This window comes from Amphiura filiformis, chromosome 14 (genome assembly GCF_039555335.1).
Source record: "Amphiura filiformis chromosome 14, Afil_fr2py, whole genome shotgun sequence".
In the NCBI taxonomy this organism is placed as follows: Eukaryota; Metazoa; Echinodermata; class Ophiuroidea; order Amphilepidida; family Amphiuridae; genus Amphiura; species Amphiura filiformis.
Genome location: NC_092641.1, coordinates 62,127,252 through 62,199,340, shown reverse-complemented (window position 1 = coordinate 62,199,340; position 72,089 = coordinate 62,127,252).

Below are 72,089 nucleotides of genomic sequence, written 5' to 3'. Positions count from 1 at the left end.
ACAGCCACTTTGGAAAGAGTTCGAAGAATTGACACAATCTTAACTGTACACCTTGTTCTTTCTTAAAATTTGTAATAACCAAAATATTTCTTTGTAGATATATGTAATAAAATTCTATTTTACGTTCAAAGTCTTCACCGAATTCTAGTGTATATGAGTCACACATAAAATATTGAAAGATATTAAAGAAAGTGACATTTTATGGCGTACAACAGGTGAAAAAGGCTTGAATTCGTGGGTAACATGCATATGCGCATTTAACACTTTATTTGGTCTAGCAAGAAAACTTATTTTTCAATCCGATGGCACTTCCACCTGATGATTCACTAGATATGATCGTCTCATTTGTGACCGTACACCACGAATGAGCCGTAAATATCCTCAATTGTATTCTGAGTTACAGTGTAAAATGGGCATGAAGGTCATATTCATAGGTATTTCAATTTTGTGCTACGTGTATCTCATTAAAAGAGGTACACGTAGCACAAAATTGAGGTACCTATGAATACGACCTTCATGCCCATTTTACACTGTAACTCAGAATACAATTGAGGACATTTACGGCTCATTCGTGGTGTACGGTCACATTTGATAAGTCTAGAATTGAAAAGGAAAACATTTTCAAAATGGCCCCCAGAGAGAATTTTGTCCCGCTTTGGCTGGACTTGACCATATACTTTAAAAAACCATAATCATGCTGGCAGGCTATCGCCAATAAGTCTGTATTAGTGTAGATTGATAATCATTTACACTCGAGAACACATGTACGAACAACCACGCAAAATGGCGCCACGATACATCGTCACACAGTGTCATCGCCCCGATATCTTCATGGTAGAAATCGCCATGGTAGGTTGAATCCACAGCCACGCATGGCTATTTTATTCCGACCTTATGAGATGCATAATTAGCCAAGTGACCTGACTAAGGCTACTGACAATAGCTGGGGTAATTGATTTCTCGCTGTGTGAGTAAGCTTGTATACGACATTGCGGTCAATGGTCATACTGCCTCCACTTGAGTAGTTAGTGCAGCTATAGCCTGCGCGCTGTAGTCCATACAGGAATATAAAATGTTTTGGTCAGATTTTGAGTTCAAGACGCACGGCCTTTTTTCAAAGCGCACGCTAACGACTATCATATCTGTTCAACACGTATTTTCAAGTGTATGAGACCACATCTGGTTTCTTGAGACGAAATCATTTACGGGAGATATTCATCATTTTCTAACCCGGTATCCGAAGATTTTCGTCTGATATCAAAATCGTGCATAGCAATTCACGTGTATCGATCCCATGTATTCATTTTAGTGTCTCTGCTGCACCAAATAATTATTAGCCAGGCGATGTCGGTGTGCGTCAGGTCAGGTGACAAGGTTTTTTATTCCCAAATACAGCTTGTATGTGCTTACATGTCATGCATGTCACTTATTTCCTTCGTATTGTTGATATTAAATCCTAATTTCGACATTATTATAAGTCATTCCCTTATCAAATTAGAAGACTTTCTTGGAAAACAATTCACTGCTGCCTGATGGGATCATAGTAGTTGACCCCATTTCCGTTCATTGTGACCGCGAAAGAGGGCGCTTTTACTCTCTTCAACAAGTACGATTCGCAAAACTTACGACACCTTTGTGTGGTGACCTCAATCACATGGGCTGAATAAGAGTTGGTGTGAATTATTCATAACCGATCGATAACTTGCCTCAATTTGTTGACAGAAAGCCAACCAAATTTGCCATAGGTTTGCGTGGCTAAAATAAAAACCGTGAATTTAGTGCCACCCCCCTGGAGTAGCCTACATTAAACAATTACAATTTCAAACTTTGTGATTGGCAATAGGCCCCTATACCGGTAGGCCTACATTAAAAGGTAATTCCATCGTACCGGGTCACATAAGAGGGCACCTGTATAGAGGTCAGTTGGAGAGCTTTACTTCTTTATGGGGGAGCTTCTATAAACATAGCGTGGCAATAGATTACGTAACGCATTGTTCCTTTGTGCCGATTCGATTTACCGAGGTACCTTTTGTTTGGGATAAAGGGCTTCCGCCATTAAATTGGTAACTGTCCTGACAGCGTATTAACGCTATAATAGGCAGGCTACTGTCAATAAGTGACCTACACGAGCGAGAGGTACCTTTTGTTCCCATACAACTCAAGGGTGTTATTGAGTAGCCGAAAGCAGAAAAGGCACACTTTAGCCGTTGAGCTCTACATGCACAAATGAACAAATACAATACATGTATGACAGAACCCTCATTGCGCCCTCTTTCAAATATATTTCATATTTAAAGAAACAGTTATTCGTTAGCTTTAATAAAATGAGTTTTACAGAGGTTTCTAAAGAGGATATTTAGAGGTTTCAGAAACTGAAACCCCCATACGACTTTTTTTGCGAAGTTACATCAATTAATCAATCGCTAAAAACAATATAAAACAAAAGAATTTTAACACTTTCTTTGTTATTATCTCAAAATCAGTATTAGCGACATCCGACTCATTTCCCTTGATCGTGTCACATATTATAACATGTTAGGCCTCAAAGTTTCGGTACTTGCTTTAATCATCGTATCCACTTTTGCAGATATGCCAACATGTTCGTCCTGGACTTGCACTTGCGTCTGCCTTGAAGGATGGTTAGAATTCAACGGCAGATGCTACAAATTTTTCTCGGAGCAGAAGACATGGCAAGATGCAAGCAATCACTGCAAAAGTCTGAATGCAGACCTTGTCAGTATTCATTCTGCTGAGGAGAATACAAAGGTGGGGTCTCTAATGGGAACGGAATTGGTGAGTAAATCGTAATTTCTTATTCATAATCATCTAGGGGTGCATAATATAATATATGTATACACGTTGCAACAAAAAAAGTTATACAATTATTTTGTAAAATAGTAATTAGCCAAAACATGTCACTTATTGATTGTATTAAATTTACTTGGTCGTCAAGTTACTTTCTTAAGGGGGTACTACACCTCTGCCCAATTTTGTGCCTATTTTTGCTTTTTCTCAAAAATTATAGCGCATTGATGACAAGTAAGATATGTATATTATAGGGGCAAGGACTACAACTACTGCACTGGAAATTTTATTTCAGCACAGACAACAGTTGTGCAGTTAGTCAAAAATGAGGGAAACCAATATTTGATCAATAAATCAATAACTACTTGCCTTGAGTTCCTGAATTTGCAGTGCAGTAGTTGTAGTCCTTGCCCCTATAATATACATATCTTACTTGTCACCAATGTACTATACTTTTGAGAAAAATGCAAAAATAAGCAAAAAATTGGCAAGGGGTGTAGTACCCCCTTAAGCTACTATAATAGGAGCTAGAGGCACGTCCTGTGCATCCCCAGGACTAAACAAAACCAACTTTTTTAGGTTCCTGAGATGACCCCAAAACATAATCAGGATGTTCCCAAAAATATAAACTGGCTCAAAGTGGGTTTTTCCAAGATGGCGTCCAAAATGGCCCCAAATGCAGGTAATCACTATAAATGACCATTATATGAATACTATTTCTGAATCAAACTAACCTTTTTACCTTAATTAAAGAGCCCATCATAAACACAAGTTGACATAAAGAAAAAGAATACCCAACAGTCAGTATATTTTCAAAATGGCGCCCAAAATGGCCGCCAAATACTGAAAAACAGACTGTAAGTTATCATAATTATTACCGGATTTTTCTGATCCAAACTATAACTTTTTGGCTTGATTTAGAGCCTAACCCGGGCAAACTCTGTATATGGCCATTTTTCAAAATGGCCGCCAAAATGTACTTATGAACCAGGTAAAATGACAATAACTCTGAAACTACTTGACCTAGAGGGGTGATTGAGGTGTCTATCCCCACTAAATCAAGGCTGTCTGATTGAATGAAGGGGGTTTCATGGATATCTGAGGTCCAGGACACCTGGAATCCAAGATGGCCGCCCATAGCAACCATACATCATCAAATTAGCCAGGTGAAATGACAATTCTCGGAATCTGCCTGACCTACAAGGGTCGTTGAGGTGTATATCCCCACTAAATCAAGGCTGGCTGAGTAAATGAAGGGGGATTTCATGGATGTCTGAGGTCTAGGACACCTGAAATCCAAGATAGCAACCATAATCATCATATTAGCCAGATGAAATGACAATAATTCGGAATCTGCTTGACCTATAAGGGTCATTGAGGTCTCTATCCCTACTAAATCAAGACTGTCTAATTGAATGAAGAGGGTGTTGTGGTTGTCTGATGTCTAGGACACCCACAATCTAAGATGGCCGCCCATAGTAACCATATAGGCCTAATATTCACATTAACCAGGTGAAATGACAATATCTCGGTAACTATTTAATCTATAAGAGCAATAATTATTATGGTGTGTAACTTCGCTAAATCAAGTCACACCAAATCCAGATGGCATTCATAGCAACCACTATAAACCAAATGAAATGTCATCAATTAGAACCTATGTTCCTATGAATATCAAGGATAGTTTCCATGGTTATCTGAGGTCACCCAAAATACAAGATGGTTACCCATAGCAACCACATGCATATTTCCACAGTTATAACTCTTGCAAATGATTTGACTCGGGGTATAGGTACAAGAAATGTTGCCCACCACTAGTAGAAATTTGCAATGAGAATTCTTTCAAAACGATGTGAATTGGACAAAGGTATGAGAATTTAAAATTTTTTCATTGATATAAAACTTTCTCATCCAAATGAATGAGAAATACCAATTAACGTGTCAACCACCTGTCACATTGTTTTAATGAGAAAATTTACCACTTGTGACAGGTTATTGACACGGTAATTCATATTTCTTATTCATTTGGATGAGAAAATTTGATATAAATGTGAAAATTTTACATTCTCATACTTTTGTCCAATTCTCATCGTTTTGAAAGAATTCTCATTTTAAATTTTCCACTAGTGCACTTAACCAATGGTACGTTATTGATTGTTAATTTTGTTTGTTAATGTGTTACAGGTGAGTAGCGATTGACAGACATGACAGAGGAAAAGGAAGAAAGTACATATGAGATCGATGGACCTAATCTCCTTATTCCCAAGCCTGCTCATGCTCCCCAGACCCTGAAAAATGTATCATTTGTCAAAAGAAGAGCAAGAAATCACAGTCAATTCAGAGGGGTGAAACTGGTAGGAAACGTGTACGAGCAGTGACGAGAGGTAGCTGAACTCAAAGATGATGATGTTCACAAAAGGCTTAAGGTTCTTGGACCTGATTATACATTCAAGTACCATATTCATGATTGCATGTTATAAAAGGTATAATACAAATACACGAAACGTCCACATACCACCGGAGGAACCTCAGGTAGACGACGGTCCTTAAGCCCACCTCATGACAATCACGCCCAGTACCGTCGTTCTCCGTCCAGGGCCTAGCAGCCAAACCAAGTATATTTACATTAACTGTGCGATCTGTTGCTCTGATAGGGTACGAATAAAAGAAATAAGGGTGCGAAAAAAAATTCGAATTTGTAATAGAGGAAGTGTCTATGCGTCTCTGAGAATTTCCCCACACGACTTAACAACATTCATGTCTCTCATTTTGGCAGCAATTTCTGATACGCTATAATATCTGATGAAAACCCCATTTCATGTTCATTGACGGTGACTAGGACAGAACCTAATCTTGTCACCATAGAGGTCCACAAGAAATTTCTTGACATCTCTATTGTATATCTGTACGATATCATGCTTTCCTAAATTTAACATGAAATCTCTTTATTTCAGAAATGGTAAACCCATACCCATCTTAAATAAGTGGATCTAAGTGAGACAAAGCTTCCATGAACGAATTACGTTGAGACTTTAGTTGGGAATTTTGACTTGCATTATTTTCTTCCTGATTTGATAAAGTATCATAATTGTTTAAAACATTTATTATGACAATAATGTCAGCAGCATTATACATCTTCAGGAGTAGCCAAGTCTGCGCATCTGACAAAGACGTCATCTTGCCTAGATTTCAATGTTTCTAAAAATCTCAATGCAATATTATTTCTCTATTACAAATTCGATTTTCCCCCACCCTTGTTTCTTTTATTCGTACCCTATCAGAGCAACATATCGCACAGTTAATGTAAATATGCTTGGTTTAGCTGCTAGGCCCTGGACGGAGACGACGGTGCTGCGCGTGACTGGCATGAAGTGTGCTTAAGGACCCTCATCTACCTGAGCTTTCTCTGGTGGTATGTGGACGTTTCGTGTATTTGTATTATACCTTTTATAACATGCAATCATGTTATGGTACTTGAATGCATAATCAGGTCCAAGAACCTTAAGCTTTTTGTGAACATCGTCATCTTTGAGTTCAGCTACCTCTCGTCACTGCTCGTACACGTTTCCTACCAGTTTCACCACTCTGAAATGACTGTGATTTCTTGCTCTTGTTTTGACAAATGATACATTTTTCAGGGTCTGGAGGAGAATGAGCAGGCTTGGGAATAAGGAGATTAAGTCCAACGATCTCAGATGTACTTCTTCCTTTTCCTCTGTCATGTCTGTCAATCTCTACTCACTTGTAACATTAACAAACAAAATTAACAATTAATTCACAATAAAACTTTGACGGAATAGCTATCATAGATCCCAATCTCAGAAACGTATCAGTACATAAAAAACAAAAGCCATTTCTTAAGTACACTAAAACTTAATTACAAAATCAAGAAGTGGATAGATGGAGAATTTTGCTCTGCGTATTCTGATACCTCATTTGGTTCAATACGACTTTATTTTCTTAACTTATAGCAATTTGAATAAAAAAGAGAGCTTCTCAAAAGAAACAAAAATTGGCATTGACTTTTCCCTCGAAGCACACAGATATTAAACTCCGCCAGCGGAGTGAGCTATCATCCGTCAGGCTTTATTGAACCCGTAACAAAAGGTAGCAGGAATCGCCTTGACGGAAGAAATATCTAAATTTGTCACTTTTGAAACACGACCTGGTGTTATGCGTATAGCTGGAATAAAATCGCATCGTGCAGTTAGAGAATAAACGATAGGAATTTTTATTTTGCCTATCCTCTACCGTGTGATAGACGACAGGCAGGTCCAATATTTTGAGTAGTGGATGCCACTACTCAAAATATCGTTTATTCTCATTATTAGTCAGTTAAATATTATTTTAATAACTGTAAACTATTTTTTTAAACAAAAATTAAGTTACCGTCATAAAAACTCCCCTTTTTCTAAAATGAACGAAACTTGTTTACAACTTCACATCTTTTGTTGCGCGTACTGCTAGCGCGTGCGAGTATTCTGCACTGCGTCTACGCATACAACGCGATACATACGCGCACCTCTATAAGCGTGTTACGCGTTAACAACATTCATGATGACGTGGGGTCGTCTACAGCCTGATAGACGACACCCAAAATCATGCGAGTGTCCAATCAGATTATTTGTCTACGTAATAGACCACTCCCACTGACTAAGAATAAGGTATCAAGGTACGCAGTACAAAATTCTCCATCGACTACTTTATTTTATAATTAAGCTTGAGTATCTTGAACAAAAGACATCGCTTTTGTTCTAAGTGTTCGAATACTTTTTGAGCGCAGTATTTGTATGCATTAAAGTACCAGACATGCGATCCTCTGTCTATGAGCGTGTTTATAGTGGGAGCAGATGTGCGGTACATTGCGGTACAATTTCTACCCGGTTAGAGATTATCCGGATACTTGCCCACTATAAACACTAGCAGTATGTATGTACGGTACATCGGTATCCTTCTCAACCGAAGGATATTGTGGCGAGATATTCCCACTATAAACACACCAGTATAAATTGTGTGCGGTATTACCGGAAGTAGGAGCTTCTTCATGATGCGTAGGATGCGCGCAGGACATTCGGAACGATTCTCACCCCAAGAGTTATCAAAACAGAAGCTACATGTTCACCGCCATGATCATATTGTTGAATGGGCTGTTTGTAGCTCGCGCCACAATATTTACACATTCCCCGTGTGACCTCGGGGTCATTGCAAATGTACGATAATGTTAGTTGGTATATAATTTGTGCGGTAACTGTGTCTCACTATAAACAGCAAGGGTATCGGTATACATACAAGGATTATCGTATACGGTATACTCAAAATGCGGTATATTCACTATAAACACGCTCATGTTTATAGTGAATATACCGCATTTTGAGCATACCGGATACGATAATCCTTGTATATATATATAGCGATACCCTTACACAGTTACCGCACAAATTATATACCAACTAACATGATCGTATATTTGCAATGACCCTGAGGTCACACGGGGAACGTATAAATATTGTGGCGCGAGCTATAAACAGCCCATTCAACAATATGATCATGGCGGTGAACATGTAGCTTCTGTTTTGATAACTCTTGGGGTGAGAATCGTTCCGAATGTCCTGCGCGCATCCTACGCATCGGTCTTCTTGCGCTCAGGTTTTCATTTGTTAGATAAGGATTGCATAAAATGTTTAATTGCGTTTATCCTGTTTTCATGTAGGGCTGGATTGGTTTCAACGACATGTCCTCCGAGGGAAATTTCGTATGGTCAGATGATAGTCCTGTAGGCTATACAAACTGGGGTCATGCCGAGCCCAACAACGCCGCTGGTAATGAACACTGCTCAGAAATGAATGCTGACTACTGGAATGATAATAATTGCAGTAAACTCAATCCTTTTTCTTGCAAAATAAACTAGAAAAGGTGAAACTTACATTGGTCACTATCGTGAATTTATATTAATAAAACAAATTTTATTTCATCTGGTTGTTTAATTGAAGCACTTCACACTTCACTTGCACGCCAACTTTATCCAGTAATAAATATTTGGTGTTCTGTTAGTGCCTTGCCTTGACATAAACGAACCCGTGTAGGCATGTTATAGGTGATAATCACATTATCAAAAGCAAATTGGTGCAAACAATTTCTCCCGACGCACGAGGTGTATAATTTGATTCACGTTATGCTTATTGGTCAACAACTTATCAAATCCAAGGTAGTAAGGTGGTCAAAGAAAAGACTCAATAATTATTGGTCCAGGCTATAAATGCATATATTTGGTAAGATTCAACATGTCATGAATTGAAATGGGTACAAAGTCTAATTAGTTCAGAAATTAAAACATTTTTGATGTATTTTTGATTGATAAAGGTTCCTTTTCAGATCCAATAAAATTATACTCACGCAGAGATCCCGGCAGAGATATTTCAATTCCTATCAGGAATCTTGTTCACTCTGGTAGGCCTACTGGTGTTTCTAGATGTTTTTAGAACCGGCAACACTCTTGTCTGGTTTTGATGACGTCACCAAACTTTCTTGTTATTTATGACCTGATCATAAATCGAGGGCTTAGAGCCAGAACTAGCTATGTCCATTTATTTTCTCAATTACATGTTACTCATTTCGGTAACAATTGGACAGTTATAAGTCTGCCCTCAATAAGAATATGTAAGAGGCTTTGGGGTATGCATGGTCACTTGCGTTGTGCCTAACTGTTCAAGTGACCATGCATATACCCCAAAGTCACTTGCATTTATTATGGAGGGCAAAATTAACCGTACATTTGTTGCCGAAATGAGTAACATGTAATTGAGAAAACAAATGGACATAGCTAGTTCTGGTTCTAAGCCCTCGAAATTTTGTCCAGTCTGTTATTTATATTGAATTGTCTCAATATCGTTTATGCATGGAGATCAGATTATTTAAGGTACCGTAATTCTAGGGTTGCACGACTTTTATTTAAGCAGTCGATTTTGGGCACAAAATAGTCGCGACTACGACGGCTATTTACTAGTATACAAATATTGACTGCTATGAGGGGCACAGTTAAAATTATAGGCCCGAGGTAATGTCAAAACCATGAATATGCCCGAAGCGAAGCTGAGGGCATAGTCAGGGTTTTGACATCACCGAGGGCCTATGATTTTAAACTGTGCCCCCCCCCCCCGAATATTAAGCAGTCAATATTTGTTTTATATACCGAATAATATAGATTCTTCTCATTTGATTGGTTAAAAGATTTCCTGAGCTGACAAGGCCTACACGCTTTTAACTGCATAGGCCTAAAATGCACAGTGCATGCAAGAGCAAGGGTGCAGAATTTGGACCGATAGGCCTATCTACCGATAACATATCTAAAACCCTACCGTTTCTGTGCTAACGTCACACAATGCCAAGTCTTCAGGTCGTAGTAATTTGTCTAAAAAGTAACATTTGGCAGGTATAAATCCTTGACATGTAACAGATTGTAAACAAATCACTGCATGCACTCACTACGGCAGTGAAAGTTCGTCGTCTGCAAGGAGAGGTCAAATTCATCGCGAACTGTGACCGCTATAGTCTCTTTTCCAACACTGTAATCAACGCCGGCCGTATAGTGGGTGCGTAATGTATACGAGCGATCTGTGTATTCGGAATTACGAATATCCAATTATTTAGCGGGCACAATTGAATCTATGCCCGGGGCACAGCTGTTGCTTTTGACGTCATCTTGATAGAAAAAGGGGGCACAGCTATTTTAATGACTCCACTTTTAACCAATCAGATGAGAGGAATCTATATATGAGGTATATAATATTAGATAGTCGCCTATTTACGTGATGGACACCATGCTCATGTATGGACTCTCGAAACGCACCCAAAACGAGTATTACTCAGCGCATGCAAAACATACCCTATACAAGTATTTTGCCATTTTTTTAACACTAAGAAAGTAAAAATTCATGTCAGGTTCTTGTTTAATATAAGTAGTTTGATGTTTCTTAATGTTTTACCCTACGATTTGTTCTGATAGAAGCCAAACATAGCCTATTTCACCCTTTTTTTTTTGCCATTAAGCTTTGGTACCCTAAAAAGGCCTAAGCAAGTATTTTGCTTGGAAAAGTATACCCTTTTTCCTGATTTTTTTTTTTTTGACACCCTAAACAGGTACAGCGCTGTACTTGCCCAATGCTGAAAAACAACCCTTTTTACTTGTTTTTAACTTTTAAGTTAACTTAGTCGTGCAGCCCTTAGTTTTACGTATGACATTTTAAGCTTCTTCACTTAATTATGGTTTATGTTTCTAATTTGACCAAGAGCGTCGTACGTATACTTAGCGGATTCGGTATCATTATTATGTTAGAATTTCAACACTCTATGGTTTAAATCCATATTTAACCAGATCCGGAAAATTGTATGAATACTTACTGCAACTCAAAACAAAAAGTGGTATTTGACGATAAGCATGAAAGCTTATTATACTCGATACAAACTTGATACTTGCGAACATGGTAAAAAGTGGCCCAACTCATGGGATTAAGGAAAATCGGGCATAGCATTTGAACCTGAACTAGGAAAGAAACCAAGTAACGTTTTTTTCTGTAAGCCAAGTTATTAGTGATTGTACTGCATCTCACATTTATGCCATGACCACTCTTTTTTCTTCTGAAAAGCAAAAATGCAATTGAATATATGAATACAAAAGCCACCCAAGTCCATACTTTGGCCAAATTGAGTTAAGCATGGGAAATTGTTGCTATACATAGGCCTGTCATATGTATGAAAGAACAACTCAAATTCATCCTCTGTGTCTATTGAGCATGTGAAAAATAGCATGTATGAAAGAATCACCCAATTCCATGATTTGAGTCTTGTAACACATTGATTGAAATCCAGTATGTATAAAAATCCACTTGTAACACATTCATTGCTAGAGAGTGACTTTTGAAGAAAAAAAAGGGTTTAATAAAGGAAAGTGTGTGGTTTATATTACATGGCAGAATGCTTATCAACATTATACATACCTGTGTGCTTTACTTTCCGTCGTTTTATCTTTTCAGTTTCTGTTTCCGTATCCGTATCCGTTTTTGTAAGTCATTGTTATTCTGAAGTGGTAGCCTCCCAGGTGTGACCAATCTTTTATTCTAGCCTTTTGTTAGTTACTGAAAATTTGAAGCTCGTGAATTTCAGTTTTCGTTTTGGTAAGTTATATTGATTTTTTACATAAAACCTTGAGATGTGCGGTTGGGTGCTAATCTAGACAAAAGAAGAGTCTAAATTTTACGGTCCTAAATTCGCGGTAAATTGTACGGCTTCAATTGACTTGTGTTTGGTGTATATGCACTTACGTCTAGACGTAAGTGGCTCGTAAAAATAGTCTTGCATTGAAATATATACTAACCATGTTGTGAGAAGTTATGAGCAAAAGTCTTTCATATTGGCGATGAAACGAGCGTCTGAAATAGTCAAATATCTCCCAATGAGGCGCGTACAAGTGATGATTTGGTAATCATGTTTATATTGAAATGCAATACAAAAGAATTGCAGTGGAGCAAAGATAATGTATTCTATTCATTCGTACCAATGGCAAGCTAATCTGGTAATTGGTTGGGCCTATATGCAAGACTCGGGTTTATTTTAAATGTTTATTTTTCCAGAGCTTATTTTCAGTCATACTGATAAATTTCGCAAGGGAAGGGGAGGAAGGGAGGGAGATACTTGAGACTGAACAAGTGAGAGTGGGAGGGGGTGAGGAAGAAAGAGAGGAGAGTGAGAGACGGAAAGACTAGAAAGAGAAAGCTCGAGAGGAGAGAGTAGGGAGACTGATCACGGGGGGGAGCAAAATAGGGAGATAGACATTGATACGAGGGAAGGGCGACACTGTGGCCCTGTACAAGTGCATTGGGGCGCGACAGGCTCATAAGCGGACCTTTTGTGATTTAAGGGCTTATTTTCAACGTTTAACAGAAAAAAAGTGGACATTATCATTCGGATTGGCATGCATTTTGTCAAATTTAATGTAGATCAATTTAGCAATGCAAAGACGAGAGGGCGCTAGACCATTAAAAACATCGGTCTTGTCTCTCCCGCTTTTATTGACATAGGCATCTGCCTCTATTGAAATAAGCTGATTGGTCAGATTACAGTAAACTTACTGAATCACTTGCGTTTTCGTATCTGAACAATAGACTTACAGAAACTGAAAAGATAAAAAGACCCTCTGTATTATCTTACTAGTGGTAACCTCATTCTAACATTGTTGTCTTTGTATATGATTCAAAAAACCACCCAAGTCCAAAATTTAAAATGAACCCCACGAAGTGCCTGAAATGCTAATCGTCATACCTAATACAGGTTAATCCACTCATTTGCACGTAAAACTGACCATATTGACCAGATAAATCTAACTGAAGGAATTAAAATGATTCACAGGTTTTTCTCTCAAAATTACTTCCCATGGACTTGGGTGGCTTTTGTATTCATGTATTCAATTGCTACCCACGAAAGTCAATTTTACGCGATGCAAGCATGATATGCGCGAAAATGTCAAAGTGGCGCAACTCATTTTCTGGACGATTTAGTTAATTGATCATAGCGTTTGAGCCCGAACTAGTAAAGAAACCAAGTAAAAGCCAAGATATTACTGATTCCACTGCATATAGCATTGTTGCCATAATCACTTTTATTTTATTTTAAAAGCGAAATTGCAATTGTACAATTTTTATTGTTACAGTCTGTATTATCATGATTTTATAGCTATAATGTTATCCTATAAACCACGCCATCATAATGGTGGCCAATTAAGTTAGAGCAAAACAAAGCACAAGATAAGATAAATGTATCCAGAATTGATTCTGTGCTCCAGGGGATACGAGAGCTATGATTTGTTATTGTTAAAGCAATAATGTGCGATTTGAATTTTGAATTTTCCCTATTATTGTTGGTTTTCAGGCGTAGTCCCAATGTATTTAAGTACATTATTGGGTTATAATCATCAAAAAAGTAACAATTGAAGAAAAATTAAGGGCGTGGTGTGAGCAAATCGCACAAGATTAAAATTGTATTGAATTCCGCTGCATCTGCACCAAACAACAATGCAATCAAGTGTAATGTTGGCTTAAATATCGTGTACATGTATGATGAGAAATAAACCCTCTGGATTTGAGCACTAAATTTTGACGTTTTGTTTATCATTGCGTTGTACACTTGGGTCTCTTGTTCTTATATTCATCATGCCTCATCAAATTAATTTATTGGTTCTCGTCCGGATGATTTTATGAATAGACGACAAGGTATTTTGCAATGCCAAATTGATATTGCAAGCAAGGCGTAGCAAGCGGGGGACAGTGTAGACGAAGTCCATGGGCCACGAGGGTTCAGGGACCCGAGCACAAAAGCGAAAATTAAATAAGGGCTGATAATGGAGAGCATGGCCGAATTACCATTGGGCTAGATGGGCCCGGGTCCAGCCCCCCCATTGCCCTATACATCTTTCTTTTAACCCCAATAGCAGCATGTTTTTTGGCCAAAATAGAGCAAAACTGTAAAATTTTCCGCGCTTCGCGCGCATTCAAATAAGCAAAATTCATGTTGATCTGGGGCTAAAATAGTCTGAAATTGATTTTTTTTCGTGTGCTTTGAACGCAAATGTCCTAGTAACATCGGAACAAAATATGTTAGTCCCCCTCTATATGTATATTATACGTAAACCAAAACTCCAAATTTTGGCCTTGCCCAGGGCCCCCATAAGGTAAATTCCGCCCAGGTTAAAAGGGCCCATACTGCTCCCTTGTCCATGGGCCCCTGATGCTCTTGCTACGCTCCTGAGAGTTCCACCTTATTCTCATCGATTCTTAGGAAGAGCCTGCCAGTTACCGGGTATCTTGGTGTTTGGCTGTACACGTCTCCTTGTTCCCTTTCCACGCTTCTTTCTTGTTGTTGCTTTAAGACTATCTGGAATGTATTCGTCCCAGACAATATCGAGTCTACTGGCTTTCATGAGCTGGGACCGAATATAGGGCAAGAATATGAGCTCTGAGTACTCGCTCAAAGTTTTGGCGGCAGCAGTCTTCAGTATGTTAATAACAGCAGCACCATCAAGGAGAATAGGATCAACCTCTGTGACATCTTGTGGTGGGGTGGCATATGTATCCTTGAAACATTCAACAAGATCTGCCTTTGTACCGGAGCGAAGCTCTCCAAAACGTGATAGTGACGGAGGATAATTGTGATTCTCATGACAGAAAAACTCCTCAATGTTTCCATCACGAGCTTGACAAAACACGTATAACCTGGAGAACAGTGTGCATGTCTTCTTCAGGGATGCTATCTGCAGCTTTTCATTCGGATTCACTACATGTGCAGGGCAGCTGAACAGTGGCAACTTGTTACGTTTCAATGTGTGAAACAGAGACTTTATTCTCTTGTTAAGGCGCTCTTGTACAAAGCAGGTTCCTCTCCTAGCTTTTGGATGTTGCGAACTGTGGAGACTACCAATACCCCTGGTGTCAAGAACCAACAGATCATTGGAATGATCTTCAAAGGGGTTACCCATCTCGTCTATGGTATGGCAGAGAGAATTCACTTGTTTGGCAAATGTGACCTGCACTGACTTCACTTGCTCATGGTGTTCGACATCATGTCCCTTGATCTTCTTCTGCACAATACTCTCAACTGACTCTTCAAACTCACCAGTGACCTGGGCAAGTTCTGGTCCTGCAACCATCCACCGCATTAGCTGTCCCCTGTGATGTGTTTTCTGTGAGTCCGATCCACCGTGACCCTTCACCCTTTACAATACCCATCGTTCATTTTCTTCATTTTGCTCATTTTGTTCATGAGCATGATCCAGAGCTATGGATGAAAATGAACGATGGGTCTTCTTCATGACAAAATAAATATGCCACTTTCAAATTGTTCTGCAACGGAAGGATGGACATTCTGAAGTGTCTTCATATTTCGCAGGTGTACGGTCTCCCTAGTACCTTTTAATTTTCAATTCAATGTCTCCTTTCTTAATCCTGATTTATTCTTTAACGTTTTAGTAAGCGTTTCAATGTTATTTAAAGGCCTATGGTCTTGTAAAGTCCATGATATGCAGGCATAAATGATAAGTTTATGTACTAAGTCTACACTTACTAATAAGCTAGGCCTAACATTTAACCAAATTAAAAATTAAAAATACAATACAATTTGAGTATGATTATCTACAACATGTCATTGTACGAATTTAATATTCTTGTAACTCACCCCGGGAACTCACCGTTCTATCAATAGTCCATGCCAGTGCACTGCCATTATAGAAACTTTGGCATCGGCGCCTTTGCCAATACCATGTGCTCGAGGATGTTGTAAATACAGCATGTACCCCAAATTAGCACCACCAACAGTTCTTCAAATTATTATGTATACCCATAAGGGCCATAACAATTATTGTTGACATGATTTTATATGACAACTTAATTAAATGATATGTTATTTGTTGCTGTTTAAGTTTCATTGACTATTTTAGAATATTAACTGAAGTCAATTCATTTTATAGTGATAAATAATAGATTAGCATTTTGATATGGATGTGTGATGTGGGGTATATGGGGTATGGGGTATGTGTATGGTGGGTGTAGGGGTTGTGTATGTGCACGTGGTTTATGCATGGTCTGCATATGTATTGGCATACAAATTAACATGCTACTTGTGCAAATTCCTGATATCTGATTTTAATGTATATTTCTTGGTGAAAATTTGTCGATATGGCGGCCATTTTGAATAATAGCAGCCATTTTAAATTAGTTAATCTGTGCATTAAATTGAAAACGTGTTACATACTACATTTCCAATAAATATCTTACACATCAGACGAGAAATGGCTACTTTACCCAATTTCATGGTGATTTTTTATTTTTTTTGGCAATTTGGCCGCCATTTTGAAAATGGCGGCCATATTGGAAAAACTATTTTTGGCCCTCCCCCTAGAATTGTTCACCAGACTGAATTCTACATCTGAGCCAAATTTCACACTTTTCACAAAACTTTAAAGATGGTTTCACCATTCTGCAGCACTATACTGATTATATTGCATATCATATTTACGCCATGACCCTTTCTACTTTTTTTTTCAGCAAAAACACAACAATGGCTAATCATGAAAGTCAATTTTATATATTGATATGCGCGAAAATGTCAAAAGTGGCCCAACTCGTTTTCTGGACGATTTAGTTAATTGAGCATAGCGTTTGAGCATGAAACTAGTAAATAAACCAAGTAAAGGTTTTCTGTTAGCCAAGATGTTACTGATTCCACTGCATATAATATTGTAGCCACGATATCTTTTTATTTTGTTCTAAAAAGCGAAATTGCAATTACATAATTTTTATTGTTACAGTCTGCATATACCCACAGAAAAAATGAATAAATAAGTAAATCAATGAATAAATAAATACAAATTTTATTTTTAGAAAAATATCGTGGGAAAGAGCTAAAATTGCAAAGAATTTTGTTTATCATCAGGTTTGTCAAGTGTTTGGGTCTGGCAATATTTTGCAATTATTTAATTCATAATTGTTCGCATCTATTGCTATCAAACATCGAATAAAAAGCAAGTTAATTTTATACATAATCAGTCCGGTCCGACCAGGTGGTGTATGACATGCAGTCCCTAAATTCAGTAAATTTTCATCGTCAACCGTGTAATTGAATGGGATTATTTTGAAATTTTAAAACACTTGAAATATCACAAACAAATAGGCCTATGTTGATAAATAATATAAATACAAGCTAAAACCGTTGGGGTTCGATAATGAACCCCACAAAACTAACTGAGTACATGGAAAATGCCATACGGCCGGGCGGTTTCACGAGTTGCCGGCTCGATCATGTCATCCGCCGCCTGGGTCCGACTGCCTGATCAGGAAGTACTGCCGAACCAGGCAGCATGTTGCCGATTCAGGCAACACAGGCTTTGGTAACCCTTCCGAATTTGACAGACTAAGGACTAAATTATTCATTGTGATTTTATAAAAGATCGGTGGAAACTTTACTTTGACACACATGAGCTACACACACCGACATCGCCTGGCTAATAATTATTTGGTGTAGCAGTGACATTATGAATACACGGGATCGATACACGTGAATTGCTATGCACGATTTTGATATCAGACGAAAATCTTCGGATACTGAGTTAGAAAATGATGAATATCTCCCGTAAATGAATTTTTCTGAAGAAACCAGATGTGGTCTCATACACTTGAAAATACGTGTTGAACAGATATTATAGTCGTTAGCGTGCGCTTTGAAAATTGGCCGTGCGCTTTGAACTCAAAATTTGACCAAGACTCAATTTTATATTGCGTTGGTCTTGTATGGACTACATCGCGCAGCAGGCTATAGCGGCACTCACTCAAGTGGCGAGAGTATAACCATTGACCGCAATGTCGTATACAAGCTTGCTCACAGAGCGAGAAATCAATTACCCCGTCTATGTCAGTAGCCTTAGTCAGGTCACTTCGCTAATAATATGCATCTCATAAGGTCCGAATAAAATGGTCATGGGTGGCTGTGGATTCAACCTACCATGGCGATTTCTACTATGAAGATATCGGGGCGATGTCACTGTGCTACATGTAAGTTGACAATTTTTCACCGGGCGAAAAAAATTCCACCGGGAGGAAAATAATTTAAATAACAAAACTATTTCTAACGGTTTTAAAAAAATTGATTTAAATATGCAAATTAACTTTATTTTAACTAAAATTGATGAAAAAATACTACTAATTGTACATCCATTGATAATTTTATATATTTTACCTAGTTCTTTACTCTAAAACAAGAAATAACGGTATATTAAAAGATGCTCTATTTGAAATAGAGCATTGCATTGTGGGATACCATGCTGCCTGACTCGGCAACATTACATGCTGCCTGATTCGCCAGTATTTCCTGATCAGGCAGTCGGACCGGACTGATAATAGTATCAAAAACCAAAAAAAGGTTATATGACAGGTGTCCAAGATTTCGAACTTTGTACAAGTTCTTTATCATTTTTTGTTTTTGTTTTTGGTTGATTTGTATGGCGCTTTCAACTACTGAGGTTATTTGCGCCAGTACTCACTCCTTTGTCAAGTTGCACCTGTATAACTCCATTCAGTCACAATACGTAATTATCTGCTTCACTGCATCTTAGTTATTTCTATCTTCTTCAGAGCCACACCAGGCTGAGTCAGCCGAGGAAGGGCTAAAACGTGGTCAAATTACTTTGCATGATCCTCCGCTAGCTTGACTTCCTCGCATCCAAGCCTGTTCCCCAGATCCCAAGTTTGCGTTATCCATCCGACATGTGGGGTGCGATTCCCTCCAGTGCACGTAATGTGTTGACCCAATTTGTTGTAAGCGTTGTGGGGTGCGATTCCCCCAGTGCATGTAATGTGTTGACCCAATTTGTTGTAAGTGTTGTGGGTGCGATTCCCTCCAGTGCATGTAATTTGTTGACCCAATTTGTTGTAAGTGTTGTGGGGTGCAATCCCCCAGTGCATGTAATGTGTTGACCCTATTTGTTGTAAGTGTTGTGGGGTGCGATTCCCCCCAGTGCATGTAATGTGTTGACCCAATTTGTTGTAAGTGTTGTGGGATGCGATTCCCCCAGTGCATGTAATGTGTTGACCCAATTTGTTGTAAGTGTTGTGGGGTGTGATTCCCTCCAGTGCATGTAATTACAAGGTACTTTCTTAAGGGATGTGTAATGGGCGTGAACCTGGTTTGGATTCCAGAGGGAGTGTGCCTGTAATAGACACAGCCATCAGAAAAGGACCAGCTCAGATCGCGCGCCAAATAACTTTGCTGTTCAGAAATTGCATTTTTTTTCTCAGCCTTGAAAAAAATAGGCTGGGCTGGGAATCGAACCCGGGACCTCCCTTTTATAAAACTCAGTGCGTTATCACTAAGCCAACTGTATTTATCTAATGTTGATGTTATTCAAAATTAATAGACGTTCCATAGGGCCTATAAACTAGGAATATAATGTGAAATGACTATCAATCGATCAATCAATCAAGTTTTCCAAGTTATCAACGATTGATAATAAACCAATGAATCATGGAATATTACTAATTACTTGCTAATCTACCAAATAAATAAATAAAATAAAGAAATAAAGAAATAGAGAAATAGAGAAATAGAGAAATAGAGAAATAGAGAAATAGAGAAATAAATAATAAATAAATAAATAGAGAAATAAATAAATAGAGAAATAACTAAATAAATAAATAGAGAAATAAATAAATAGAGAAATAAGTAAATAAATAGAGTAATAAATAAATAGAGAAATAAATAAATAGAGAAATAAGTAAATAAATAAATAGAGTAATAAATAAATAAATAAATAGAGACATAAATACATAAATAAATATATAAATAAATAAATAAATAAATAGAGAAATAAATACATAAATAAATATATAAATAAATAAATAAATAAATAGAGAAATAAATAAATAAATAAATAGAGAAATAAATAAATAAATAAATAGAGAAATAAATAAATAAATAAATAGAGAAATAAATAAATAAATCAGTGAATAAATAAATCAGTGAATAAATAAATAGGGATAGGCCTAAATAAATAAATACATAATGCAGAATGCAGTTAGTATTTTAGCTAGAAAATTCTATTATATTTTCTGCTATGCACGCAAAGGACATGTGCTTTTAATATCCGCGCCTAATCAATAATGGGTCTTTAACCATACTTGGGCTTGCCTTCCTCGGATCCTGGGAACCTTGGAGCTAGCAGCCGTTTCACCATGGAAGTCCATATGCCTCTGTTTGTGACAGTAGCGTAGCCAGCAGGGGGGGGGGGCAGGGGGCAGAGTCCCCCCTGACAAAAAAAAAAAGAAAAAGTGCCCCTCTGACAAAAAATGAAAGAGAAAATCAGGAGGGCAAAGGAAAAGAAAAGGGCAAGGAGCCCTTTTCTAGCAAAATTCAGGGCAAAAATAGTGTAAAATACAAAAATTTTCCGCGCTACGCGCGCACATTGTAACAATAAAGCCCTTTTTAGCCAGATAATGGGCGAAAATAGTAAAAAATACAATTTTTTAGCGCTACGCGCGCACATCATCACAATAAAGCCATTTTCGGGAAGCTCGAGCACATACAGTCTCTATGTATTGTATGATGCAACTGCAATTTTGCCCCCCCCCCGACCAAGAAAGCTGGCTACGCCCCTGGTTTGTGACCATACTCCTTGCATTGTAGATTGATGTAATCCCAAGTTCTTGGCAGCTGATTTTTTATATTGTCAAGCCAGCGCTTTGGGGGTCTACCTCTAGGCCTGTGTCCAGGTATTCTACCTTCAAGGGCATGTTTAGGGTATCTGTCCTTTGGCATCCGTACGATGTGTCCAAAGTAGAACAGTTGTTTGGCTTTGATTTTGTTTAGTATTGTGGCCTGCCTGTTGCCTCTCTAGCTCTTATTGATGTGTTCCGTAGCCTATCTCTTCTGGAGACTCCCATTATCCATCTTAAACAAGACATCTCGAACACCAACAATCTCTTCTCGTCTCTTTTCTTGAGAGTCCAAGCTTCTGCCCCATTTAGAGTCCACTTGCCCATTGTGCATACTCTGGATATTGTATTCAGCTTAAAACTCTGATTTAATTAATGTGTGCACAATTGATAGATTTTCGCATCTGATCTTTTCAGTCACCCCACTCCCTCTTTTTGTTAGCTTCCCAAGTGGACTACTGACTTTAGATTGCGGTTTACATGCTTAACACGGCTGTCTATGAACTTCTATGGATGAGATTGTCGGGAATCTGGCCTACTAAAATTGGCCATGATGTAATGCATCTTTAAATGGATCTGGCTTGTGATTGGTCGCCCAGATCGCGTTATGGTTTAAATCCCTGGGCCTCAAGGAAGAACAGATGATTAATTGTGTTTTCAACTGATTGAGTGTCCCAGGATAAAGAAGAAATAAAACAAACAAACAAACAAACAAAAATCCTCCGGGTACCTGTTACTACCATTAATAACTATATGGTACACAAGTATGCGGCCTTTGTGTTGTGTAATTGCATGAACGCGTCAGTAAGTGCATGAGCGCGTCTTGTATTTGCTTGCGGTTAAATTTGATTGATAAACAAGTATGATTGACAGTGTGAGTGTTACCGACTTTCCCCGTTCAAAATCCCGTTTAAAATTGAAAGTCCATAGTCGATTTTTAACCTGGAATTTCGCGATTAATAAACGGGCAGATTCTAAAATCAGAATTGTTCAGTATTGAAGTGTCAATACAATTATGACATTATGATATGTTGCATTCAATAATATAAGCCTACGTACACTTTACTTTTTACTGTCACTAATATAATTATATAAACTTTTTCATAACAATTTTATACTAGTATTTTGATGTAATAAATATCAGTATAATTTCGAGTTCAACTGAATGCTTTCATCATGATTAACATTAATAACATGCTTTTATTTATCAAAAATCGACTATGGCATAGTCTACTGCCCCATATGTTGCTATTGACAAGATTAGCACCTGTTAGAGATCCAATTTTGTGTCAATACTAATTTCTTTTGACTTCCATATTGTTAACTTCCACATGCTTCCAATTGCCACGTTTGATGTCTTCTGTACTGGTTGAATTCTCTGTGATAACTCCTCCCAGGTAGGTAAAGGTTTGGACTTGCTTCAGTTGGTCACTTTCTATGAAGATGGTTATTATATATTATGTTAAATAACTCGTCGGTCGCAACACATAGTGGCGTATGTAAAGGACAAAATACGTCTCCGATCAAAAACGTTTTTGAAGGATATGCTACTAGTAACGGAGTCGATACTCCTCCACTGTTATCTCTTAGTGGCCCGATTCCATTTAAAATTAAAGTTTAAGGTTCAAACTATTGAACTGTATCTTTCATAGTTAACAAGGAATAACTATTAAAGGATATTAGCTAGCTCTAAACCTATACGCCACTATGTGAAACGGAAAATTTGGAAAATGGCTATACGCCACTATGTGTTGCGACCGACGAACTGTGGCGATAGGATGCAACCTTGCCTTACTCATGTGGCAGTCCTGAACCACTCTGTGATATCATTGTCCACCCTCACTGCACTTTTCGATGTACCATACAAAGCCTGTAAGAGTCGAACTATCTTGTCCGGGTAACCTAGGTGCTTCATTGCTGCCAATAGTCCGTCATGACACATTTGAAGGTGTCCGTCATGCTTTCTTTGAAGGTGTCAAAGACCTTCTGGTAATCTATGTAGCAGAGATACAGTGCCTTGACTATTTCAGTGTATTGCTCACACCATGTTAAACTACTGACTGTATCCCTGTAGGATTATCTACTGACCAGGTGCTAAGCAACTCGGTAAAGTGGATTATTTTACAGTACCAAATCAAGTCTACATATCAAGGTCATAATTAAAGACAGAGATAAAAAGAATTTATCTCGTCTGACGTCATCTGTCAATCAAATTCGAGCACGGTTTGTTTACAAGTGTCGTGATGATGATTTGCTGAACGCGGCGGTAGCGCCTTATTGTTAATTTTGCACCTTCAAACATGTAAACCATCTCAAAAGTTAGGTCTCGATAGTAGGAAACTTTCTTTGGTGAAGGCACCATGTCAATAATGCCTAGAAAAGCTGCTTTTTGCCTTGTAAAAGTACGTATTTTTCGCCATTTGCTGCTATTCCTTTTCTCCGATCAGCACCAGATAGATCGGTCTTACGCGCTATTAACCTGTGTAAACCATCCAAAGATCGCAATTGACATCAGACGCGATAAATTCTTTTTCTCTCGGTCTTTAATTATAGAAGGGCATTTACAAAGAATGGTCAAAGGTCAACGTTTCCAAAGAAGTATAGTATAGATGTTGACGCAGGCTTTCGTGCGGGGAACATAAAAACATACTCGCCAGTCGTGGCCTTTTTATGAGATTTGATTCGGCGCTGAAGTCTATAGCTGTTCCAAAATCAGTTTCAGACCCTGTTTCCGGACGCAAATTTGTATGTTGTTACAAGGATTTCAAAGTAATTTGATCATCAAGTGACCCACATACAAGAATACGACATCTATCGTGAGCCAATCTGCATTCTGTTGCCTGCAAAAGCCGACGATCAGGTAAAATTTCTAAAAGTAGCGTGACAAGATATTCGTGTTAATTTCATGGTAAGCTTAAAACGCGTTGAAAACGCCAAATTGCAGCCACGAAATATATAAAATTAGTAAATCACCAAAGCAAATGGTAACGTTGGTATATCGAAAAGAACTGCAATAACAATAACAAACTATGTGCCCAAAGAGTTGTCTTTGGCATGTCGCTTTTTTGAAATATCACCAAAAATATCAAAATTTGGGAAAAACGCCCCAAAATTTAAAACAAACACGAACCTTCCAAAATAAATACATATTCGCACTCGGCGGTCAGTGACTACCTGCCGCTGTGATTTGGGGTAACTCGTTGCTTCACCTCTCCAGATACCTGTTCTTCAAGTTCGCCTATACCCCACGCCTAGCGCCTTAGAGATTTTGGTATTAATGTAAAGCAAAACATCAACCTTTTGGGAGCACGTGTGGCCGAGTGGATAAGGCGCCCGACTCATAATACATAGGTTGTGACTTCGAGCCCCGCTCGTGCCACCGTGCTTTGTCCTTGGGCAAGGCACTTTATCCTCATTGCCTACTGGGGATGTGGTTGGGTTGGATTGGATGTTTGTATAGTTTGTTTCAATGTTGCAATATTGGCGCTGATTAAGCTGCTGCCTGCACATTGCATTGTGTCTGTTTAGGTTTGTTGTGGCGCCCTCTACGGAGGGGCCACATATAGGCATGACTTTGTGAAAAGATTCTAATTTCACTCTTATGCCCAGCTCAGAAATAAAACCACAATATGCTAGGATTTTATTTTATTATTGTTTTCTGATATGCACGGGATAAAATGTGACCGTACACCACGAATGAGCCGTAAATGTCCTCAATTGTATTCTGAGTTACAGTGTAAAATGGGCATGAAGGTCATATTCATAGGTATTTCAATTTGGTGCTACGTGTATATCATTAAATGAGGTACACGTAGCACCAAATTGAGGTACCTATGAATACGACCTTCATGCCCATTTTACACTGTAACTCAGAATACAATTGAGGACATTTACGGCTCATTCGTGGTGTACGGTCACAAATGATGTGTGTATATTCTTTGTTTAAAATACAAAATTAATGGACTTATAAAAACACCAAATAACCCGTGACCTTTGTATGGTTTAAACCAGTTTACCGCCTCTTAGAACCCGATAGACGGTGAAATTTGACCATTCTAATTATGTATGTTTTGAACATGTTTGCACATGAACTAGTTGTTTACAGTGTGAAGAATCTACAACATGCTCATCTATCGGGGCACAGTTCTTTAACCCCAATACATTTGTGCATTCATTGAATGACCTTTGAAAATGTGAGTACAAAAACTCATACTTTGCAACTTAAGGTCAAATTTTGCACTATGATTGTTTAATTGAGGTTATTGATAATATGCCACTGGAATGAGGCAATTATGGTCAATAGTGATTGCACACGGTGCACCTAATCCTTAAACCAACACCAATTAATTATAGTTGACCAACACAACCACTGACCAATCATGAAATCACTAATTGGTTTATGTGCTTGAATCGACTGCTAACTGATTGTGACCAAAGATATTAGAATACAGCTCAGTATCTTTGTTATTAATTAATTAATTTTTAGCAGAATTAATAACATAAAAATGGGCTGTGCCCGTTTCATGAAGAATAACGATCGATCTTACCCTTGATTTAACAGGCCTGTCAATTTCTTGGTATTGTTTGATATGAAAGGAGGGTATGTTTGTTTTGTATTAGTTTAAGTATTTCCTGGCCTCTCTTAGCCACATGGCTGGCTACAAAAGACACAGAGTATACCTTAGGATAAGCTGGCATGAGTGCGCCGACCCCAAGTTTTCAACATTTCAGGATTGTTTCTGGACGGAGGTCGGGTGTAAAACGAAATTACGTTTACATGACTTTGTCGAAATTCGTCGTGTGACAAGAATGAGTGTATAGATGACTGGGGGAAGCTTACTTATTTGTGTCTTCTAGTTATCCATCATATACCCTAGGCCCTGCATAACGAAATTCAACAATATTCAATATCCAAAGCAATATCCTGACTACAATAGGCCCCCAAAACAGAACCCCCATCCCACATAATCGCAAATTGACACGAAAGCTTCATTCCATGAAGCATTTCTCTAGTATTTGATCATCTTCTACTCTTCCCTAAAAAAAATCATTATAATACCAAATCTAATCACCATGGAATTCACCATATCCCGTCCAGCTCACATTGGGCGCCACGTTCCTTTTTTAAAGGAATTTTTATTTAATGTACAATTCTAGCAATTTGACCTGCGGGTCACCATTAGAGTTTGAAATAAAATCTTCCTTTTAACCTTCCTTTTTTTCAACGTCAAGTGGGGGGTCTTCATGTTGGAGATAAGTCTTCAGTATTAGGTTTTTTGGTTCTTTTGTTTTTATGTACAGCTGGATTGGTTTGAACGACGTGTCCTCGGCGGGTAATTATTTTGAATGGACAGATGGAAGCACTGTTGACCAGGAGGGTGAAAGTGCATAGGAACAATGCCGGAAACTACGTCACGCTATTGTTCGACCTAGGCTACATCAACACGGTACGTGGAGTGACTGGAATCACACTGACGGCGGAGGAGAATACTAGCTGGTCAAACAGTTTAATTCTATCAAGCATTATAATACCTGAACAATCATCGTCATTTGATCTTTTTACTACATAATATATTGTATACTCAAAATATAATTTTAAAATAGTAAACCTATTAACTTATATTTGTGTACTAAAATATAAGGACACGTGAATAAAATCATGTAGAAGACAAAATGGCCGCTAATCCGCCTATTGTTTAGTCCTAGGCTACATCTTCCGGTTTCGTCACGTGATTTCAGATGCCTATCCCGACATTCATTATTCCTGTGTTGACTACACTAACTGGCAACGAGCCCAACGGGTTTGATGCGAACGGTTGCCATGAATGCTGCACGGAATTTTACAGTCACACGACTGACAAATGGAACGATAAGGAATGCAATGAACAGAGCCTTTGTTTGCAAGATAAACTAAAGAAGGTGAAACTTACATTTAAGTTTGATTATATCTGATTTCGTGGTCCTATATATTTTTATTTTGCTTTTATCTTGCATTGAGACCTACTATTCAAACCCCCGAAGAAATGGGGTCTTAAAATTTTTGACGGGGATGTGCCACGCAGACTTTCGGATGGTGACTTTCTCTATACCTACTTTTTGCTGTTTTTTCCACCCATGAGTATACCAATTTTTCACAAAAAACACCCAAAATACACCCAAATTTGCCCTAATTTGGTGCTTTTAGAGGCACATTTTCTCAAATGCGCCCAATTGGGCGCATTGGTCTCCACTGAAAACCCACCCCTCGATATACCAAAATTGCTGAAAAGGTACCCCGAAACCGTGGCACATCCCCGTATACCTTCAACCAGGGAGAACCCCCTCCGGGAGTCAAACCATATTATGTTTCAATGCCCCCACACGGCTGTTTGATGTAAACACCTCAAATAAAGAAAGTCCGCAGTCATGTAACCCGTCCTACACCAAACCCTAATCTTGTTATGACAATTTGATTGATAAGGTCGTGTGCAGAATCTTGTTAGCTGCAATTTGGTACCAAATTTGCTACCGAAATCTCTAAATTCATAGAGATTGATAGCAGTATATGAAATTTGGTGCATTTTCAAAAGTTGCAAATTAAAAACAGACCACGCGAACCTGTAGAGGTGAATGGCAGAGCACGACCATTGACATATTGACATAGCCCGAAACAACCGCTAGGTCATATCGATCGCATCGTGCTCTAGTATTCATCAGTAAATCACTGTAGCAATCCATGCGTTTTAAATTGACAATTGAATAAAGCGCGCATTTGGGATAGTCGACAGGGGCCCATCGTGGGCAAGCAAGGTTGACCATATTGCCACGCTAAGCCATTTCGACCGCGTGCTTCGTTTTGATTTTTGCAACTTTCGAAAATGCACCAAATGCCATAAACTGGTATCAACCTTTGTCACTTTTGAGTGTTTGGTAGCAAATTGGGTATCAAATTGGAGCTAACAAGATTCTGCATACGACCGTATCAATCAAATTGTCATAATAAGATCAGGTTTTGGTGTAGGATGGGTTGTATGACTGCGGACTTTCTTTATTTGAGCAGTTTATATAGAATTGGCTTCATTATTAACTAAATGCAAACTATAGATGGCGCTATTTATCCTAAATCATATTTCTTTATTTGCAAGGGTTAGGTAATTAATACTGCCATTAAAACAGCTTGAATAGGTGAAACAAGCAACAAGGAAATTTTATAAAGATATTTTATCAAACAATAAAAAGAATTAATTGTATTAAAAGCTTGAAAGAGTAATTTCCAGTCACTAAATAGCGCCACCAATTTTGTCATTAATAGATACATTTTATATCCGAAAAGCTTTAAAAAATAGTATAAAAGAGAATAATTTCAAATTAATTCTCAAAAGCATCTTTATACATTACCATGATATCACTTTTACCTGTTTAAGCCTAAAATTTGGTTGTACATGATGTTTTGTTTGAAAAACTAATAAATGATCCCATCAAACAACCGTGCCCAAGGGGGGTACTTGGATTATTTTATGACGGGGATGTGCGGCTAGAGCTTCCAAACCCTTACCCACTTCCAAGGGTAATTTTACCAAAAATAGGGACCCATATCTAAGGATTTTCCGAAAATAGGGACCCATATCTAAAGATTTGAGCTTGAAAATAGTAAAAGCACCATGTTTTTCACACATAGCACGGGAAAGCATGAACGAGACCCATGTCTAAGGATTTATCGTGGAAAACCCATTGGAGCGGCACTTCCCCGTACGCCTTTACTATGTGAGTACCCCCCCCCCCCGGGATTTCAACATTTTAAATGTTAGGCCACCTAAAGATTATAATCACATTGTCTGAAGTAAATAGGGAAAGTAGCAATCCCACCCGATGCACGAAGTGCATTCTAGTTATGCGCTTATCAAGCAACCAACTTAATTTGAAATATCTCGTAAAATATAATACAAAATAATTTCAGGTGGTACTACATGTACACCCCTTGATAAGTTAGACTATTTTTGCATTTTTCTCAAAAACTAATAAAACACTGGTAACATAAGTTATGTATATTATAGGGGCAAGGAATCCAGTTACTACACTGAAATTGCAGTGACTCAAGACAAGTAGTTATTGATTTATTTATCAAGTATTGGTTTTCCCTCATTTTTGACTGTAACTCCAACTGTTGCCTGTGCTGAAATAAAATTTTCAAAATAAAAAATGTACAGTAGTTGTAGTCCTTGCCCCTATAATATACATATCTTACTTGTCATCAATGCGCTTTAATTTTTGAGAAAAAATGTAAAAATAGGCACAACATTGGCCAGGGGTGTAGTACCACCTTTAAGACGTTTATTATTCTTAACCAAAATGCATTGTAGGTTGTAGCTATCAACCGCGTGTTTAATCAAATTTCATTTCAATTGAAAGCACATTTGTAATGAATATTATAATGTGTTATATTTGTTTAAGATAATTATATTAAAATTGATTTTAGAAAAGAAAATATGCTTTATGGTATCAAGTTAATTAATGAGGAAATGAGAATTATTCTTCCAGAAAGCGCAGAAATGCCCACTTTTTTTGACAGAAACCGGTTCAACATCAAACCATAGCGTGGTTGAATGGGTTTTGTAGCGGCCTACAGTTTTTAGCGAAATTATGTTATTATCAGTTTTAATGTTGCTAGGGGTCAGAAAATATACTCCAAACCTTTTTAAACCAAATTCATAATTTCTAAATGCTTATTACGAAGGTCTAATTCGGTATCATTATTGATCAAAGTCCAAAATTAATCATATTGATTATATCAATAATTATCAAGAACAAACTCCTGTGTCAAACATTGCTAAGGGACGAAATCAAAACGCGACCGATGGTTGACCGCCGGTTCCGTCCGTTTGCTATCGTTCTAAACAATGGAAACCGGACTGAACCGGGCGGAACCGGCGGTCAACCGCCGGTCGAGTTTTGATTTCATCCCTAAAGATATTTGTGTATGCCAAACATTAAATGTGTATGCCAAATTTTATTTTAATACCGTACTCCATTTTTAAAACAACCTTTTGAAAACTGTAAATGTTTAGGTCTCAAATTACCAAAATGGACTTCAAAAATGAAAATTTCAAATACACGTTCTCATTTACTTTGAAATTGTAACGTGCAATTTATGACACTCGTGAGGGCGTACATCGTGGCACTGGATAATCACAAAAACCACAATTATCTACGCTGCACAACTCAACTCATGTTTTCATTTTAACAATGTGTTTATTTTAATTCATTTTTTCTCAATATCTTTTATGATCAGGGTCTTTAAGGTGATTTAGGGTTGCTCGACAAAAAGTCGCGCTTAGGACTTTTTGGAGGTCTAAATCTGAATAAGAAAAAAACCCAAGGTAAAAAACTGATGGTACGGACAAGATACAACCGCAAAAGAACATCAATGTATTCTCCTTAGAAATAAGCTTTTTAAAGTTTACACAAGGCACATGATGCAGTAAATCTTTCTAGTTCAATGGTTGTTTTCATATATTGTACGGTAATTTCACAAACATTTCATGGCAAGAAGCGGAGCAGATGCACTATGCGCGCAGTGTGGGCATGTAATATCAAAGTCCACTAGATAATAGTCGAACAATACATGGTGACGTCATCCGTATTATGCATCAACTGTGCCTCTTCAACTGAAACTTGTAAAAAATGTATTGAATTCCGAAGAATCTGCATTAAGGTGGTACTACACTTCATGATAAATTTTGCATTTTTCTCAACAAAAAACAAACTACACACTGGTAACAAAAGTTATGTATATAGGGGCAGGGAATCCAATTACTTCACTGAAATATCAAGACAAGTGGTTCATTATATATGATAAGAAATGAGGTATTCTAGTACCTTTTCTTATCATAACTAACGTACCGCTTGTCTTAAGTCATTGAAATCCCAGTGTAGTAACTTTGTTACCTGTGTGTGAAAAAAGGCAAAAGGCACAAATGTATCAAGGGGTGTAGTACCACCTTAAACACCAAACGAATGTTGTAAGATAACAGCAATGCTGGCTTAGATTATCATGTAGGCCTACATATTATGATGAAAAATAACCCTTAATGTTTTGAGCACTAAATCGTCATGTTATGTTTATCATAATTACGTTGTACACTTGGGTGTCATGTTGTAATATCCAGCATGCCTCATCAAATTAGTTTATTGGTTCTCATCTCCTTGATTTGCATGGATTATCAACGAGGTTTTTGCAATGCAAAATTGACATTGCTAGCAGTTGTATTCCTTTTTCGACGCATTCTTGGAAGACGACAAGGACTTGTTATTTGAAGGTCACAAAAGTATCTTTCCCCCATATAACCCCCATATGTTACATAATATGGGCCCCAGGGCCCCAAACGCTAAAACATAGGGCCGGCCGTTACTCAGTAAATAAAGCAGCTTTAATGCCCAGCTTTAATGCCCAGCTTGAGTCTACTGATAGCACTTGAGAATCATACTTTAACATAATGTACATGAGCCCCATAAGTCATATATGGGCCCCAAATGTTAAAACAAAGGGCCGGCCGTTTCTCATCATATAAAGCAGCTTTATGGCTCAGAGTTTGTACACAGATTGCACCTGAGAATTACATTGTTATATGTACATATGAGCCCCATATATCACATAATATTGGCCCCAGGGCCCCAAACGCTAAAACATAGGGCCGGCCGTTACTCAGTAAATAAAGCAGCTACAATGCCCAGCTTGAGTCTACTGATAGGACTTGAGAATCATACTTTAACATATGTACATGAGCCCATAAGTCAAATATTATGGGCCCCAGGGCCCCAAATCTTAAAACAAAGGGTCGGCCGTTTCTCATCAAATAAAGCAGCTTCAGGGCTCAGAGTTTGTACACAGATTGCACCTGAGAATTATATAGTTATATGTTCATATGAGCCCCATATGTCACATAATATGGGCCCAGGGCCCCAAACGCTAAAACATAGGGCCGGCCGTTACTCAGAAAATAAAGTACCTACAGTGGCCAGCTTGAGTCTACTGATAGCACTAGATAATTATACTTCAACATAATTATGTACATGGGTCTCATAAGTCAAATATTATGGGCCCTAGGGCCCCAAATGTTAAAACAAAGGGCGGGCCGTTTCTCATCAAAGAAAGCAGCTTCCGGGCTCAGAATATGTACACAGATAGCACCTGAGAATTATATTGTTACTAACACCCACGCACTTATCCACCCCCCACACGTAGGTCTAAACAGACAGATCGTATTATATCATAATTGGAAATACCAGCGTGAAACGTTAAGGCTGTTCCAGTTAAATTACATACCCATTGGCTGTTCCATTTAATTTACACACTCCCTCTGAAATTGCCTCAAAAAAGGCTGTTCCGTATAATTTACATATTCCCTCGGAAATGGCTGTTTCATTTAATTTACATACTCCCTCTGGAATAGTTTCCCCCTAATCATATTGCATAGCCTCACTGTGAGTAAGAGATACTGACAACAGCAACCTATGGAGAGTAAGAGAGACAACTCCCCTGGGAGGGGACTTTTTACAATTTCTTTATTCTAAGTCCTCAGCAAATAAGGACTGTAAGTTTGGGTACACCGATAACATGCGGGTATAGCAGTATTTGTGTACAAATATACAGGGTGTCTCAATAAATCCCTGTGGATCGGGGGCCATAACTTAAAATATCAACAGTAAAATTAAAACTTTCTTGCAGATTCAAAATCCATGAAGTGTCTTCTTAGATTTGTGCATAAATCATCAAAATCCGTTCACTCGTCACTGAGATAATTGGGAAACTACAAATAGACTCATTTTTGAACCTTTCCAATGGGACAATACACATTAACAATAATGTGCTGCATTGTAGTTTACAATTGAAGAAATTAATGAAGTTAAGGGTTGACTAAGTATTGTTGATTGAAACAGCCAAATAGATTGATTTTCATTATCTAAATCAATATATTATTGAAAAATATTGCCTTGATGTTTTGCAAAACGTCATATTTTGAAAACTTACGAGTTATGTACCGGTACGTTTTACAAAAGTGATATTTTTCATCCCTCTTTACAACATAACTCAAGAACCACAGGACCTACAAAAGTATATCTGTAATACCAATGCATTTTTTGCCAAAGCTCACTACCATTCGCAATATGATGTGAACTACCAAATCGCAATAGTTTGAAATAGTGTCAAGGCTTAACTCCCAGTGTTGCTAGGTAGGAGATAACTTGCCTGATCAGCAACTCTGCCTCATTTCTGTTATTGATATGTTTATCAATTGTTTATTTCACCATTAATACTATTACTTGGACATTTCATTTTTCAAATATTTCAGTCACTTCAATATAAAGTTCAGCCCTACTGTTGGTTGACAAAAGTATGAACAGCGACATTTTCACGTATTTTTTGTGGGACCTGATATCGTATTGCATTTCGAAAACGAGGAATGTCCTTCTGATATCATTTTTTTAACTCGCGATATAATGCCATTTTATGGCAAATGATTAAAAACTGATATTTTTCAAATTTAAGGTACTACACCCTCGATAAATTTATGTGTATTTTTGCATTTTCTCAAAACTAATAACACAATGGTAACAAAAGTTATGTATATTATTAGGGCAAGGAATCCAATTACTACACTGGAATTTCAGTGACCTAAGACAATCGGTTCGTTATTTATGATAAGAAATAAGGTACCGCTAGGATGTACCTCTTTTCTTATCATAAATAACGAATCGCTTGTCTCGAGTCACTGAAATTCCAGTGTAGTAACTGGATTCCTTGCCCCAATAATAATATACATAACTTTTGTTACCAGTGTGTTATTATTTTTGAGAAAAATGCAAAAATAGTCACTAATTTACCACAGAGTGTAGTACCCCTTAACTAGTACTGTATACTTAAAGTGTATGTAACTGGGACAAAAATCCATATATCATATGACAATTTTGACCATTCATATTGAAGATACAGATTTTTTCTCCAAAACACAAAACACACAAAACAAATTTGGTCTTTTTGGGAAAAAACTCGATGAAAGGTTAAAATTCTCAATTGATGGTCGGCTTTTAATCCCAGCTACATACACTAAGTACACATCATTTGATTTATGAAGTTTACTTCGAGGATAGTTAAATATCAAAAATACAAAAAATATCAAATTTTAATAGTTTGCATAAAATGTGTGTTATATCGCGAATTTTAAAAAATACTAAAATATTTGATATCAGAAGGACATTCCCCGTATTCAGAATGCAATTCAATATGTCTGATGTGCTCTCAGGACCCATAGAAATTACTGTGCAAACGTTGCTATCCGAGCCCTTAACCCAAAGAGAAACGTGAGAAAAACATTCTTTGGGAGATTAATTGATTGATTGGTTGGTTGATTTTGAACTCCTACTCAGCAACACTTGGCGTTTCCTTTTATTTCTTTTATAATAAACTACACATTACTGTTAATGTGTATTACCCCATTGGAATGGTCCAAAAATGTGTCTATTTGTACCAATTTAATTTTCTCAGTGACGCGTGAACGGATTTGGATAATTTTTGCAGCATTGTTAAGCAGACACTTCATGGTGTTTGAATCTTTAAGATTTTTTTTATTTTAATGCCGATATTTTAAGTTATGCACCACTTTCCATAAGGCCTATTTTTATTGAGACACCCTGTATAGGTAAACTGTGTATGTTAACCCCCTGTGACAATACTCAATATTGAGGTATGCACGTATAGGAAGAATAAGAACTTTAATAATTATTATGAGGACATGGTGATTTGACCATATGCTTACCTCTCATGTTACTTTTTATTAGTTTTTAAGCCTTTTTAAAACTATAATTTCTATTTAGTGAAAATATTTGGTTCAATTTAAGGGAGTACTACACCCCTGGCCAATTTTGTGCCTATTTTTTGCATTTTTCTCAAAAATTATAGCGCATTGGAAACAAGTAAGATATGTATATTATAGGGGCAAGGACTACAACTACAGCACTGAAAATTCAGCAACTCAAGGCAAGTAGTTATTGATTTATTGATCAAATATTGGTTTCCCCTCATTTTTGACAGTAACTCCACAACTGTGGACTGTGTTGAAATAAAATTTCCAGTGCAGTAGTTGTAGTCCTTGCCCCTATAATATACATATCTTACTTGTCCCCAATGCGCTATATTTTTTGAGAAAAATGCAAAAATAGGCACACAATTTGGCAGGGTGTAGTACCCCCTTAACGAAACACAAACATGTTTCAACGTAAAATGTTTTGAGCTATCAAGAGCTATCGTAAGACCACTGAACTAATACTGGGCTTTTTTGTACTCATGGTGTGATTACAATTTGTACCTCGTAGACGCAGTCCGTGCTGTTAATGGAGTCGGCCTTTTCCTTGGGGTGGACCAGAAGTTTGTGGAGGCTAGTGTTTGGCTTCATGGCCGTGGCTATGCCATGCTTTCTGAATCATTTTGGATTTTTCTGCAAGCCCTTATACGTAAGAAATGGCAACAAGTCTTTTTTTTTATTGTCCATGCCATTTTTATTTTGAGGTTTTTCTGTCTGTTTCTTATCCATTTAAGCTTTTACTTGCTTAAAAGTCCAATTTGGCTACCCATAGCGGCTGATGCCTTCTTTGATCTTTACTTCCTCCTGTTATTGTCCGCGTCCTTGCGAACAACTAACCTGTCAAAAATGGTATAGTACCCTCGTGCTCTTTCTCATAAGTAAATTTGATGTTCTCCGTGAGGTCACTTGATTCAAATTCAATTAATTTAGATAGAAATTTTCTACAAACTTCTATTACAAGTCTTGCTAATAAATTAAAAGAAAAAAACAAACAAAATACACAAGAATCCAACCAACTGTGTGACAAAAAAAAAAAAAAAAAAAAGAAAAAAAAAAGCCAACTGTTTTACAACACAATCGTGGCCAAGTACCAGATGTTGCTTCATATATATCCGGGTTTGCTAGTAAGTGGGCCACACGATTATAACTGCATTCGTGATCTGCAAATTAGTTACAAACAAACAGACAAACTCTCATTTCCTGTCTCATCCAAATATATTGCGCCAAAAAAGTATCCTTAAACTTGGAAGAAAAATTTTAAAACTAAACCATATTTGGGTAAATTTATTTCTTTAATAGATGCACTCATCCTGCACATGACACCCCATTGAATCCAATGTAACTTCAAGAAGCAAAGTTACAAGTATTTGATTAGACGAAGGTCCAGTTTTAAAAGTGACATACTGGCCTATTTAAAACTCCACGAACTAGACGTCTGGTTTTGAGAGTGGTGAATGGCTATTAAGTGTGCCTTTAATTTCAAACAAAAGGAACAAAAGAAAACTTTACTTCTTGAGGTCGCATTGGATTTAATGTGGTGTCATAATATGCAGGATTATGTAGTGCATCTATTAAAAAACAAATTTATTCCAACATGGTTCAGTTTTGGAATTGTGTTTATTTTCCAAGTGCAATGATCTTTTTTGGCGCAAAAATACAAATGGGGTTATCGAAATGGTTTGCTCCATTTGAAATCTACACCCCCTGTGTGGGCGATTAGGGTCATGTCTTCCATATGGGTGTATAAATGGATTTCAATTGGAATAGCCCATATTTGTTTAGTTTCAATCTGTCCGTGATCGGTCGTAATAAATATAATTGTAACAAATGTGTTGTCAGGATTCGATGAATCGTATTATTTATAGAGTACTGAAGTGTGGCGTCATAAAATTGTCTTTTTTGCATTTCAGCATTTTCATGACCATATTTTAGTAGAACATGATGACAAACATCCACAGTTCAAATTTGGTGGGAATCGGATCGCGGGGGCCCGAGATATGGCCACATGAATACCTAATTAGCCCCATTGAAATCAGTGTAAATTGGCCTGGTTCATAACTCTTTGGAACCAGGCCAATTTACACTGATTTCAATGGGGCTAATTAGGTATTCATGCGGCCATATCTCGGGCCCTCATGATCCGATTCCCACCAAATGGACTGTGGATGTTTTTCATCATGCTCCACCGATACATGGTATTCAAAACGCTGAAATGCAAAAAAAGTTTTCTGTGACGTCATCACTTCGGTACTCTATAAAAAGTACCAGTAAGTACTTGAAAATGGAAAAACAATTATTGTTTAATTAACTTAGTCATTGAAAATGGAAATATGTGACCGTCCACGGCGAATGAGCCGTAAATTCCTCCCCCGGTCAATTTTGTTTTATTTCGTGTTTAAAACATAAACATCATAAACTTAAAAATGGTATATCATTTGACTGCAAACGATATCCAGAAGCGGGGTTATGGTTTGATAAACGTTGCTCCTTCAACAAAATTATAGCTTTTTACATTTTTACATGTGTCTCTTTTTCCACATTGCTGGCAATAAATATCAAACAGTCATAATTGGCGGTCATTTCAAATCATCCCCAAGTCAACGAGGTTTAAGAAAGTTCTCTCATTGTTAATTGTTGGTTATGCATACCTGTACAAAATACAATGCCTGGTAACCCACCACTTGAACAGGATTTAGCAAAAGCAAACAAAGACCGGAGCTATTAAAAGTTCTATAGCCATCTAAGATAGAAGCTTATTATCCACTTCAACAATAGGATTATTGATTACTTCTTGACTATCAAAATGAGACGGATGTCGGGCCAGCTTAAATTACCGATGAATATGACCTTCGTACACATTTTACACCGTAGCTCAGAATACAATTTAGGGAAATTACGGCTCATTTGTGCTGCCGGGTCACATATAGTTATTGTTTAATTAACTTGAGGGTGAGATGACCGAGCGGTTAAGGAGTTAACTTGAGGGTGAGATGACCGAGCGGTTAAGGAGTTAACTAGAGGGTGAGATGACCGAGCGGTTAAGGAGTTAACTAGAGGGTGAGATGACCGAGCGGTTAAGGAGTTAACTTGAGGGTGAGATGACCGAGCGGTTAAGGAGTTAACTTGAGGGTGAGATGACCGAGCGGTTAAGGAGTTAAGTAGAGGGTGAGATGACCGAGCGGTTAAGGAGTTAACTTGAGGGTGTGATGACCGAGCGGTTAAGGAGTTAACTAGAGGGTGAGATGACCGAGCGGTTAAGGAGTTAACTAGAGGGTGAGATGACCGAGCGGTTAAGGAGTTAACTAGAGGGTGAGATGACCGAGCGGTTAAGGAGTTAACTTGAGGGTGAGATGACCGAGCGGTTAAGGAGTTAACTAGAGGGTGAGATGACCGAGCGGTTAAGGAGTTAACTTGAGGGTGAGATGACCGAGCGGTTAAGGAGTTAACTAGAGGGTGAGATGACCGAGCGGTTAAGGAGTTAACTTGAGGGTGAGATGACCGAGCGGTTAAGGAGTTAACTTGAGGGTGAGATGACCGAGCGGTTAAGGAGTTAACTAGAGGGTGAGATGACCGAGCGGTTAAGGAGTTAACTAGAGAGTGAGATGACCGAGCGGTTAAGGAGTTAACTAGAGAGTGAGATGACCGAGCGGTTAAGGAGTTAACTAGAGGGTGAGATGACCGAGCGGTTAAGGAGTTAACTAGAGGGTGAGATGACCGAGCGGTTAAGGAGTTAACTAGAGGGTGAGATGACCGAGCGGTTAAGGAGTTAACTAGAGGGTGAGATGACCGAGCGGTTACGGAGTTGCGCTGTCGGCCGGGAGATAACGATTATTGTCATTGAAAAATGGAAATACAATTATTGTTTAATTAGGGGTCGATCTTGTCCTTTGGGGTGGACCAGAAGTTTGTGGAGGCTAGTGTTTGGCTTCATGACCGTGACTCTGCCATGCCTTCTGAATATCCTCTTGGGTTTTTTTCGCAAGCCCTTCCACGTTAGAAATGACAACAAGTCCTTTGGTTTGGACGTCAGTGTCCTTTTTCTTTTTAGGTTTCTTTGCCTGTTTCTTATCCATTTTATCTTGCTTAAAAGTCCAATTTGGGTATCCACAGCGGCTGAGGGCCTCTTTGATCTTTATTTCCTCCTGTTTTTTTTTGTCCGCTTCCTTAGTTATGATATGAAATTTATTCTATTAAAGAGTCCTAATCACCCCAAATTATTGGTGGATAGGGTGGTGCGAATTAAAATTGAGGGACTGGTTAGTATGTGTGAACTTCTATACAGGGTGTCCCAATGTGATGCTATATGGCCTTTTGCTCTAAGAATTCCATGTAGAGGTTGGCTACAACCGGGGATACGGGACTACCCACTACCCATAGTAGCACCAAACCGTTGTTTATAAATAAAATGATGCCGCGGAAAAGGAAATACGTGGTTGTGAGTACAAACTGTAGCAACTCCAAAACATCGTCAACTGAGAGTAATGTTCTATCGTTCAGAGTAGTGTCATTCTCCAAACTTGCAATGATTGCTCAATCGGAGTGTTCGTAAAGAAAGATACAACATCATGAGAATTAATCAATCAATATTCTGATGAAACCGTCAAACTAGTAAGTAAAATCTTCGTAGTTATTTATCTTCAAACCTAATGAATCTATTCGATGTAAGTCAGTGCCTCTGTGATGAACTGGTGCTAAACAAACAAACAAACAACAAATACCGATTTATACCATGGTGAAATAGCAGATGTTGCTACGTCTCTATCCGGGTTTGTATTGCTTTACTTCTTTGTATGGTACACAATTGTTAAACAAACAAACAAACAAAATCCGTTTTATACCATGGTCAAACAGCAGATGTTGTTACATCTCTATCCGGGTTTGCATTTTTTTCTTTGTATAGTACAACCAATTGTTTACCAGTGAATTGGCCACATCTTTACCTCTGAACTCGTGATCTGGTAAGAAGTTATTATAAATAATAAAAATTAATTTCAACGAGAGAATAAAACTGAAATAATAAAATTATTTCCTGTAATTTTCAGCCGCTGGTGACCAATACGTACCCTCTCTGGTTCAAAACCAATCACAAAAACAATTTTCAGTTTGCTAGTCTAACTTAGTAGTAAAATGAAAAATAAATAAATAAAATAAAATACACTAAAAAAAACCCTACCAATTGTTTGACAAACAAACAAACAAAGCCAACTGTTTTACAACACAATCGTGGCGGCAAGTACCAGATGTTGCTTAATATCTATCCGGGTACACCAGTAAGTGGGCCACATGATTATACCCGGACGGGTATATTGTTATCCTGTGGTTTACTTCTCCTTCTCCTTCTCCCCCTCCTCCTCCCATCAAACACATCATTCAGTCAAGGCTAGCGCTAAAACTACAAGGGCCTCAGGGCCCATATGTGGTACACTTATGTGCCCCACATGTTAAAACAAAGGGCCGGCCGTTTCTCATCAATTAAAGCACATTTAGGGCTCAGAGTTTGTACACAGATTGCACCTGAGAATCAAATTGTTATATGTATATATGAGCCCCATATATCACATAATATTGGCCCCAGGGCCCCAAACGCTAAAACATAGGCCGGCCGTTACTCAGTAAATAAAGTAGTTACAGTGGCCAGCTTGAGTCTACTGATAGCACTAGAGAATTATACTTCAACATAATTATGTACATGGGCCTCATAAGTCAAATATTATGGGCCCCAGGGCCCCAAATGTTAAAACAAAGGGCGGGCCGTTTCTCATCAAAGAAAGCAGCTGCCGGGCTCAGAATTTGTACACAGATAGCACCTGAGAATTCTAGTGTTACTAACACCCACACACCCATCCACCCCACACACGTAGGACTAAACAGACAAATCGTATTATATCATAATTGGAAATACCAGCGTGAAGCGTTAAGGCTGTTCCAGTTAAATTATATACCCATTGGCTGTTCCATTTAATTTACATACTCCCTCTGAAATGTCCCCCCAAAAAAGGCTGTTCCGTTTAATTTACATACTCCCTCTGAAATGGCTGTTCCATTTAATTTACATACTCCCTCTGGAATAGTTTCCCTGAATCATATTGCATAGCCTCACTGTGAGTAAGAGAGACTGACAACATCAACCTATGGAGAGTAAAGAGACGACTCCCATGGGAGGGGACTTTTTACAATTTTTTTATTTTAAGTGCTACGACAGTGCAACCTACATTCAATTAAAGCTTGTGACTTGGACTTTCACTTTTTACACATACAATTTCTTTATTTTAAGTCCTCAGCAAATAAGGACTGTAAGTTTGGGTACACCGATAACATGCGGGTATAGCCGTATTTGTGTACAAATATATAGCTTTCTAGTTCTCCTTCTCCATCTCCTTCTCCCATCAAACACATCATTCTGTCAAGGCTAGCGCTAAAACTACAAGGGCCACAGGGCCCATATGTTACACATTAAAATTGAAATTAAAATATATGCCTTCAATCCAGATGTCATCTGTCTATTATCAGCTTCTGAATACATGTCAAATACAAAGCCATTCTGTGATCAGGGCCTATTGTGCAAGCGTGTTTTATTGTACGTTATTTTTGAAACAATGTCATTATTATATATAATTTTTGCTAACGTTGGCTCATTTTGACACCTGTTCTAGAATTTACTGAAGCGATTGGATTGGAAATCAACACATGTAATCAATGGTGTAGATAGTTATTTCTTTGAGCTAATAGCAAGTCTCCTCAATAAACCCATCTGAATTTATTTAAGGCCTAAAACTTAAAGGCCTACGCATTTGCATAATTATTCCTTTAACAATCAGGTTACAACGATGTCCTTTGACATAACGAAGGAGGGGGCCTTTCAAAGTGTTCCCCCTAAATGTTTTCAACATTTTGAATAGAGATCATTTCTAAAAATAATATTTGTGAGTCGTCTCTTTTATTTGTAACATTTGGTATTATTTTTAATTTATTGGCTGAAAATAAAATATATGTGCAAACAAAGATTTTTCATATTTGTCAGATTTTAGTGAGATTTTTAGGGTAAGTTTAGCCTCCAGAAATAATAATAAATAAATTTAAAAAAAAAGCCCGACCGACCGACCCTACTTGAAAGGTCCCTCCTCCCGTAGAACAGGGTTTTTTTTTGTCACCTTATATTAGTAAAAATGCAGATTGGACTCTTGTTAATTTTTTTACATGCATTTTACGTGTTACCAAAATAAATACAAACACTGCCCGTGTATTGTCGGAAAGTATACCCAAACTTTCGGGTAGAAATTCCATCAACATGCGATTTGCATCTAATTATCTGTGCAATGTATGAAAAGAACTATGTTTAAAGATCAGGTCGCGTAGAATTAATTTATAGGCGCAAAATTAAAATCACAGCTTTTACTGTAGAAATCCCCTTACCTGACTGCGATGTTTAGTGGTGGGTCTTACACCCGCGGGTAAGGTGATGCGTTGACATTTGTATTGAAAAATGAATGCAAAGGTCTATGATTAGCTTAAGTCAATTTGGTGTTTTAGTATGTCGGATTAAAACCCTTAGAGGTTTTGTTTCAAGCCCCTTCCTGGCATGAAGCTAAACTTTAAATATGCTGATTTGAATTTAATGGAGCAAATTACGCTTGTGACTAATCGTAATATAACAGTTACACCACGTGACCTTCCATATGGTCATAACACTTTCCCCCCCCCCCCCCCTCATTTCAGCCAATCAGAGCGTGCGCATTTAGCATGATTAACTACGTCTATGTGCAAAACCCAACAACCTAATAGGCGTTGATTTTTCTGCTAGTGAAATATTCAGTTTGAAATAGAAATATAAGGTGTAACAAACTAGCACGAAATCATACATCTCACCAAAACATCTCTAGCGCGTGAAACCTCCCGCATCGGTCGTTACAGTCACAGATCTCCGAAGTTACCTATACTGTTCGTCAACTGCAGCTCTGGTCTCCAGCCAAGATGTTTGCCCTCAAAATCTCGGTACTTGCTTTAATCATCGTATCCACTAGTGCAACTTTCTCTTGCGTTTGCAACGGCGGGTGCTACAAGTTTTTCTCGGAGCAGAAGACATGGCAAGATGCAAGCAATCACTGCAAAGGTTTGAATGGAGACCTTGTCAGTATTCATTCTACCGAGGAGAATGACTACGTCCACTCGCTAGCAGCGGAACTTGTGAGTACACATTGATTACTAAGTCGCAACTATATTTATACTATAGTGGAAATTTAGGATTTCAAAACGATGAGAATTGGACAAAAGTATGAAAATTGAAAATATTCTAGATGAAATTGTCTCATCCAAATGAATGAGAAATGTTAATTACCGTGTCAACCAACTGTCACATTGTTTTAAATGAGGAATTCATTTCTATAAAAGTTTCTCATCCAAATGAATGAGAAATACTATATAACCTGTCAACAACCTGACACAAATGGTTGTTTGACACTGAAATTAATGTGAGCTTCATTTTCTAATACAAAATTATTATTATTGCTTTGTTTTGATGAAAAACACATACATTACGTTATTTGTGTCCAAATAGGTGTATATAAAATGTAAATCATAGCCAGTATCGTGAGACATTGTTAATTTATCGCACAGATTTCATAATGGAATAAATGAAAAAAAAAACCGGCGCCAATGAGATTCGAACTCTAGACCTCCTGATCACAATCCCAGTAAAGAATCCACTACACTGAAGGAGAACCGTTGTTAGTCGCGATAGTTTATTTACAACATGTATAAGAAGAATGACGCAATAGCGGTCTACCAACATAATATAACTTAAAAGGTCATGATGCAGTCATATCTTCAGTAGATTTCACCACGACCTTTGCAGGACTTAAACCCCATTAAAAGCTATTAAACCAAGATAACACTCATTGAAAACAGCTCAACTATGTTACATCATATCTTCTCTGGTTAAATTCACACACACATGTGTCTGTTTTACCTGTGCAATGAGCTGGTATTATAGTTTCAGTTGGGTGAACGATTATAAAGCAAACGCAAGGTAACAACTACTGTGTGGCATTTGTTCACGAAATGAGACAATACTGTGCATATTGTTAACCACATTCTTGAAAATGAGAAACATAATGGCTGTGGGCCGTAACACGGTTTGGAAATAATTTCTTCATATTTTTTGGTGTTATCTGTCGTTTACATATCCTTCCTAAAACACCAAAGTGCGAATATTTCCAAACACCTAAATTTAGGACATGTTACAAAACTATATTTTCTAGAATTTTAGAAGAGAACTTTTAATATTGGCTGGTTATTTTTCACACAGCGACGTTAACTAGGCAATGTACTATTACCTATAACATACACTACAACACCAACGTGCGAATATTTCCAAACATATAAATTAGCTAAAAATTTAGGACATGTTACAAAACTATATTTTCTAGAATTTTAGAAGAGTACTTTTAATATTGGCCGGTTATTTTTCACAAACTAGGCAATTACCCATACTTCTAACATACACTATTTGTAGAGGTTACGCGTCAATGGTAAGAGCACTGTGTATTGTGTATAGGCGTCAATAATTGAATACGCCTTAGACGATTGGTTGTTTGGGATTTCTGGTCCTGTGATTCGTTGATTTAAGTCTACCGCGAAATTCTTAGACGCCTAAGATTGCATCTTAGACGCCTAAGAATGCATCTTAGACGTCTAAGATTGCATCTTAGACGTCTAAGGTTAGGCGTATTCTTAGGCGTATTCTTAGGCGTATTCTTAGGCGTATTTTGAAGGTTTCCACTATCCATACAGGTCAACTGTATCACTCTTAACATGGGTCTAATTTTCGGCGTAGTTGTAAAAGTCTAACAATTACCGCCGAATGCGAACTGATCAAAATATAATTACATGAGTTTGAAGCATTTGGCAAGTTTCCTAAAAATGCCAAAGTTTGACAAAATAGATTGTGGGTTTTTTTTTTGTAAAAAAAGTTGGTATACTACATGTATATGGGTCCATCAAGTTACCGTAATATAGAGGAAATCAGAATTTCAGACTCTATACTTGGTATATCCCCGCAATATTTTGAAGAACCCCGTGTTTGATTGGTCTAATGGATTGTTTTTTCGTTCATCCCATTTCATGCAGGGAAGTGGTGTCATCTGGATTGGTTTGAACGATTTGTCCTCGGAGGGTAATTTTGAATGGACAGATGGAAGCCCTGTTGATTACACTAGATGGAATGGACATGAGCCCAACAATCTTGGTGAAACAGACTGCACCGAATTGTATTACCTACCAAGCCAACCACATGTGGACTTCAACTGGAACGACCAGGGCTGCCATGAGCTCAGGGCTTTTGTTTGCAAAATATAAATATTTTAGAGGAAGGGAAACTTATGCTCTTCAACATTCACTATCGTGAATTTTAAATGCTAATAAGAATAAATTATAAAATTAATGCTGTCTGGTTGTTAAGGACTTCGAACTTCACTTAAACGTGATTACATTGTCAAAATCAAATAGGGGAAATAGGTTTTACCAACTCTACTTAAATGCAGGATATGTATATTATTCAAGTTATACTTCGGTAAACAAGCTTTTATAAATCTTCACAAATACAGCGTGTCCCAATAAAATGTCCGTCTCAGGGTATAGGTAAAATTTAAAAATCAAAAGACCATCCATGATTTCAGAATTCAAAGGCACGTTTACTCTGTTATCTTATGTAAAATTTGCATCAGATCCGGATCACTGATTTTTGAAAACAATGGCTGTTATATAATAATGTCATAATCTAACCCATTCCAAGTTCCTTCACAACAATTCATTACCGAAGAAAAACACAGTTTTGTACTCGGTGAGAAAATGTGTTTAAATCGAGTGAGTAACATTGTGCTTTATATCAGGTTCTTAAGGGAAGGGTATGAACGTTTGGACAGTATTTATTGTGGGACATTAGAGCACATCAGACATATCGAATTGCATTCTGAATACGAAGAATGTCCTTCTGATATCAAATAATTTTGATTTTTGAAATTCTCAATGTAATACACATTTTATGGCAAATCATTAAAATTGATATTTTGATATTTAACAGTACTTGAAGTAAACTTTATAAATCTGATGATTTATACTTAAAGTGTATGTAGGTGGGATGAAAAGCCGACGATCAATTGAAAATTTTGACCTTTCGTATTGAAGATATGGATTTTTCCCAAAATACCAAACAAAATTAGGTCTTTTTGGAAAAAAAAAATCAATATTTAAAAAATTTACTTCGAAGACTGTTATATATCCAAAATGTGAAAATGTCAATTTTTATAATTTGTCATAAAATTTGTATTATATCGTGATTTTCAAAAATGAAAATTATTTGATATCAGAAAGACATGCTTCGTATTCAGAATACAATTCGATACGTCTGATGTGCTCTCATGTCCCACAAAAAATACTGTCGAAACGCTCAAAACGCTCATTCCAGATCCCTAAAAGCCAACAGGTTGGATTAAAATCAGGAGCATTTTGTTATGATTCGCTTAACTGATTTTGTAAACAAAGACTCTTGTAAACATTAATTGCATTCAGACAAAATGTTAATGGCATTTAAATACAGATTTCGTTACTTTTCAACTATCTTATTCGATTCTGATGATATTTTCACAAAATAAAGTTAAATATTTCTATATCCCGTTAATATAATATCCCAGTTAAAAGGCTTCTTTATTTAATTGCCATATTTTTTTTTATCAATTGGAAATTTTGATAACAGTAATGCAATTTGAACATTTCAAAGATAGTTTTCAATTGCATTGGAATCGGTTCATTAATTTCAAGAACAGAAAACATTTTGCAACGTTCAATCATACGTGTTGATGGCAAACTTGGAATGGGACAAACAGCATTACAACATGGGCTTTACAATACACAGGTTGAACATTTCTTTAAGCAAAATTAGTATTTTCTCAATATCCTTTATGATCAGATTATTTAAGGTAATTTTAACCAGGGTTGCATGACTTCAATAGCTATTTTAGCAGTCAACTTTTTGGCAAAAAAAGGTCATAGTAAAAAGTTGCAACTACCGCCAATTGCCGCGACTACGACTATAAATAGTTAACTTGGTCGTGTAGCTCTTAGTTTAACGTAGGGAATTTTAAGCTTCTTCATTTATATAACCAGTGCTTTATCATGTTTATGGTTTATGTTTCTAATTTGACCAACGAAGAGCGTCGTACGTGTACGGCATCATTCTTTCTTGTTGTAACGTGTATATAGTATTATAGGATATGTTAAAAGTTCAATACTCCATGGTTTATATCCATATTGAACCAGATCCGCAAAACTGTAACTCAAATATACCTATAATGTTATCCTTATAACCACACCACTCTTCGCCATACATTCATTCTCCCAGCCAAATTTCTCCAATATAATATGAAATTTAAAAAAAAATTTTGTCAGAGGCGCCGGCTGAGCTCGAACCCACGCTGTACTGCGCTGCTATACCATACCACCACCGCCTTAGACTACTCGGCCACAAAGAATTGTTGCTATCATAGTGAAAATTTAAACATATAATATTAATAAGTCGCAACTTCATTACTTCAACATACCACGTGACAAGCAAAGACAGAAAACGTATATTTTGGAATTTTATCTGCTTAAAACATTAATGTGTATTATTAACAGAGCTACCAATATTTACATTGTTGAATTCTCAAGCGCATAGAGACAATTAATACGAGCGTCCTATGATACATACACAATACATAAAATCCGTTTTGATTTCGGCCACGTGCTCAGTATGCTGTGGTTTCCCGCAAGTTGGAGGAAGTTGTATTACGAACTGCATCCGAACTCCATTTTGAAGTAAATGCTTTTGACAAGGCATTGGATAGTCCAGTTTGCGTCCAAAATCCACATTAGACCCCACATTTTGTTTACGAAATCAACAGATTAGATTATCATAACAACAACACGGTAATCTTTTGTGAAAATTACATAAAAAAATACAGTTTTTACAGAATTCAGTTTCACTTAATTCCAAAAAAATGGCGTATATAAGATTGAAATAAATTCTCTACCTTCTATACAAGATCAATTGTGACGCAAGTTGTTATCAAAAATTGTTATGATAGATATACAGTTAATATTCATATATTCCATTACCTATCTGATGGTACAGTTTTTACACTGAAAATATTTATTTGAAAAACCTGCCACTCGGCTTCTTCCGGAAAGGTCACAGGGTTGCCGTGACCTGTGCAATAATTGCAATTAAAATTTTTCTTATTCTAACAGCAAGCGTTTCTAAAATGCAGTATGGCGAAATGTGGTGTACCTTATAACCATGCCATCATAATGGTGGCCAAATAAGTTAGAATTAAGCAAAGCAGAAGGTGCAGTAAATGAATCCAGATCAATTCTGTGCTCCAGAGCTAGTAATAGTCGAACAATACAGGGTGCGGTCATCCGTATTGTGCATCAACTGTGCCTCTTTAACTGAAAATTGTAAAAAATGTATTGAAATTCCGAAGCATCTGCATTAAACACCAAATGGAAAGTTGTAAGATAAAAGTAATGTTGGCTTTGAATTATGTACATGTATGATGAGAAATAAACCTGAATGTTTTGAGCACTAAATCGTCATGTTATGTTTATCATAATTACGTTATACACTTGGGTCTCATGTTGTAATTCCATCATCTCTCATCAAATTAGTTTATTGGTTCTAGCAGTTGTAATCCTTTATCGACGCATTCTTGGAAAACGACTTATTATTTGAAGTTCCTTGAAGGAAGCCCGGGGCAACAACAACAATATCAAAAAGCAATTATTTGTAAATCGAATTTGGGATGAAAATCAACAAGACAGACTTAGCAGGCCTACAAATTTCTGAATTATATAAAGTGAAAACAATCAATCACGATTCACTGCACTCAGCGAATCAATCAAATAAAACTAAAAAGAAAGGAGCAAGAAAGAATAAAGAAATAGTGAAAAGAGAAAGAAAGAGAGAGAAAGAAAATGAACGAAAAGAAAGAAAGAAAGAAAGAAAGAAAGAAATGAAAAAAAAGAAATGAAAAAGAAAGGGAGAAAGAAAACAGGAAAGAAAGGAAGTAAAAATGAGAAAAGAGAAAAAAAAAGGAAATTCAGCCACACGGAGACTCGAACCCACAAAAATAGTTCATATTAGATTCCCAGTCCAACGCTCTATCCACTCGGCCATAGATCAGCTTACGCAATTCACTGTTCTCAAAGCGGATGATTTAACTGTAATTGGATGCAATTACATGATTACAATCGCGTCCGCATTATGGCTCTTAGAATAAACACGCATGTCGGCGCTGAAATTTTGAACGAACTGATGGAGGAAAACCTCGTTTTTTGCAAAACTAGCTTCAATTTGGAGTGAAAATCAAATGGAATAGCAATTGGCAGAATGTTGAGAAATAATGTAGGTATTCAGATGTCTAAATTAACGTCTCGTAATCAAGATATCGATAATTTCACAAACCAGCTTTTTCTCAAGCAAATTCTCCAAAATTTTCCCCCAAAACGGGCTTTTAAAATTTAATCGGTACTGTATTTGGTTCTTCTCCATGGCAACATTATTTCTTTGATCGATTTGTAATACAATACGAAAAAGAAGAAAACAATCCCTCGGTGTGGATTTATACGGAGCGCACATTTGAAAAAAAACCCTCATGGAACGTGTTTTTGATCTTGTGAACATGGTGGGTAAAAATGCTTTAAACGAAGGATTTTCAAATTTATTCTAATAATTTGTATATAACACATACAAAAATATTAAGCTACATCCAATGCACCAACATTTCACTCGCTGCGATATTTGATTACTGAGAAAACTCTGTTTTAGAGAACAACTTTATACGTCTTTTATACGTTTTTTATACGTCTCTTTGTGTAACCTTAATATCAAATGGTCATAATTGGCGGTCACTCTCATTGTTAATTGTTGGTTAACCCACCACTTGAGAATAAAGGACTATGATAGGTGCAACAGGATTACCTACGGGATTATCTCAAGGATATAATTCTGTTCTCCATCCTTTTCTTACATCTTCTCTGATATGTGCTAGTGTCAATGGTTATTGTTAAAAGGCAATAAGGTGTGTAATTGCAATATTTCCTCTGAATAGGAAAGACTCTCTACATCGAGTTATGTATGCTAGTGGTTAGCAATACTGTTATTTAAGAGAAGGTATCTTCCAAATCCAAATCCAAATGGCTGGGCTATATTCACGGTCTACTCCCGCTTAGGCTGGAGTACCTATACACCCAACGCAAGTCAATTGAAGCCGTACAATTTATCGCGAATTTACGACCGTAAAATTTAGACACTTCTTTTGTCCAGATTAGCATCAACCCTCTCATCTCACGTTTTTCATGTCAGAAATTAACATAACTCCCGAAACCGAAACAGAAGTTATCTTCGTTCAACTTTTCTGCAGTCAACAAAAGACTAGAATAAAAGGATTGTTCACACGTACCATGCTAACACTTCAAAATAACAATGGGATCCGAAACCGAAACCGGAAACCGAAACAGAAACAGAAAAGATGAAAGGACGGTAAGGGTGCACCCAACTTTTAAATCCGCATCTTTGTAGTCACATTCACATGTCGTTATATGGTATACTTTTCGTGCTCGTTGATCGCGTTCAACTGCGGGCCTGTGCAACATATGTTTTAACAAACATATATGCATTATATTAAATTGTTCTTTTGTCTTTCGTTTTCAATATCGTCATTGACTATTTCTATCATCATGATAGTTGGATGTAAAAAGATAAATGGTATTCCAGGTCCTGCTTGTAATGTAAGCTGGCTACTTTATTTCAACTAAGCAGTTATATCGATATCAGCACTAATACCTGAACTGGTAACAATTTATATCGTAAACTATAAAATATAATAATTAGTAGGAAGAAAAAATATCTACATGCTTTCTATGAATTTATTTCCTGCTGAAGCAAAACTTTAAAACTCGTAATACTATTCAATCTGACACGGCGGAACCAGCAATTTTGTGTGATCCCAAAAAACTAGCAAGGTACAGTTCGAATGCAGTTTTGCATTTTGACAGCATTTTTTCTTGTAAACATGTCTATAACTCTCCTAGTAAATTGCCCCCTGTAACCACGCCTCTAACTCCCCCTGCAAAATGCTCCCTCAAAATACTCCTCTTACTTACCATAATTTTGCATTTTTTCGACGGAATTTTTTCCTTGTAAACATGTAAAGGCATATGGAAGAAGTTTAATAACACGTTGCAATAAAAATGATAGAATTGCGTGCCTGTCCGACATGTGTTTTTACAAAACATTAATATTGCATTGATTAACACACTTAATTGTAATTGTACACAATCGTGTCTTTGTCTCTTTCTCACTGTCATTATTTGATACTTTTATTATCATAGTATAACAAAACAATTGTCTGTTAAAAGATTAGTTGTATTCCATTTACTGCACGTAGTACCAACCATTGTGAAATTTGTTAACAGAATTTGCAAATACGATGTAGCCTAAAGGCTATGCTGCACCTGACTGGCAATTCAGTGGCGCTGTTTTACGACAGAAATCACAGAAAAGTTACCATTTGCTAGTTAGTTAACTGGTAGAGTGTTAAGTTCGTTTATTGGGGTGTTTGTCTGTTTGCATGTCTGTTTGTTTAAATGTAAATGATCTCACCTTGTAGAGACACGCTTGGGTCCTGTTTGGACCAGGCACAAGCAAAATGCTCAAGCCCGGTCGCAATACTTTCTTTTTGCGATTCTAGTTTGAACTTTTGATGCACATACCGTAAACGTTCGCCTAATGGCGCTATGGGTTTCCTTGACATAACTGGAATTTTAGGCACAATCTAAAAGTGCCCTCCCGTAAAAATCCCACCAGCAAATAAGGGCACGTATCCTCATTTCTTGTTGGGATTTTCAGAGGAGGGAGCTATCTTTTTGTACATGAAATTTACCCTAAGGCAAAGGAGCCCATGTGCGCCATTAGGCGAACGTTTACGGTATTTTGAGAATTTTCTTCCAAAAAAAGGTAATTATTTTGGGTGATGATGACACATAATTAAATCAAATGTGCAGGTATGTTTTCGACACTGATTTCGAGCTCCGCCTCACCCACTGTTGGCCTATGTGAAGGCAAACATATTTCAAAACCTCAATGTATTTGCTCGAATCCTGGATCCCAACAACACGGCATATACATCAGAGACATGCTCCTTAGAGCTTCAACCACTGAAATATAGGCCACATTGATTTAAATGGCAACCATTCTGAAATTCAGTGGCAGCCATCTTGGAACTTTGTGTCCTGAGCTGTTCTTAGTGATTTTATTGGATTCCTTGACCCTGTAAACATGGGTATAGACATCGAAATTATGTTTGTAGGAGCTTCAAGGACTGAGATATAGATAATTTTCATTTTCAATGTCGGCCATTTTGAAATTTCGTCAGCCATCTTGGAAATTTTGTTGTTGTAGATTATATTATTGGATTCCTTGACCCTGAAAACATGGGTGTAGACGTTATAATCATGCTGTTAGTAGCTTCACTGGCCTAGTTATGTCGATTTTGTGATTTTGTCGGCCATTTTGAAAAAAAAGCGCTTCAATCCAGATCCCTTCAATCCCGATGTCGTACATCTATTATCTGCATCAGACTACATATTTATATTGACCTTTTGTGCAAGCGTATCTAAACAAAGAACATTTGTAGTTTTTTTATATTAAACCTTATTTTTGAAACAATGTCATTATTATTAATAGTTATAATTGACATTGATAGTCCGACGAGTAGGAATTTTTTTCTTAATTACCAGACTATTCTCAGCTCAGACTATGATCACTATCTGACATGGCGCAAGAAAGACGAATCGCGAAAGTACAATCAGTATAGTTGGTATTAGAAGAAAAAAAGGTCATACTCGTCGGACTAAAAATTGGTGCCCCAACTGCTGGATTCATTTGGGACTTCATTTAAAAAACGTAAAAGTTTTGTGTAAAACAATAATAACAATAATAGTGCAAAAGTGGTGCACCAAATGCTTTCAATCGGGCCTTCATTTTCCTAACTTTTTAAAATTCTCATGGGGCACTCAAACAAAGAGCAAAGAAAGTTATCGACACTATAAGATTTAAAAAAGTTAAAATTTGAAGTTGTGTTGGCAAAAGATAAATGGAAGAAGTTTAATAACACGTTGCAATAAAAATGATAAAATTGTGTGTCTGTTCGACATGTGTTTTAACAAAGCATTAATATTGCATTGATTAACACACTTAATTGTAATTGTACACAATTGTGTCTTTGTCTCGTTCTCACTGTCATTATTTGAAACTTTTATTATCACAGTATAATGAAACAATTGGATGTTAAAAGATCAATTGAATTCCATATCTGCATGTAGTACCAACCATTGTGAAATTTGTAGACATAATTTGCATATTCGATGTAGCCTAAAGGCTATGCTGCACCTGACTGCTGCATTCAGTTGAATTCAGTGGCGCTGTTTTACGACCGATAGCACAGATATTTAAAAAAGTTTTATTTGCCACTCGTACCCACATATTTAAATAGCAATTGAGAGTGTTTGTCTGTTTGTATGTTTGTTTGTTGAAATGGCTGCTCCTTGTAGAAACGCACTTTAGTCGTGCTTGTTCCAGGCTTAAGCAACATGCTCAAGCCTAGTTAAAAAGCCTATACACCTATCCGACTTCGCCATTACTGCGGTGTCCCCGATGTAAAACTGCGGTGTCCCGAGGTCGGGGGTTCTATCCATTATTTATTGTGTGCTATACAGAATTGTACCCGGGAATTGTACACAACAGTGATATTCAATACACAATCATGAGTATTGAATTACGAATTAAATCTCCCGCTCTGGTACATCTGTGTTGCCGTCAGTAGAGGGCCAAATACAGTAAACGCTTCTCGGATTGGTGTATTGCTGCGGATCTGGAAAGAAATATTTGAGATCGTCTAACTCATGAATATCGTACACCAAGGATGCACCCAACGTTTCATTCCGCATCTTTTTAGTCACATTCACATGTCGTTATGGTAATATTTAACGGACTATTGATACAAATTAGGTATCAACATGTGCCGAACACAATGCCTCCATTTTGCGATTAAAATGATCTTATAAGTATTATCTTTCAAAAAAGGGGTAGTAGTAGTAGTAATGTTATGCTCCGTGGAAAGTTGTGCATCAATCTGTGCACGCTCTTACAACTGTGATATCGCAAGGAATCGTAGATAATAAAATTTTTAGTATCTATGAAGGAATGCACTCTTATGGTTCATTTTCCCCGATTCAATAAGGTAATAAGTTTAAGTTACACCAACTTTACAATATTTACAATATATGATTTGTCCAACATTAAATGTTGAGTCGACGTGTGTATAATTATATTACTTCTTTTGAAAAGCAGCATATATAATGTTGAGTCGACGTGTATATGATTATATTAGTTCTTTTGAAAAGCAGCATATATCATTTTCTCAATGACATAGCGTGTTATGGTTTCTGCATAAATTAAAATTAAAAGCAAATTGATGATACCCTTAATCCAGATGTCGTCCATGTATTATCTGCTTCAGAATACATTAATATAAAGCTATTCTGTGTTCAGGGTCCTATTGTGCAAGCGTGTTTAAACAAAGTACTTTTGTAGTTGTTTTTATTAAATCTTATTTTTGAAACAATGTCATTATTATAATATAGCTATAATAGAAAATGCACACGTTGCCTCATTTTGACACCTGTTCTAGAAAATACTGAAGCGATTTGAAACTAATACATGTAGTAAGCAATGGTGTAGAAACCCATGTGGATTTATATCAATTGAAACAGACATCTGGAATATCAATATATTTCTGAGCCTATATTTAGTTATTATTTGATATTTTTTCGTGATCATTTTTCAGAATCATTTCCGCATGTTTCCATTAAATGCTCAGTCAAGAACTTAGGGATGGAACAAATTTAAGACAAATTATTTGCACAATGTTTGACAGCTTTATGGTGAACTAAAGGGTCTTAGGGTGACATGGTTAAAAATATGGTGCGCATGAAAGCGATATTTATATCCATCCAGTATGTGGTACACAGTGCTTACGGTTATAGGATAATACGGACGTTCGCCTGCGGTACTGTCAACATTGTGATTTTAATACTTGGTATCACATTCTTTTAAGAATAATGTGGAGAATACGTTGCACCTATATATAACATTCAAGTAGTAATAGCAGGAAAGAAAAAGAACTACAAATAATTATAAAAAAAACTTAAACAACTGTGATATCAAATTGGATTGATTGAGCCCATATTTATTGATCCGAGACGTAGTTGAGTCCAATATTTAAAAATTCAATACATATTGGGCGAAAAGCATCCGATTTTATCATTATGTGTTGGATCCAATATTTTCACACACTTGGATTCATCAAAACATATAATGAGTAAAGCTGGGTTGGCAAAGTACAAGTTTTTCAACTCCTTATATTAAAACACAATAGAATTGCGTCCCTGTTCGACATGTGTTCTCATGCTAATGAGTTGAGCCCTCTCCGGGAATTGCTCTATGCCACTAGTGCGGGTGAGCCATGTTGTTTGTCCTGGACATGCACTAAGACTTGCACTTGTGCTTCCACACCTTCATCTCCAACTCCGACTCCAACTCCAGGCTGCCCAGATGGCTGGTCAGATTTTAACGGCGGATGCTACAAGTATTACTCTGAGCAAAAGACATGGGCCGATGCATCCACTCACTGCAAACAATTAAATGCAGACCTTGTCAGCATTCATTCCACTGAGGAGAATGATTACGTCGGCTCGCTAGTAACGGACGGGGTGAGTAGTACTTCTTATCTTTCATTCTTAAATCCACAATGTACGATCTTTGTTACGAGTCCGAAAGACTCAAGGCCAAAATCACCTGCTACCTAGTTCACACAACACCAAACATGCAAACACACTGTTTAATATGTCAATCAACTTATGATTATTTTATTAATTAGTGCAGTATGGCTGTAAATCAAGTCAAATTACAAAATCATACAAGAGTTTAACTAAAATTACTATATACAAAGGTTTCCATTTGCCATGGCTACTTATCTAAGCCTCGAGATCTTGATTGGCTGACGCTCTGATGATGGTCTTATTTCTTGATTCAAGATCCGGCAATGTCCAATATTTTGTCTACCCAAGGGAAACCCTGGTCTCCACTTGACAGTCAGATAATACACAATCAAGCACTATTGGCTTTCACTACCGCCTTGGTGTATTTTCTTCTCTCCAACACACGAGAACCGCGAACCGAAATTTGAAGACTTCACACAATTATGGTCACTTTTGTACCACTTCTGGCTAACATAATTTCACAGAGTTCCCCGTTATATTAAAATCTAATCTGTAGTGAGAACTAATGTTTGACAAAATACATAACTTGTAACCAATATTATGGAATATTTTGGGGCACATAATAAAACGAACTTGGTTATTTTTTGTCCACCATGATTTCTTGACATATTATTTGTAATGTTTTACACATGTCACAAATTACAATTAATTGAAACGATAAAGTTTGTTGTTTTTGTAGGACAACAGAGCAATTTAAATTAATATCTTAATAAGTGTTTTCTTTCATTTTACCTCATTGTTTCGGATATAAATGACCAGATAACATGGGGACACTTCAATATTGGAGGTGATAGTCTAATTTAAATTAGGTTTCTGTTGGGCTGTTTTTTTTGTAGAGCTGGATCGCAATTGGTTTCAACGACTTGTCATCCGAGGGTAATTTTGAATGGACAGATGGTAGCTCTGCTGACTTCGCTGCCTGGGGTCCTAACGAGCCCAACCAGTCTGGTGAGGAGGACTGCACAGAACTGTATCCTGAACGGGATCCTACTGCCAACTGGAAGGATTATAACTGTTTGTCTGACAAGGCTTTTGTTTGCAAGATATAGAAAGGGAAACTTACATTTCAATAGTCACTATCGTGAATTTATATAAATAATGTTATTAAATGAAATCGTTGTTAATCAAAGGAATTTGAACTTCACTTTAACGTTTAGGTGATAATCACATTGTCAAAAGGTTAAATAAAACTCCTCAAATCACATTTACTTCATGTTTCATAACAATTATTTTTGTATTCTCTATATTCATTTGCATGTTTTTGTAGCGTATATCTATTGTAGCGTAAGTCTATTGTAATGCGCTTTGGTATTTTATGATAAGACATAGGTGTGCGTGTATGTATGTATGTAAAGGCAAATGTAATGCACGAGATGAATTAGAGGTTAATGACTGCGCATCAGTTGTTTTGAGGGTATTGTGAAATATCTAAACATTGTGCTTTGGAACCGAGGGACACAGCCCCTCGGGATATTCCTCGGTTCCAAAGCACAATGTTTAGATATTTCACAATACCCGAAAACTAACTGATGCAAAGTCATTAACCTCATTCATAACCGTCACTTTTCACTTTTTTAATACAATTTACGTCACATTTTCTTCTTTTAATTTGAAAACAGAACACAATTTTAACTTTATCTGTCGTTTTCCCTGTAAAAAAATCGAATAGCACATTAAGGAAATACCGCTAGCGACCAATCACACTAGCACGCAATCATGCGATGTCAAAATACGGCGGCCAGCGTCCGGGTAAATTGTTCGAACGCGTAACACGTCACGTAACGCGGTCATTTAAAAGTTATTATCTGTGATTGGATCGCACTTGCTGCGTATATTAATGAGGTTATGAATATTATTCAAGTAATGAAAACGTTAAAACAATAAGACCAATGTATTATATAGCCTTACGTTTAACGTACCTTTTCCGATCTCAGCCGCAATGTTGTTTCCATGCTGCGATTTTGGTTCTGCGCTGCGATTATCCACAGAGAAGATTAGCTCTTTTGGCCGCTGTGGGGAAAAACAGAACGTTAAACTGTGTCCTTCCAGATTTGCTTTTTTTTTTAAACGGCTATGAAATAGGTCACAACTCTCAAATTGCACCGTATAATTTCCGACACTCTCAGGGGCGTATATTGTGGCACTAGATCATTACAAAAACAATTTTTCATTTCACAATTTTTTTTATTTTACCAATATAGTCAGAACGGTTATAATCAGATTATCTAAGGTGATTTTAACTAGGGTTGCACGACGTCAAGAGCTATTTTAGCAGTCGACCTTTTGGCATAAAATAGTCGCGACTACGACTGCTGTACCAAATAATCCCGATTAGGACGACTATCGGTACCAAATAGTCGCGACTAGGACGACTATCGGCAGTACTACGATTATTTGATGGCTCAAATCTGAATAATGCTCAAGGTATTTGATGGTGCAAACATTTCATTACCACAAATGACACTAAACATATTCTGCTCAGAAATAAAACTTATTGAATAATGTATCATGAATTAAAAACAAATTTTCTATTAACACATATAAACAATTATTTGTACTCCACTTTACTCATTTCAAGCTTTTAAGCTATAATCTTATGCTTTTTGATGACATTAATAATAGTTGACTATCACCAGGTGTGATGTACCCTGTATAATTGTGTATCATGAAATAGGGGAAGTTACCTTTATAATCATGTAATAGTTTGTTTATTATTACATCTAGGGAAAACCCAGATGAATGCAATAACAACATCATTTATCAAGACTATTTATGTCAAGGGGAAATCCCTGAGACTGTAAAGAAAGATGACGATATCATGGGAAAAACCCACAGGAAGTGATGTAAGGTGAAATGTTAATGTCTATGATTAGAACATTGGGAAAATCCCAGATGGGGGATAAAACACAATGTTAATAATAATTCTAGGCAGACCTGTATCGATATGATTGTAATGTGAATGGATGTAGCTACAGCTCTCAAAAAGAGAGTATTTAATGTTAACCAGTTATAATCAGGATATTCAAGAAGTATTACTGAGTGTGGCCATGGAGATCATGAGTTTCCTACAGTGCTATTGAAAACAGCCTCTGAGCGATGGATGGATATTTTCACCGACAAGCTGGAAATATGGTTATTTCAAAGCTACGAAAATTGACCAAAGTAAGACATAGAGGGTCTTCTGCGGATAGTGAAGGACTTTACGAAAAATGTTACGATTATTATCATCTGGATACAGATCTGACAGGCGGTCATAGCCTTTACTATGACTGAAAAAATGACAGAATGCCGTGGGAGATTGAGAAACTCCACATGTGTGTGATGGTCTTCGTGCTTCAAAAAAGAAGTACATTTTAACCAGTTTATATAGCCAATAATTGAGCTAATTTTAATACAGCAACGAAGAAGACAGCGAGCACACAAAAGTGCTATTCCTCATCAAAGGATTAAAAGTTCTTCTGTCAAATTGCTGGAGTTTGCTGGGTTTGTGAAGGCAAAAAAAAAAAAAAAAAACAGTGGAGCTGTGTTAAAGAAACCTGTTCCCTGGAAAAAGAGTGATTGGTGAAAGAAACACCATTTTTGGAGAAAGCAGCGCAAGGAGATATATTTGTGGAGATAGCAGCGCAAAGGAGATATATTTGTGGAGATAGCAACGCAAAGGAGATTGAAGGAAGCATCATCATTTTCGTATGAGGATTTTATACGCAAGGATTATAAATGCAAGTGTACAATGGACTTCGCTTACTTTCGCAGGACAAGTGAATAAGGATATATTACATCAGTCGTCCAGAACATTGCAAGAACTCTAGAATCACCAATAACAAGAACGCTGGTTAAGTATCGATAGAATAAAACTGATTGTGTGATTTTATTGTAATTGTTGTTATATGTACCAAGCATACTTTGTTTTCAATTAAAGACTTAGATTTTGTTAGCTTAAAATCAATCAGTGTATTTGTGTTGTGCATTCGTGTGAGTTCGGGTAAAAGGTGATTTTGGCCTTGAGTCAAGTACGACTCGTAACAAAAATTGGGGGCTCGTCGTCCGGGAGATACACTGTAAAAAGTTAACATTAATTTACTGAGTCTTAAAAGTGAAAGTACAGTATGGCAGAGTTTAAAGCAGAAGAGTTTCTTGAAACTATAGATTGGGAGAAGTTTGATAAGTTGAAGAAACCTGATTTATTAGCATTTGCAAAATACTATGAATTGGATGTAAAGCAAGCCAACAGAAAACAAATAATCAAAAATGCCTTAATTGATGTTTTGGTTGATGAAGAGTATTTTGAGGAATCCATTTTGGACAAGAGAAAAGAGGTCAAAACTGAAATCGGGGATGCAGTAAAGTTGAAAGAACTAGAAGTTCAGGTGGAAATGGAAAAAATGAAAATGCAAATGCAGTTGGACATGCAAAAGCTAGATATGGAAAATTAAGAAAAACAACAGAAACTAGAAATGGAAGAAAAAGCACGCCAAGAAAAGATGGCGCTTGAGCACCACAAATTAGAAACAGAAGAAAAGGAAAAGGTAGCAAAATTGGAACTTGAAAAACAAAATTTAGAAATGGAAGAAAAGGAAAAACAAATGGAAGCACATTTGAAAGAAAAAGAAATTGAGTTTGAACAAGAGAAGTTAGCAAAACTAGGTGACAAATACTCATCAAATTTCTCCTCAAAGTCAAAGTCAGGTTTTGATGTTACAAAGTACGTAAAGCTTGTGCCTAAATTCAAAGAAAAAGAAGTTGACGAGTACTTTCAACATTTTGAAAAGGCAGCTACAAATTTGAAATGGCCTAAAGAGCATTGGACCCTACTTTTGCAAAGTAGTTTTGTGGGGAAGGCCAGGGAAACTTACTCAGCTCTACCAATAGAGAAGTGTAATAATTATGAAGAAGTCAAGCAGGCAGTTCTCAAGGCCTATGAACTGGTACCCGAAGCATACAGACAAAAGTTCAGAGAGTCAAGAAAGCAAGCAGATCAAACCCATGTAGAATTTGCTAGAGTAAAAGAACAAATGTTTGACAGGTGGCTTGGTTCAAAAGAAGTCAAAGATGATTTCGGCCAACTTAAGCAATTGGTTCTTATAGAAGAGTTCAAGAAATGTGTCCACGTTGACATTAAAACCCATTTGGATGAAAGCGCTAGCAAAATTAAGACGCTAAATGAGGCGGCGACAATGGCGGACGACTATGGCTTAACTCACAAATTGAATGGGAGTAGATTTGGTCATAACAGAAGTTATTCAAACAGGTTCAGTCATAATCAACCTAGAACAAATCAGGGTGGTACACAAGAAGGGAGATCTCAGTCTAATTCACAGCATAGTGCTGGTGGTAGAGGGACCCCAGGGAGTTCAGGTAACAAAGCAAAATTTGGGACTGAATTTAAATCCAAAGTAACTTGTACTCATTGCAAGAGACCAGTGTTATTTCTTGAAAGGCAGACAAGACGCACAAAAACAGCAGCAAACTGCTAGTAATACTGTGGGATGTGCAGTGTCACTTGAGTCAAAGAAAAAAGTCAGTCAAATCAAGAAACAAGAATTCCCACAAAAGGGATGTGACACAGACAAGGTGTGTGAGGAATTTGAACCATTTGTGTTAGAGGGAGTAGTATCACTAGGTGATAATGGTAGTCTAAAGCCCATTAAGATAGTACGAGACACATGTTGTGCACGGTCTATGATTCTGGAAGGAACTTTGCCCTTTAATGAGGATAGTTCAGCTGGTAATGCTTTGATCCAGGGTATTGGGATGGAAATCCATCCCAATACCCTGGATCAAAGCATTACGATGACCCAGTGTTATTTCTTGAAAGGCAGACAAGACGCACAAAAACAGCAGCAAACTGCTAGTAATACTGTGGGATGTGCAGTGTCACTTGAGTCAAAGAAAAAAGTCAGTCAAATCAAGAAACAAGAATTCCCACAAAAGGGAGGTGACACAGACAAGGTGTGTGAGGAATTTGAACCATTTGTGTTAGAGGGAGTAGTATCACTAGGTGATAATGGTAGTCTAAAGCCCATTAAGATAGTGCGAGACACATGTTGTGCACGGTCTATGATTCTGGAAGGAACTTTGCCCTTTAATGAGGATAGTTCAGCTGGTAATGCTTTGATCCAGGGTATTGGGATGGAAATACTTAATGTACCTCTCCACAAAGTTAACTTGACATCTGACTTAGTTTCTGGTCCTGTAACCATAGGATTTAGACATGAATTGCCAGTCAAAGGAGTGTCCATGTTGCTAGGAAATGATTTGGCAGGGGGGAAGGTTTTTCCTGACCCAATAGTCACAGATAAGCCCTGTATAGAGGATGATAATAGTGAGGAAAAGGAGATATTTCCTGCATGTGCAGTGACACGGGCAATGAGTAAGAGAGCCTCATTAGAAACAATTGAGGACAACCAAATTGATGACTTAGGCTACAATTTGGAAGACACATTTGTGTCACAGTTGAATGAGAAAGAAGATAAACTTCCTTCTCCTGGGGATAAAAATACCCCTCAAAATGACACAGCCTCTGAGCATGAACACATTGGGGAAACCATGAAAGACCCATTAAGTCATGACAAGCTAATTCTGGAGCAACAAAATGACCCAGAACTCAAAGAGATCAATCAAAGGGCAGAAGAAGCAGAACAAAATTCTGTCTGTTTTTACAAACAAGATGATGTGCTAATGAGAAAATGGCGCCCCCCCCCCCCCCTGATGTACCTGCCGATGAAGAGTGGAAGGTAGTGCACCAAATTGTGGTACCAAATGTCTACCACACTGAAGTTATTAACATAGCACATGATAGTCCCATGGCAGGGCATTTGGGTGATAAGAAAACTCATGAAAGAATTCTGAGACATTTCTGGTGGCCCACTCTCAGAAAAGATGTTTCTGAATATTGCAAAACATGTCACATATGCCAAGTATCTAGGGGAAAACCCAGATGAATGCAATAACAACATCATTTGTCAAGACTATTTATGTCAAGGGGAAATCCCTGAGACTGTAAAGAAAGATGATGACATCATGGGAAAAACCCACAGGAAGTGATGTAAGGTGAAATGTTAATGTCTATGATTAGAACATTGGGAAAATCCCAGATGGGGGATAAAACACAATGTTAATAATAATTCTACAATCAAGTGCAAATTTGCTGGGACACTTTCATAGTTCAATGACCCTCCCCGCGCCCCTTATTCAATGTTGTATACCAAACGCCTCATTTTTAAATGGCCTATATTTTTGCTCCAACATTGGTTGGTGGGGGAGGGAGGGGATTCGAAATAGGTTGGAAACTATACAAATAAAATATCACATGGTGAACTTCATATGACCGGTTTTATTGAACAGAGGGCGCGAAATATGAACAAGTGTCCCAGGAAATTTGCACTTGATTGTATTGAAGAAGACAAAAATAATCTATTACTTTCAGTAAAATTACCATAACTCGCAAACGCGTTGCTCGATTGACATGATTTTTTCACTAATTTAAAACAAATAACATTGCGCATTTTTGGTTACTTTAATTGGCATTTTTGTCAAACTAAATATTTTAGGTATCAAAACGCTGTAATATATGCATTATTTAAGGCATATTTGACACATGATTGCTATTATAAGCGCATTATCTCAAAATTCACTTTTAAAACAATTTAAAACTAATCAAAATTAAATCATATTGGAAATATAGAGTACAATCGGTTAAAAATACCTACTGAAATAACAAAAAAATCATAAAACAAAACAAGTGTCGCGACAGAACGAAATGTGTATGGCGCATTCAGGGTGAGGACACGAAGCAACCCGACTAAAGCGCGGGATATAAGCTGTTCAGAATCAACACACACTACTCAGTCCTCATAGAAGATCATCTTACACAGCCTCTCGAGTCAGCACTGTCGGATCCTTTTGCAAATGATATCATGTACCAACAAGCCTGTTGCTTGACATGCTTGAAGCACGTCAATCACACACAATTAGAGTTTAGATGGTGTAATGCATCTTCATGTGTGTCTCGCCAAACCAAGAAATTTATTCTTTAGATATGTGGATGGATGCGATCCTTCACCGAGCACGAGATCCGTTCACGAGGCCCTCTTATTCCCTCTGCTACTCCTGTTACATATTGCCTGTCATAGTATCGATCTTGACGTCGTCAGTGTAGACGATAACAATGGCTGGCTTGCTTTCTGCAATCTCCTGCGGGCATGTTGCGGATGCTTCAAAGATAATTAGAGTCCAGTGACCTTGAAGTCAGCATAGTTGATGCAGACACGACTCTTGTGTAGAGTTCCACCAGATCTTTACTCCTCGTCATACAAGGGACATTGATGCCCAGGTTGATAACAGTGGTGGTGATCTATTCAGTGCTGTGATCATGGAGGCCCGACCGAATATGGAATGGTTGAGATCGGCAGTTTTCTCTTAGGCTGTTTTAGTCAAGTCGACAGCTTTACTCACAACTCACAGAGCTCTTCGTCTTCTTCAAGATGATCGATATGAGGTGGCCAGGCGACAGTAGATCTGTCTTTGATCTTCTGAGACAGCCGCCGTGACAGGTTCTTCTGGAGGAGCTGTTCATTACTGATACCAAGTGATGAAATGGCCTCAGTGTCATCACCTCTTCCCCAATATCATAGAACCACTCACTCTTGTTTTCTCTTGTCTCTTGATACTCATTAATAAGCATTGAGTAGGTCCTTGAGATTGGACGATTTTACAGCACCCACTGCATAGCCATAGTCACTATGCATAGCATAGTCATGCGTTTGTAGTCTGCTATAAAGAGGGGCTGCAGTGAATGGATCCTGTGCTCAGTGAAGATGATCGAATCCACGTGTCGAAAGAACAAATTCTTTACCTCTGCGAAACGATTCCTCAGCTCCCCATCTTTTACGAGGACTGTGTGGCTCTTAAAGGAGCGCCATGCTGAGTGTGTGTTGATTATGAACAGCTTACCCCGTGGTCTATTCGGGTGCTTCAGATCCACACCCTGCATGCACCATACACATTTAGTTTTTTTTCGTGGAGAAGTCCACGCACAGATGAACGCGGGCGCTTGGGTACCAATGGTCCCTCTGTCTCATCATCACTTTCAGAACTTGGTGGTTTACTTGAACACTGAGCCTTTACAAGCTTGTCTGAAGATGATATTGAGATGCAACATGTGCCGGGAACATGTGATGCATGTAATGACTTCTAGACCCATATTACCTTGAAGAGATGTTGTAAAAAATCACCATTTTCAAGTTCTGACAAGTTTTTCGTTTTTGTTTATAAACTCTCTCATTAACCATGTTTACCTTGGACGATATCAGACGACTTTAATAGGCCCTTCACGGCTTGCCACATTTCAGTAGACATTGTTAGCGGATGATTTTGCTGTTGGTAACAAGCAGGTAGTGTTGTAGGAGATCTATGCACAAGTCTCATAGAATATGTTTCTTTCTAAGTGTTAATCCCGGGATGTTAATAAATATCTTTGATGCTGCATCCATTCATTATAGATAGGGTGCAGAGCAAAACACACCGGAAACCAATAGGGGCCTGAGACTAAACTCATTCAAATAATGCGAATATATATGTAGGGGGTGTGTGTGTGTGTGTGTGTGTGCCAGAATGGGGTATTCATTAGAGGCTATTATGAACACTCTAAGACTACTCAGAGCTCTAATTAGAGTATATTATGAAGGCTATACGACAAGTTTGAAATTTTCACCTTTCTCAGCTGAAAATCGGCGGCCATCTTGGATTTGAAGGTCAAAAACAGGTCAAATCATTATTACTTGTAGTTTTTAGTGTCCATCACTCAACTCGGCATGTTGAGAGCTTCAATTAGAGCCTATTATGAAGGCTCTACGACAAATGTGAAAATTTGACCTTTCTGAGCTGAAAATCGACGGCCATCTTGGATTTGAAGGTCAAAAATAGTTCAAATTATTATTACTGGTAGTTTTTAGAGACAATCACTCAACTTGGCATGATGAGAACTTTAATTGGAACCTATTATGAAGGCTATAGGACAAATGTGACAATTTAACCTTTCTGAGTTGTAAATCGGCGGCCAACTTGGATTTGAAGGTCAAAAGTTGGTCATATCATAAAATCGACATCAGATATGAATTCCTCGACCCAAAAAACCTCAGAAAACATATACTAAACAGCATTGTAGGCCAAACCATTGAAAAAATATTTTTTTAAATGGCCGACGGCGGCCATTTTGGATTTCGGGCTCTCACGGATTCCGCCACACTTTCGCGAGGGCACCCCGCTAAATTTTTTTTTATTAACCTTCATAGAAGTCAAATCCTGAGAAACGAACCTTCGCTCTCCACGGTCACGGAATTGCTCTAGATCACCCAACTATATGATCAAAATAATACACACATAAAAACATTGTATCACATAGGTAGTTTAGTAGTCCCGTAACTACATGATAAAGGCAATAATCACAATAATATAATATAATAATTTCACATGTTTATACAATATCAAGTGCAATGTCACTGTTACTGACGCGATTGATCAGTGGACTCCGAGTCCCACTTTATTTTACATCAAAAGTCTGTAACTTCACGTTAGCCTTTACCGTAGGCTCCGTGCAGTAGTTCCCTGATGATATTACACTGTTACAGTGACAGTAAAGAATTATAATTATATAGTACAAAATATTTGTAAAATGTTCACATACAAATCGCTAGCCTTTACCGTAGGCTTCCGGCCTTTGTTCGGGTTATCATCTTGTGTTGAGTAAGTTCAGCATTTACATTCTGATTGGCTAAAGAACTCAAATATTTTAAGTTGTCACATTCCGAGTTTTGGAAGAGTATGCTTGGTACAGTTCATAGGATGTGACGTGTTATATTGGGGATGCTTGTAATTTGAAACGGGGAGGGTGATTTGGAATATAAATAAAGAACTTTTGTCGTTGATTTTATTAAACCTTATGTTTGAAACAATATTATATACCGTAAAGATATGCCTAATGGCACATATGGGCTCCTTTGCCTGAGGGTAAATTTCACGTACAAACATAGAGTTCGCTCCTCTGAAAATCCCACAAGAATTAAGCGTCGGTGCCCTTATTTGCCCTGATTTTACGACAGGGCTCTTTTAGTTTGTGACTAAAATTCAAGTTATGTCAAGAAAGCCCATAGCGCCATTAGGCGAACCTTTACGGTATAGTTATAAATAGACTTTTCATACACCCATATGACATCCATTTTTGTAGATTGTCATGGAGATTTCAAATTAACACCTAATTCATATGTAGTATGCAGTGGAACATGTATGTTATTTCTTTCTCACAACTTGCACCACTCAGTGAGGTCCTGGGTTCAATCCCCCGCCGTCCTTGATGACTTTTATGTGCACTTGGTTTATCCCGATACATGCTCGCTCTCGCAGGTTTTCTCAGGCATCGCCGGTTTCCCTGATTAGTTTTTTGGTTATCAAAAACTACCTTCACCCAACGGAAATTGATAAGCTGCAGAAATATTTGGTGGATGTTACAATCTAAGTGTGGATAGGTTTGCGCCGGGTTCGGCTACAGCCAGCCTAGTTGATGCGATTTGATTGTGGTGATTCACCAGACAGCGAAATTATAGCGATTTGAATCCTCTGGAAAAATGCGCTATATCAATCCAAAATTTATTTATTTATTTATGTATCGGGGATGTTTGTACTTAAAAGTGGGGATGATCATTTAGACTGTTGAAAGAGTAGCTTTGGTAAAGTTAGGATGTGGATGTGACATGCTATGTTGATAGAGTAGGATTAGGAATGTTTGTATTTTGAAGTGGGGAGGGCTATTTTGGTGAGTTGCCGTGAGTTGTCTCAGTCAGTGTATATTGAAAGAGTATAGGTTTGGCAAAGTTAGGATATGCATGTGACATGCTATGTTGATGCATTAGAAATATTTGTACTTTAAAGAGGGGAGGGCTATTTGAAGACTTCACGTGACTCGTCTCAGTCGGGGTATTGAAAGAGTAAAATTGGCAAAGTTAGGCTGTGGCATCTCATATATTGTGGATGTTTGTACTTTCAAATATGGTGACTCTATTGTCACATCAGAGTTAGGATGTAGCATGTTATGACATATCTCCAAATTTTAATAGGCATCTGTGGACAAGGGACACTGAAGAGAATCTATTCAAAAATGTATCAAATATATTTTCTATTCAATTAAATGACCCAAAATTCTATTCAAAACTGAATAATTAACTTGTCAGAAAATGAACAAGTGACCTGTTATAATTAAAGAGAATCTATTCAAATTTTATTCAAAATGACACCAATATCTTTTTTGGGGTTCAGCACGCCATATGGGATAGCCCATTAGGCCAAAAGAAAACATGCTTGTTTCCTGTAGCAGGTCCAAAAAATCAAATGCGAAATGCGTTTTTTTAATCCATGTCTTGAAATGGAAACAAAATACCCTTTTCGCTGCAAATTGGAATGGGAATTTACAGTGGATTTCTCCGACACACACACAAAAAAAACCCACATTATTCTTCATATTCAAGAATATTTATGACCCCCTTTCACCTGCAGTAGTTTTTTACATTGCTCGTTTGTTGTATAATGTATACTCCAATAGTGTTTTACATTATTTTTTTTTTCGATTTTCCGGGCGTTTTTTTTTCTTTTTTTCCTTTAGTTAAGTGAAAAAACTCACTTTGGTGACCACTCTATGGCTAGTAAGGTTTGACGATTGATTCGACTTCTATGGACCATTTAGAAACAAAATAGCCTCCATGTCCCTCGCGAAAATCCCGGCATTTTTTGCTAGAGGCCAAAATCCAAAATGGCCGCCGCCACCATTTTGAAAATGTAAGTTTTGAACCAGAGAACCTATAATCAGATAAGGCATCTGAACCCAAGATAAGGCGCCTTTATAACTTGTTTCAAAGTTTATATGGTACACCTGTTTGATATATAATCACACTTAGTTTAATTATATAAAATTGAAGACAAGAACTGATTGTTTTTTCTAAATCACTTTATTCAGTCAAAATTTGGTATCATTTCAAAATTTGGTGAGTTAATTACAGTTGAAAGTTTTCAATAATTTTAAAGTTTTCACATGTTGTTACACGTTAACTTAATCAACCAAAATGCTTGGCTGTGCTCGATAAGCATTTTTTCCCTAATTGGATAATTTATGTCGCATTGGACTTTTGGAAGTTATATAGTAACTCACTATCTTTTAAAGGAAGGAAGGTGTATTGATATCATCATAATCATATAGTGATTTATTGAGACTAGGAAAGGTGGCGACCTTCAGTAATAAATAAACCAGTGTTATCTAATAATAATATTAGATCTTTGTGTCAAGCTTAGTTTATCCTGACTAGATGTTGATAGCCAACACAATAAGGGGTCTTGCACTTTTCAAAGCATCAAGGGAGCAGCCCTGATACTCGTATTTTATGATTTGCATATTTTAGAAAGAATGACATTATAATAGCTCTGAGTACGACTGATATCGTTCAAGATAACTCGCACGGAAATCGGTCAAAATTGGGGTTAATTTCAGGACACATTGTGTACAATATCTTTATGTCGAGCATGGGAGGTGAACCTGCCACCCTGCACCATGTCAATACTCCACTGTTGCTGATGAAGGATGTGGTTCCGTTGCGGAGATGTTAGGGAACGCGCAAATAGTTATTTAAACTTGTAAAATCATTAGTTATTTGACACATCTCATACTCTAATCCATTTTCCGTATCTCAATCCCATTCTCTCTCCATCCTCATTCCTTCCATTTTTCTCTCTAACTTGCTCTCTTCTCCGTTTCTTAGCGTGCGCCAGGCGGTGTCGTCTACACCCAGTTGTAACGGTCCGGACTTCATGCAAACGTTGGTATAGCCCTTCCACCTGAAAAGTAGTTACTTGATTTGTTTTGCCCTTCCCCTTAAAGAGGTTAGAAACATGTTTGTCCACCATGCATGTTGCCTATCGCAGTAATGAATTTCTTTAAGAGCAACACTTCCCAAAGATAACGTTGTTGTTATGGATTACCATTGGTTTTTCCATTAATCATGTTAATTAAAGCACTGATTAAACACATCTGGGACTTTCACTCTAGTATTTACCAAACAGATTGAGGCCTGCCTGATGATATCAACTTTAACAAGATACCGTAAAACCTCGTCTACAAGCATATAGAGTGCTTCTGATGAAAGCTAAATTAATCCAGGCACCATTATGGAATTTGAGCAAATAAATTACAGATCCAAGCATATACAGACAAGTATTATTGTAAGACTTATCTCTTTTGAAATTGGGGTTTGAAGATACCTTCCCCTAAATAACAGCTAATAACAGTATTGCGAACCATCAGCATCCATGGTTCGATGTAGAGAGTCTCTCCTATTCAGAGGAGATATTGCAATTACACACCTTATTGCCTTTTAACAATAACCAATGACACTAGCACGTAATTCCAGTCAAGCACCAATCTTTAATCCTATTGTTGAAGAGGATAATTATCTTAAACTTATGTATAGCATTAGTAAAAAAAGTCTTTGTTTGCTTTGGCTAAATCCTGTTCAAGTGGTGGGTTAAACAACAATTATCAATGAGAGGACATTCCTGAACCTCGTTCAGTTGGGGATGATTTGAAGTGACCGCCAATTATGACCATTTGATTTTTAATACCAGCAATGTGGAAAAAAATAAATAATGTAGTGTCAAAATAATGTACCCTTTTACGGAAGGAGCAAAGTTTAACAAGCTATAACTCCGCTTCTGCAGTACGAATGTCAGCGGCGAATGTCAGGTTATTATTTCCCAGTCTTTAAAAAACATTACAGGCAGCGGTGGGAATCGATCTCGGTACCTCCCGGTTAAAAAGCACTGTACAATACCACTAAGCCAACTAAATATCTATTGTGCGATGCTTGACATTAATCTTTGATATTGCTTAAGGGAGGTGGAATGGGCGTGGTCCAAGACCCCTCAAAAAATTTTTCCAACAATTTTTTTTTGCCATATTTTGTTTAAGAAAATCATAAGCTATCAGGTCAGCCAGATAAAGTTAAAAATTTCCTTTTCAAAATGCGAATTTGAGGGGCATTTCATCTCTTTCAATTTAAAACGATTTATGGCAGCGTTGACTTGCTATACATGCCGTAACCAGTTTGGTTTACGACTGGTGGGAGACTAATCAACGAATCAGCTGATCAGCTGGATTGGTATATATGTACACACATGCGAAGAAGAATTCCAGTCATCTTATTCTTTCTAGTGAATAATTCATCCACTAATATTACTTTTACTGATATCCTGGCATGCCTGGAGAAAGAAAGAGGCGTCGTTAGCAGCTATCACCTATATTAAGTAAGTACTTCAGTCTAAAAATATGTGTGACGTGTGTTTAGTAACTTAGCCCGGGTAACAACATGGGTAAGCTTAAAGTAAACATGATAAAGATATTTAGCATTCTCTCGGTCGGGGCTGTTCCGGGCATGCCGGGGACTGTTCTATCTATTGCACTATACCTACTTCTGACGTAGGGGCTGTGCAATAATTATGAGCCCGGGGGGTTGCGGGGTGGGGGTGGGTGCGATGTAAAATTGCCACCCCCACCTGGAAAAAAGTCCACTTGTACAAAATAAGCACCCCCTAATGCCCTATAAAAATTCCTGGCGGTAAAATGGGGGGGTGCCAAGAAATTTTTATCGAGCCGAAAGGGGTGGGGCAAGCAATTTTTGGCAAGCCGAGCCGAGGGGGGGGGGAGCAAGTGATTTTTGGCACACATGGGTGCCTTGCTCCAAGTTGCTCGAGAAGAGATAGCCAAGAATTTGTTCACCGATAGCTTCCCATTCTAGGGATGCCAGGCAAACACATTTGCTAGTCAGCCAAATTCGCCGACAATGTCAATGCATTTTACATAGAAATTTAAAACTTGTGCCCGAAGAAAGAAACCTACATAAATATGTTTTCTATACTTCACTTGACCCAAATATATGATTTTTTATGGTGATAAGTCACTCGCACATGGAATTTTAGAGGATTTTGATAGCAGTTCCATTAAAAAAGCTGCTATCATAATGAGACTAAGATCTAGAAACACCCCTGAAATGCCGTTTTGGGGAATTTTGCTAGCTGAATCTTTTTGACATTGTTTGATGAAAGTCAATCTTTGACATGATGTAACTTTGCTACGGAAAGTGCTATGAAAAAAAGGTTCAGTTTTGGCTTTGTTTACTCAAGGGCTTTAATTTGATATATAAAATGATGCAGTTTGATGGCAAATTTGAATTCA